Genomic DNA, 72089 nt, shown 5'->3' with positions numbered 1-72089 from the left:
AACCTCAAACAAAGTATTCCCTACAGGGAGCTATTGCGCATTAAGCGCAACTGTTCCCGAGAGGAAGACTTCCAAAATGCAGCAAAAGATAGCATTGAAAGATTCAAAGTAAGAGGCTACAGCCCATCGCACCTGAGTTAGACACTGAGAAAAGTAACCAGGATATCAAGGGATGAGCAGTTGAGGCAGAATAAAGACAAGAAGACTGAGGATGGAAAATTTCGTCTAATAACAACCTTCTCTAGCGATGCCAATTTTTTTAAGGCAACTTTACGCAAACATTGGCATATTCTGAAAACTGACCCGATCATCGGGATGGATATCCTGAGTGGTCCCCTTGTGACTTTTAAGAGAACGAAATCCCTTAAGGATCTCTTAGTACACAGCCACTTAGATACTCCAAAAACGAGAGTCAACACCGTGGCAGAAATGAAAGGCTTTTTCCCTTGTGGGAAATGCAAAGCCTGTGCATACAGCAAGAGGGTTTTAGGCTATGAAATACCAGGTCTTAAAAACCGTAAATCCATCAACTCATTCATCACCTGTCAAACATCATACGTGGTATACTGTTTGATGTGCCCCTGTAAGTTGAAGTATATAGGGAACACTATCAAAAGCGTAAAACTAAGAATCCTTGAGCACATGCGTGCTATAGCCAACAAGGACATGACGTCACCAGTAGCAAAGCATTTCGTGATTAAACATCACAGCAATAGGGATGCTTTGCAATACTTTGGGGTTGACCAGGTACCAGAACATGAAAGGGGTGGCAACAGACTAACTAAACTCAGACGCCTAGAATCCCGTTATATTATTGACCTGCAAACCAAAATTCCAACAGGCCTTAATAGTGGGGAAGAACTGGCTATCCACCTAGGGAAATAAGCTTATAGACACATTACCAGGGCCACCATATCAATCTCAAAGGAAATCTTGGCATTACTTCGAGGTTTTTTTCTGCGGTTTCTAGTGATAGGAACTGCCATAGCCGATCCACGGCAAGATTTACAAATGGGAATGTGTTTGATATTGGGCTATACAATTATATACTACCACTTAATGTCAACACTCCGAGGCTAATTACATGTGTCAAATATTTACGATGATATTGTTTAAGGTTTTGAAAGTGAATTGTCAATGATTACGAATGTTAACTGAATCTTGAAAAAATCTATTTAAACACATGTAACCAGTACTAAATACGTTTTGCCGATTCACGGCTTGATTAGGAGTTGTTTACCATGGTTCTAAAAATAATGAACCGGGTTGGCCGATCTACGGCTTAATGCACTATTACTGACATGTTTGATATTATGATTTGATATATTTCGATCATTGATTATGAATTGTATGTATATGGTTTTTGCCTAATGTGCACATTCCAAGATGGCGCTCGTGTAATATCGATGAGTAGTCCTACCTCGCTTTCCTTACGAGATTGCATGCTGCACTTTAAAACTAGCTCCTGTGCAACACTCGTGTTGACACATTGATAAAGGGCTTGACCCGAAACGCGTCTGTGAGGAGCGCTTGAATAAATTTGGAAGAAACTGACAAAACACCCCGCGAGTGCTGCCTTTTCTTTCACGGCTGGGGAGGAGATTTGGAGCGGTATATATATATATATATGTATATAGGTTTTGTATTTTGTATGAAAACAAAAGGTCTCAAATGAATTTGCATTATTATATCTTATATGGTATTCACGTATTTATATATTTATGTATATCTGGATTTATGACCATTAGCAATGTTTTGCACATTTTTTACAATCTATTGTATTATATAAATTATATAATGTATTGAGACATAACTCACTATGAGTTTTATTTTCAGACAAAGTAGAAAAAGGGGAAAATATTCCTTCGTCCTTTTTCTCTGAGTCTTTCTTTTGTTTCATTGATTACAAACCTATGACGTGGAGAAGTGTGGCTCACTGGTTAGAGGCGGCAGACCCGTAAGCAGAGAACAGCCCGGGACCAGGGTTCGATTCCCGACGCGGCAGGGTCGTGGACCAGGGTCAGCGGACTCGATAATTCTCGCCTCAGTGCCTACTCTAGTCAGAGACCACACGCGGCAACTCTGGGCATCAGCTTGCCTCATCTTCACAACGGCCCCCCCAGATCGCCGGGGATGCTTGGTCGCACCTTAGAGATACCCATCTGGGACCATCTCTCAGGGTGAGCCAGGACGGGTTCCCCAGCAGTCGAAGCGTGGAGATACTCCTCTGGGAGTCGATTCCTAGCGCTATATAAACCCACAATTAAATTAAATTAAATTAAATTATGACGTGTGCAGGGTGTGTAATATTAGTCCGCCCTTTGTATTTACTATTTATACCTCACCTGTGACATTGCCCTCACATCATGTGATCAAGACTGTGGATACAGTCGAAACGCGTCATGGCGGCATGCTAAGCTTTAATCTGCACGAATAAAGACACCTTTGATTTGGCATCAGATTTGGGCTCCACTCTTCGTCATTTATCCAGTTTCAACTAAGAATTGGTGGCGCCGTCGGTGTCTGGTGAGATTTTGTTCATATATATATATATATATATATATATATATATATATATAATTATTGTATAGGTATCCAGTTAAAAGCTCTCCTTAAGGACATGGTTATGTTCATTGCATCACTTTCAGTTTCCTTTGTGTAGAAGAAAGCTCAGACAATTATATCAGAAGACTGTTTCTTGGAATGCTGCATGTCAAAGTTTCTCAGAACACTTTCAAAAAATGTATAACCTCTTTTGAACAGGATAAGAATGCTGGACATAGACAAAGCCCATCTAGCTTGCTTGCTGCAGCATTGACTGTACTTTGCCTATCAAGTGAGAATTCTGTTGTTAGGGCTCCTGATCACCTTGGGGTATGAAGTCCCCAGGCAGGAGATAATGGCATGTGGCTGGCGTGTGCTGGACTTGATGCAGAAGCAGCTACCCACATTTACTCATTTTAGGGAATACAAGCAAACAGAAAGTACAAGCTAAGCACTGCTTTCAATCCAGACTGTGTGCGTACTATTTCCATTACTTCCTCAATAGAGCTATAATGCTGCAGCTTTACCAAAGTCACTCCAAGAGTCATCTCTAGGATTTAACATCCTGAATGTTTTATGAGAAGTCATAATTAGCTTTATGTCTCAGACTCCTTTTCCATCACTTTAAACGTCCATGTTTGTGCTGGATCAGCACTATTCACAGACAGGAGCCATTTGCCTGGAGGAAGGGTGTATGGCAGCTATAGCGTCTGTGGACCATGAGAGGTAAGTAGGTGAGTGGAGTAGCAATTAGAACTCCTGAGAAAACATCCCAAGACTGCCGGGATGGTGTAGATGTAGGCCAAGCAGGAAGCTATGAAAACTCCAGGTAGGCCACTTCCAATGAAGACCCTTCCTAGGGGTTTTCCTTCACTACAAACTCTACCTGCTTTTAAAGATAGTTGTCTTCGCAGCCCCATCTGTATTGGCTCCTCCAGATGATAAGTGCAATGACACCATTACCATGCTGTCTAAGGCCCAATTATGACTTTTGGCGGTGCGGGGTGGGTGGCATGCCAGCGCTGCTCCCCTGCACCACCAAGAGTCGCTACTGCCCACCACATTACAAGTTTTTTGTAGTCTGGCGGGCCGGCAGTGGGGCTGTTCCTTCTGGGACCCCTCTTTCAAAGGCGGCAGTGCTTTTGAAAAAGGCACTGCAATGGGAAAGCCTCACATGTTTCCTGCACAGCATGGACTGTAAAGTCCATGCTGTGCAGGAACTGGTGTGTATACACAGGGTGCAGAGGCACAAGTGGGCCATGTAGGGCCCATTTTGTTCCCTCTCCGCCAGGGTTTTCATAGTGGTGGAACTGCATGAAAACCCTGGCAGAGAGGAAACTCGTAATATGCTTGGTGGAACCACGGCGGTCCCGCAAAGCATATTGCGGCCTCTGACCGCCGTTCCCTGGTGGTGTCTATGATACCAGGGCAGTCTAACTGCACAAGTCATAATGGGGCAGTCGGGCAGCTGGTGTGATGGTGGCTAGACCACCACCGCCTAGCCACCATCAATCTGATGGTCCTCAGACCACCAGACTTGTAATTAGGCCCTCAGTATCTTAGGGCGTGATTACGATTTTGTGGTGTGTCAGCAAGCCACCACTCTAACCCCCAACTGCCACACCACCAAAGCCGTCTGCTGACCACCTGCCAGATTAGGAGTTTTCTCCTGGTCTGGAGGGTGGTGCTTTTGGATGTCCCAGGTGGTGAGCCTTAGCAAAGGCACCGCAATGGGAATACCAAAGCATGTTCCTGCACAGACCAAAATACACACTGTTGTGCATTTCATTCCGTGCAGGAACATAGAGGTGCATACAGTCACGGGGGCACACCATGTGCCTTCCTGTATGCACCCTGTGCACAGAGGCACCAGGGGGCCATATAGGGCCCCCTTAATTTCTTCACCGCCACCCTTTTCATGGCAGGTTCACCGACATGAAAAGGAGGGCAATGAGGGAACTCATAACATGCTTGGCACTGCAGCAGCTGCACCACCAGCAACTTATGGCTTCTGACTGCTGCACCACTGCCACAGGTAAGTATCCCGGTGATAGCAGCAGTCATGTTGCGGTCCCCCCATTGTAGTCGTAAAACAGCGGGTGCACCACCACGGGTTGGACATTCCCATGGACCACCAAACTCTTAAATAGGCCAGTAGTACATTTGGCTCCCCATTTCATGGGCTCTCCCATCTGTTGCCTGTACATAGTTCATCTTGTATACAAGTAGAGGGGCTACTGTTAGTGGGAAATAGAGCATTTTCAAGAAATCTGTAATTAAAGGCTGCAAATTACCATAAAGGCTTGTTCTGCCCTGGGCTCCTTGTAGAGCAACAGCTAACAAAGGGCGCATAAAATTATAGGCATGGTAACAGCTTAGAGTATGCTGAAATGCTGGAAAGGTCAGGGATTAGTATTGAGGTTTTACTGTTGCTCCAGAACATGTGTAACTTCTTGGGTGGCAAGCTACAGCATTTAGAAGTTCAGCATAACACTCAAAGGAAAAATGTGCATCAAGTATTGCAGACTTTGATTATATTAAATCAGACAGGAACTATCAGACAAATGTCTCAATCCTAGCTGTTTCACCTGACACACTGGGGTGGTCTTCCTTTCACCCCTCCTGTTTTGCTGAATATGTAATTGTTGATTTCAGGGCTCTGTGCATGTCACCACTGCTAACCAGTGCTAAAGTTCTTGTGCTCAGTCCCTTAAACATGGTACAATTGGCATACACCTAATTGGCACATTTAATTTACTTGTAACTCCCTAGTGAATGGTACTCCATGTACCCAGGACCAGTAAATTAAATTCTTCCAGCGGGCCTGCAGCACACACTGTGCCATCCACCAGAGTAGCCTTTTAAAGAATATCTCGGGCCTGCCTCTACAGGTTGTAGTGCAGTTTTAAACAGTCTTTTTTTTTTTAAGTAAGTACATTTTTATTGTTTGGTCGATTAAAACCTTAACAATATAAACATGTATAAAAATAGAAGTTAAAACATTAAAAAGGAAATAGTCACTTTACATCAATGAAAAAGTAAAAACAAAGAAAATCGTAGGATTTCATAATTTAGCAAATATTTTACCACATTATTGGTCCTTAACTGAGGTCAGTCCTAATAACGAACTTTTGTGTGCCTGTGCAAAAACGTTGATAAATTTGATAAATTTACAGTTTAGTTGTGTGTCCGATGGATTTAAACATGCTATCATTGCAGCTCTACAGGACCTGATGCCTCTATCTTTAAAAGTTTGTCTGAGAAGAGTGGGTTGAGCATTATGGAGTTGGTTGCAAATACAAATTACATGAATGAAGTCTTCTTTATGGTAACCGCAGATTTGGCATGATTTTGGCCCTTTGAATACCCATATAGGCTGATACGCTATTGTTGGTAATTTTCCGAAGCGTACAGCCATTCATTTTTTTTTCAGGTGAATAGAAAATGCCGTGTTCATATAATGGGCTGGTGCATGTGCCTTGTAATTGTTGATCACCATCCAGGCATGCGACCTTGTCCTGAAAATGTTTTGTCTATTAGTAGTGAGTGAGTTTTTGATACTTTATTTATTGTTCGTTTAAAGGACTGGTATGGCAGGTTTTTATTCCATAAATCATTTGTACAGGTTATAGACAAGGAATTGTTAAGATATTGATTATAGGGTGATTTTCTGTTATCTTCTAGCTCGGTCCAGAGGGCTTTATTAATTGGTGACGTGGTTGCATTCTGTTTGAGCCGGTACCAAAGCTTGACAGTGGCATACATTTTCCCTATTTTTTCATTTATTAGGCCGAATTCAAGGCAAACCTGCGCCGGAGAGGCTGACCGGTCTACCTGAAAAACTTTTTTGTACATGGAAACTATTAGTTGGTTTAGAAGCTCTGCATCCTTGCCGTGAAAAGTGGCACTCGCATATGTTATCGTGGGTAGAATTTTCACCATCATCACCGCTAGTAGGGGTTTATGTGTTGGACCTTTCAACTTTTTTGCCAGTTGACTGAAGGTGAATATGTGCACTGGTTCTCTGGGACATATATATTTTTTTGCTCTGTATGATTTTGAAGATTATCTATATAAAATCCTAGATATTTGAAGGTCTTTACTTCCTCTAATTGACTGCCTTTAAGCCAGATGGTCTATTTGCATTTCTGTCGACTTCCAATCACCATTGTTTTGGTTTTTAATATATTGATTTCTAGTTTGTTCTCTGAGATGTAGTCTGACATTTCATTTAGGACTCTTTGAAGGCCAATCTTCGTTAGACTCATTAACACCACATCCTCGGCATACGAGAGGTATGTGAGTGCTAGTCCTCCAAGTTTCAGTGGGTGTGAGTTAGTGCTGTCTAGCCTCTGAGCCAAGTCTGACAAGAACAAATTAAGAAGATGCAGCGCCAATACGCAACCCTGTTTGAGGCGTTTTGCCTTATTTAGCTTTCTTGATAATCTGGTGCCGTCTCCTATCTTGATTCTAATCCAAGTGTTCGAATAGGATAATAGTAATCCCTGTAGTATCACTTCGGGAATGTTCCAGGTACGCAGTTTTTTACAAAGGAGACGGCGATCTACACTGTCAAATGCAGCCTTCAAGTCTATAAAACAGAGGTAAAGTTGTTGTTTCCTATGTTTACTTTCATTTGCCATCAAGGATAGGGCTAAGATGTTGGATATTGCCCCTATACCTTGCCTAAAACCTGTCTGATTAATTGGAATTAGGATAAGATTGTCTGTCCATTCCTTAAGATCCTCCAAAATGAGTGCAGCGTGATATTCAGCTTCGACGTCCAGGAGGGCGATTAGCCTGTAATTTGATAGGTTCACTCTATTTCCACCTTTATAGATAGGTGTCAGTTTCGAGCCTTGCCAATTCGATGGGATACAGTTTCAGAGCTCTATTTCATTGTATAATTTGAGTAAATGCTTGCTCCAAAAAGATGCATCTCCTCTGCCTTTGATTATTATACATTTTATTCCGTCAACTGGCATGGAGGACTCGCATAATTTTGCTCTGGGTTTTGCTTCATTTGGGATAGGACCTGGGCCTTTTCTTCTCTTCTGTTTTAAACAGTCATTTCTACGGTTTCCCAGGCATAAATCTTCTTTTTAAATACATGTAAGTCAGCCCTAAGGTAGGCCCTAAAGGCTCATAGGGCAGGATGCATTGTATTTAAAAAGTAGGAGATGTGGAATTATGTTTTACATGTCCTGGTGGTGAAACACTCCTGAAGTAGTTTTTCACTTATAGTAAGGCCTATCTTTCCTATAGGATAACATTAGGTTGTCTTATTACAATTAATAAATGATAGCTTAACTTTGGGAGCAGATAGGACAATCATGTTTACACTCAAATCAAATATAATTTAAAATCCTCTTTAAAGGCAAATTCATATTTTAAGTCACAATTCTGAAAACGCCCCTTTAGGAAGGTTTTCTTGTCCTAACTAACAAATAACTTGACACCAGAATATTTTCACCCTAGGCCACTTGGTGCCTGGGCAGGGGAATTGGAAAACATTCCGGAACCAGATGTGAAGAGTCCCCTTACTTCAATGGCTGGCACCCATGTCTAAATATTGAACTTTTTGAAACACTCATCAGATCACTTCTGGACCTCTGGAAGAAGAACTGCCCTACTGATGGAAGCACTGCCCTGACGCCCTCCACCCGAAGAAGTATGCCTGGGCTGGCTCTTTGAACACTGGACCACCAGAGTAACTGACTGACCTCCTGTTCTGAGCTACAGGGACACAACAAGCTATATTCTGTAGTGATTTACAGTATTGGCATTGTAGCTGGACCTAGAGAGAAACATTTAACTTGTGCTTTCCTAGGGTAAGCAAAGGGCAAGATTGCACATACAGTATAATTATTTGATCATATGTGCACACCTTCATTACTTTCCATTTTCATCATAGTTCTCTGAATTGGCCTTTAAGGAGCTTCAGATTGGCTAAGCTTAATCGTTTCACAAAGCTGTGACCATTGATCCCTAAGCGTCGACATATTGAAAAGTCCCAATACCGTGCAAGTGGGATGCAAGTGGAGCAGAAAGATGTTGTTTCATCTTTGGATTGGGCTGAGGCACCCACTTTCAAAAACTATTCACCCCCACTTAAACGTCCATGAACAAGGGAAAAACTTTTGAGAACATGCTGGAACCTGAATAAGAATGCCCAGCTGGAAGAGAGAACATTCCTGACTCCTGCTGAAGACAGGAACTCAGAAATGTATGACATCTGATGGGAAACAGGATTTAAGGACTAATGACTCCAGCTTACACCCAGGGACTCTGATCTGTCCCGAGAGCTAGTAGCAATGGCCTCCTTATTCTCTCTAGGGGACAGTAGTGGAATGAACATGCTGGGCATCTTGAATTCCCCTGGAACTTCTGTGAACTGATCCTGAGGGGTGTGACCTCTAAAAGGGGACCCCTTGACTCCTGGTAGACAAGCAGGTGCCCTGAAAGTGTTCTGGAAGTGTAAGCAAGGAGGGTAATCTGCCTTGATGACCATTGGGTGCTGTTGAGGAAGACCCCAGGCCAACATGAAATACCAAGCAATCAGACATAAGAGCAGGTCCAGGATACCGCAAAAAAACTTGCCAGCAGGTTCCGGGGAGCTAAAGGTCAGGAGGGCAGGCCCTGAACTCTCCCTCATCAGATGGAGAGCAGTTGAAAAACAGTTCTTTCAAAGACACAAGCTTTGAGAGGCTGGTGGGGGCTACAAAGGACATTACTGGTAGTCAGAAAGCACCACCAGGAGCAACACATTTAAAAATATGTGTAAATTGGTCCAACAGAGCTAGAGAAATCTTTGTTATGTCCTTTGCTAGGGGAAGCTGTCTGGTGGGTACCCAAAGCTGCTGGTCCCACACAACCCTTACTGATAGATAAACGTCCCTACAGAAAATCAGAGCCCTGGAAGAATTGCCGCAGGGTTGAGTGCACATTGGTCTACCCCTCCATTTTCATTGATACACCCCCAGTGAAGGTCAGATCTCCAGGGGTAGTTCAAAGTGTTGCTGTGCTCTGAATCCACAAGCTCACAGGCAGTGCACTCACTGGAAGAGATGTATTTAGTATTTCATGTTGCGTCACTGTGTGCTGAGTCTCTAAACCATCACACCCCCACTGAGTAAGCCTTGGACTGCTCTCCTTTGTTACCTTGGAAATCATGTGGGAAAAATGTATACTTGGTTAATAGTTAATGTCTATGCAGCACATGAGCCCCAGGACACCCGTGGCAGAAGACCCCAGTTGTTACAGTTGCAGCCCAGCAGCCACTGTCTACCGTGGGTCCCTCGGAAACTTGACAAAAAAAGAAAAAAGTTCTGATCTCTTCATGTAAAGGTCATGCCACTACCATGGCAATTTAGATCATGGAACAAGGTCCGCAGGTCCACCGGATAGACTACAGCCATGGTCTGGGGATCAGCTGACTGGGGGTGAGTGTTTGATTTGCTCAAACGCTCCATCCATCAACCCCTTTGGTATCGCTTTGTTCGCCCTAAGTTGGCAGGGTATGCCCAGACGTGGGTCCATTGCTCACTCTACCACTGGAATCAAGATAGCCTAGCTGATGAGGATTATGAATCCGAAACCGGTCCCAGGATGCTTGTTTCTGGTCCAGGGAAGACATGGCTTGGCAGTTCGGGCTGGACTGTTCCCATGAGGCACAGGGTCAGACTGATTTGCATATGCCCATGTCTGAACTGGGGTGGTGGAGTGAGCTAAAGAATGGTCATGGATTAAACCCAGATCAGTTGACTGGGGGTGAGTGCTTGATTTGCTCAAACGCTCCGTCCATCATCCCCTTTGGTATCCTATATTTACAAGACATTGGCCAATACTACACCAAGTTCTATACATAACTTGAAACTCTGGTGAGACGTGACTATTGGGCAAATGGATGACACCAAGTGGGAACTGGCTTTACGTACCCATGTGAGGTGGACATCAGGGTTAGGTTCAAGCTGATTCAGATGAAATTACTGCAGGGAGGTAACTATACTAAGACAAGATTGACAAAAAAGCACAGACCGATGTCAGCGAGGCTGTAGGCACGACTTTGACTTTTTTCTTACTGTTGGGCTATGTCCCAAGCAGAGGGCACTTTTGCGTGAAATACCCAGGCATTGAGAACCAAGCTTTTGATACTGGAAACATAGGGCAATGACCCACTGATACCATCAGATATCTTATCACCTGGACCTTCTGGTAGTCTGCCACAATTTTGCAGGTTGGTGGGGGAAGTTCCTCAATAACAACAGTAGAAAGGTGGGTCTCCGGCATGGACTGGTGATTGCTTGTGGAAAATATGTAAGTGAAGCTAATGGAGATCAAATAGTGGTCTGCTTCAAACATAAGGGAAATGGATGGGATGGTTGTATTTGCCATGTCCAATAAAATGAGAGGAATGGTTGGGCGAAAACTGATTATTCTGTAAAGGTCTGGTATGTAGTATACCTCTCACGTATTGTCTAAGGAAACAGTAATTATTTTGCTCTTGGGTCCCAGGTCCCTAGTTCCCAAAGATGTATGAGTTTGGTGTTGTAGTATGTAGATGGTATTTTGTGGAGCAATCAGCAACACTGGGGCATGTTCACAAACAAATGGCACAGTGCGGCATTGCAATCAATTTAGCAGCGACGCACTGCACCATTTAAAAAACACAGGGATGCGCCATGTTCACAAGAATACGGCACACCCCTGTGTTTTCCCTTGCGTTGGCACTAAAAAAACTACCTAGTGCCAACACAGACACCCTTGCACTATAGTGCAGGGGTGCCTGCGTTGCAGGGATGATTCCTTGAAATGCAGGCTCCCTCGCACCATTGCTTATGTTTCAGGAAGGGGTACCTTCCTACACATAAACAATCATTAAAGGTGATTTCCTCCTTCTATGTGTGCTGCAGAATGCACATAAAAAGAGAAACAATTAGTAAATTGAAGTATTTCTCCTCGCTGTGCCAATCTAATGCCTGCTTTTCAGTGGTGTTACTTTTCTTCACTGCCTCAGATACACACATCCGTGCGGTAGCGTAAAAAAGCAATGGGTGTTGCAGTGGAACACCCCCAGCAACACCCATCACACACCCCTTTCACACTGATACTAGCATGAAAGAGTACAATATTCACAAAAGTGCATTAAGCCACGCAAAATGGCTTAATGCCGCTTTGAAAATGCGGAGCAGGGCCCTAAAAAAGTGGCGTTCCGTTGGCGCAATGCCCATGTAAGTATGCTCTATTGTTTGATGAAAATACAGGTCACCATTCCTTCTTCCTTGTGTTAATCTATTCATCATCAGAAACCCCTTCCCCTTTACAGATTCCCTCTATCTATCGTGCCTGTTTTACCTGTTTCCAAGTTGCTCTTACTCAGTGCTCTGATGTTTTTTACCTTTATACCATGTGGAGGAGGGCATTAGGAGCATACAGAGGTGCTGCGGGGCAAAGTAGCACACATTGGCTGCAGCAGGGGCAGCAAGTTAAAGGAAAGGAGGCACACTGGGGGCTGCAGTGAAAGCAGTGGTACCCAGTGGGGCTACAGGGGCACGTAGAGGGAAGGCTGAGGGCACATACAAGGATGAGGCAGAATAGCACTATGAAGGACAGAGGGAGGATGGGGGCTCACAGACTTAAAGGCAGTTGAGGGTGCATTTAGAGGCTATAGTGGGTGGAGGGGCACCTAGAGGATAACCAGGGGTGCCAGCAGCGTGACACACTGGTAATGCATGGTGGGCAGGGGCACACAGAGAGACTGCAGAGGTTCGGGCCACACACAGTGAATGGTGGTTTGATGCTGGATGGCACATAATGGAAATGCAGGGAGGCAAAGGTAAAACTAGGGCCTGCAGGTGAAGAGCTACAGGGGCAGATGAGGTTTGGTGGGGGTACACAGATCATGCAGGGAGGCACACACAAAGGGACAACAGGTGGGTTGGGGCACACCCCAACTATACACCAACACAAACACCAATCATCAAGCCCCAACACATACCATCATACTCTAATATACTCATAGTCATTATGTGTCAGGACACACCAAGCATCTTACATCCATACCACCAACATACTTTATTAACACACCCAACATCATTTGTTCATGTTGTCAACATCATCCGAACAGCCACCACAATGCTTCCACATAAAGAATATCACGTGCTGTACACAAACACTATCATACATCCACACACTCCACAAAAAAAAGATGAACATTTGCAAACAATCTAAAGCTGAAACTGAGTTAAGTTTGGATAATGTGTTAAAATTAGCTTGCTAAAAAAACAAATAAAATACTTGTATTTGTATAGCATGTTCTTTTTATAAAATCAAAAAGAGGAAAACAAGCTGCTATTCTTTTTAGTTGGAGGGAATTCAAAGTGCAACAAATCAAACCACCAGTAACATGCTGGGTTTCCCTCTCAAACATCGATTTTCAAGCAAAACAGAGTGCCAAATGATGAGTTTTACTCCACTTGAAATTGGAGCCAACTCGAAGGTCCTCATTCTGGTTTGTATAATGAATGTGTGGTGTAGCGCTGTAGTGGCTAGCACCACATGTTGTGCTGGAGCATTCTGGGAGCAGCGGTGGCCATCTTCTGCACGGAAGGACCTTTGTGCGGAAGTGACCCCGGCGCTCTCCCTAAAGGAATACATCTTCAGTGAATAACAGTCATCGGTATGTGGTGTACTTATTGACAGCCAGGTGGAGAGGCATGTAAGGGCCTGCCAGCAGTGCAGCAGCGCAGACAAGGCACAAACCATGCTACGACCACCTCTGGGGAAGTTCACCATTCCCAACAGCCCATGGGAAGAATTGTCGGTCGACATTCTGTGACCCATTCTCGACACGTGGGGTGTCCCCAAATACGCCATTGTGTTGATGGACCGAAGTAGAACTGTGTGAAAAAGCGGACTCTGGCAGGATTGTAGCCTTCCTCACAGCCACATTCTTGAGAGAGGGAATTCCGAAAGTCATTACGTGTGACAATTGCCCCCAGTTCACCTTCAAGAAATGGACTGAGTTCATGAAAAGGAATGGCATTGTGACCAAACCCAGCCCGGTGTACCATTGTGCTGGAAATGGTCTCGCAGAGAGGTCTAACTGTGTGATCATGGGGTCCGTGCAAGCAGCCATCATCGCGGAAAGGATTGGGAGATCGAAATCAGAGACACTGTATGGGCTTACCGCATTACTTCCACAGCAACGGGATATAGCCCGTTTACGATTATACGGGGCCGAGACCCGTTCCCACGAGACAACACAGTTTGGATGAACCCAAAGCTACAAAGTCAGTGGTCCCCAGCGGTAGTCCGGAGCAATTTGGAGAAGGCCCAGAAAATGTACACGGACCACTACAACAAGAAGCATAGGGTGAGAGACGTCTCGCTAGAAAAGGGGGAGTGGGTCTGAGTAAAGCTGGCATAACTGCGAAAAAAAGGCGACAGCAAGTTCAGCAAACCTCTGCAAGTCAAAGAAACCTACACACGATCAGCCCTATAAAGTAATGGAAAAGTTTAGTCCCACAACAGAATGGCCACGTGCAATAAAATGATTGGATGGGACAAGGGAGATGGCTCATCAAGCACCAGTAACACCAGTTGGGAGTCGGATAACGAGGAGTACGGCCCAGAGAAAGTCACACAGAAAAATGGCACAACAAGAGACAATGAAGACAGAAGCAGCAACACAAAAGAACAGAGGAACCTAGAAACCGCACGACTTTGTAGGCCACAAGAAGACCAAAGTATCAGCGAATCAGACATCATACGACAAGCTTCCACAGCTCCCAATGGTAATCAGCAAGGGAGCCCAAGAGAAACCAGAGCGCATATGAGGGAGACACACATGACACAAGCACCCACGACACGCACCCGCACAGGCAGGGCAGTAGTGTTAAATTAAATTAAATTAAATTAAATTGAAAGTTCTTAATAAAGCGCACTGCGACCTAGCGGCTTCCTGGCGCTGAAGTAGACAGATGAAAGGGAGGGAACTCTACTGAGGAAGTCAGCAGGAGTACGCTTGAGAAAAAAGGAAGGTCTTAAGGGCCTTACGGAACTGGAGGTAGACTGGGATTGATCTGATGGTCAGCGGGAGACTGTTCCAGAAGCAGGGGGCTAGTACGGAGAAGCGAGTACCTCCAGTCTTGGATTTGCAGATGCACGGAGCACTAAGGAGGACTAGGTTGGAAGAGCGGAGGGAGCTGCTGGGGGTATAGGGGCTGATAAGAGAATTAATAAAGACCGGGGCAGTGCGAGCACGGGCCATGAAGGCCAGACAGCCAATTTTTAAAAGTGCTCTGTGGCGGATGGGAAGCCAATGGAGGGATTTCATCACAGGGGTAATGTGGAGGGACTTGGGGAGGTGAAAAATAAGACGGGCGGCCTGATTTTGAATAGCCTGAAGACGGCGAAGTTCGTAGGCAGGAATGCCTACGAAGAGGCTGTTCCCGTAGTCGAGACGGGACAAAATCAGAGCCGAAATAATAAGTTTGAGGGCATCGGAAGAAAAAAAACGAGACACTTTCCGGATGATCCGGAGGGAAAGGAAGCAAGAAGATACAACTGAACTAATCTGGGCGTGCATGGATAGGTCCCGACTGACTTTAATACCCAAGGTCTTAGCAGAGGCCGCTGGCGTGGGCGAGGGGCCAAAGGTGGAGGGCCAAAAAGCAGCAGACCAAGGGGAGATGGTGTGGCCAGTCAGGACCAACTCCGTTTTGTCCAGATTAAGTTTAAGTTGATTGGAGTTTATCCACCCCGAGATGAAGGCTAGGGTGGAATGAAATTTGGGTAGGGAGTCAGAGGGGGAAGAAAGATCGAATATCAGCTGGAGGTCATCCGCATAGTTATATACGGAGACCCCCATTTCAAGGAGAGAAAGGATGAGGGGGTGAATGTAAATATTAAAAAGGAGGAGGGACAGGGAAGAGCCTTGGGGGACGCCACAGGGGACCAGGCGGGAGGGGGCAGAGAAACCAGAAAGCTGGACCGCCTGAGTCCGTTCAGTGAGAAAAGAGGAGAGCCAGGAAAGGGCAGTGCCTCGAATGCCCGCTGCGCGGACACGGTCAAGTAGAATGGAATGGTCGCCTGTGTCAAACGCAGCGGACAAATCGAGGAGTACCAAGGCTTGGGGTAGATTGGAGTCAGCCTTGCTCTTAAGTTCATCTAGAACGGACAAGCCCACTGATTCAGTGGAGTGGCCTGGGCAGAATCCCGCTTGGTGAGAGGCCAGAAGATGGTTTCCCTCAATGAAGGTAGAGAGACATGTAGTGATATAGCTCTCAAGGATCTTTCCGAGGTATGGAAGGAGGGAGATGGGCCTGAAGTTGGATGGGAGAGAGGGGTCTAGGCCGGGTTTTTTTAGAATAGGAAAGACTATAGCAGATTTGAAAGATTTTGGTACTAGACCAGATGAGATGGAAGCGTTAAGAAGGGAGAGAGGGGGGGTGCGGGACAGTGGGTAAGGATCTCTCTCAGGATACGAGCTGGAACACAGTCAGTCGGGGAGCCCGACTTGACTTTCTGAAGGAGTTCGAGAAAGGACTCCTGAGAGATATGAGGGAATTGATGAAGAAAGGCGGAGGGTGCGGGAAGAGCGAGGGGAGGAAGTGACATAGAGGATGGAGGAATGTTGGATTTGATTTTTTCAATTTTCTCTAAGAAAAAATTGTTTAGAGAAGTGCAAAGAGCTTGAGAAGGGATGAGGTTTAGGTTGGCCCTGTCAGAAGCAACTAAGTTGCGAATTGTGGAGAAGATCTCCTTAGGCTTGTTAGCTGAGGAGGTGATTAACTCCGAAAAATAGGTCGTTTTGGCAGAGAGGATGGCCTTCTTGTAGTTGACTAATAGCGACTTATATTTTGTACGTAGAAGGGGGCAATAGTTGCGGCTCCAGTGGCGTTCAGAGCGCCGAAGGTCCAGTTTGAGAGTTTTGGGTTCGTCCTTGAACCACTTTTGGGCATCATGGGGACGACAAGCCTTAACTTTCTTTAGGTGGGCAACCAAGTCATAAGAAGAGGATAACCAATGATTCAGGGCACCTACTTGGGAATCAAGGTAAAGGTTCGCAAGATCAGGAGGGGAGAGAGCGAGAGAGGCCCCAAGGGAGCTAAGATCCACTCGATTCCAGTTACGGGCCGAGATGTTCTTAGGTATGAGGGGTCTCTCTGGAGGTGCAAGCTCGATGGAGAAAGAAATCAGGAAGTGGTCGGACCATATACAGGGGAGAACAGTGGGCCAGGGTATTGTGCAGCTAGCCGACCAGATTTGGTCCAGTGTGTGGCCCTGGACATGAGTGGGGGAATGAACGTGAGGAAGAAAATGAAGACACTGGAGGGTGGCCGAAAAGTCTTTGGAGAACTGGTCTTCCCTGGGATCGCCCAGCCAATAATTGAAGTCACCTAAGAGGATCACGGATGAGTTGTTGACCACGAGCGTAGCCAGGATTTCTTGTAGGGTAGGTACAAAGAAAGGCATATTCTGTGGGGGTCGGTACATAAGAACTATTGTGAGGGGGGCCGGAAGGTTAACTGAGCGGGTGACTAGGAAATCGACACCAGGTATAGGAGGGTGGGGGAGAAGCGAGAATTGAAGGGTGGAGCGAATTATCATCGCCACCCCCCCACCAGATTTACCTGCTGGGCGGTCCGCCCGAAGAGCGTAATAGGAATCAGGTAGGGTGGACAAAAAGTCGGGAAGGGAGTCGGCCGAGAACCAAGTTTCTGTTAAAAACAGAAAATCGGGGGTCTCGGTGTCCAGCAAGTTAAAGAGTTCAAGTTGGTGCTTGCCGGCCGATCTGGTGTTTAGCAGATAGGCAGAAGCCGTGAGGGGCAGCGGGGGGGAAGAAAGGGAAGAAAGGGCAGGAGAGGAAAGGGTAATAGGCCGGGGAGTGAGCGACATGGGGCTGGACAAGAGAGGTGATGGGGCAGAAATACCCAAAGAGATTATACGCCGGTGAAGGGGGGGAAGATGATCTGCGATTTGTCATATGAAAGTAACTGGGCTGAAGTATAGGTTAGAACAGGGGCAGGGTGCATGGCCCCTGGTCCCGGGCGGTCGCGGATGGGCGCAGACGGGCTTACCTTTGGCGCGCCTTCGGCACGCTGACGGTGCTCCCGCTGCGCCCATCCGCTGCGCGTCCGTGGAAGACACATCGTTATATGGGTAGGGGGCGTGGCCTAAGAATGTGGGCGTGGCCTGCGCTCCGGGGATGACGGGGATCCTCCTGCGACCCGCTGCAGCGCCTTACTTGGCTGTGCGGGGAGAGGGATCAGGGAATGTCGATGCCCAAGAGGGAGGGAGATCAAGGAATAAAGTGCCACAGTACGTTTTTAAAAAAAACAAAGATTACCACAAGTTACAAGTTAAAAATAAGCGTTTGTTGCTCCCGGCTTACGCCTCAGGAGTTCGTTGCATCAGCCTACAGCGCGTGTCAGAGAAAACGCGGCTTATGTAGGGGAGGGGGCGTGGCCTAAGAATGTGGGCGTGGCCTGCGCTCCGGGGATGGCGGGGATCCTCCTGCGACCCGCTGCAGCGCCTTACTCGGCTGTGCAGGGAGAGGGATCAGGGGATGTCGATGCCCAAGAGGGAGGGAGATCAAGGAATAAAGTGCCACAGTACGTTTTTTTTAAAAACAAAGATTAACACAAGTTACAAGTTAAAAATAAGCGTTTGTTGCTCCCGGCTTCCGCCTCAGGAGTTCGTTGCATCAGCCTACAGCGCGTGTCAGCGAAAACGCAGCTTATGTAGGGGAGGGGGCGTGGCCTAAGAATGTGGGCGTGGCCTGCGCTCCGGGGATGACGGGGATCCTCCTGCGACCCGCTGCAGCGTCTTACTCGGCTGTGCGGGAATACAGAGAATACGATATGTAATCTTGTGGTATGTTATGTTATGCCTGCCTTCTTCCCCTGTCTTCCCTGTTCTTCCCCCCCTCTCCTTCCAGATCAGTAGTCAGTTAAACTTGTTATAGCATTGGTGTCCGGGATCTTTCCCTCTGCACTTCTGGTTGTTACAGTTCTTGTTATGGTGTTATTAAAGGGGGGAGATATGTGGTGTAGCGCTCTAGTGGCTAGCACCACGAGTTGTGCTGGAGCATGCTGGGAGCGGCGGCTGCAATCTTCTACACGGAAGGACCTTCGTGCGGGTGTGACCCAAGCGCTCTCCCTAAAGGAATAAATCTTCAGTGAATAACAGTCATCGGTGTGCGGTGTACTTATTGGGGTGAAACCGCTACTACAGAATGCACCACCGCACTTTCTCAGGGGCTTAGGTCCAGGGGGTGTGTTTAGGGTGCTAAAACCCCATAAAAAATGTATTCTGTAGTAAATAGTTGAGTGCAAATGTTTCCAGTCGGGTATGGTGAAGTACCTACTAGATTTCACACAGGATTTTTACATGCCTACACTGCTGTCAAAAAACACACACAAACTTGTGTATGTTTTGAAAGCCTTAAAAAAGTTGATTATATTGAAAAATATTGCAATTTTAAGTTCTCCTAACAATCCGCACTCCTCTTTCTTTCCACCCCCCCTTAAGCCCTGCTCATGCTTGTTGGTAAATCTGAAGATCACCCCCCCTCCAGTCATAGTGACCAAGCTACACCCCTGCGCTTTCTCACTTCATTTTTCCTTTTTTTCATCGGGAATTATGTATTTTTGTGGGAGGATTGCGTGTAAGCCTCTGTGCTCACTTTTTGAGGAACGCTGTGTTCGATTTTATCAGAATTTCGTACAAATATTTCAAAAAGGATTTAAAAAGCATGGGTGACAATCATGGCCATAGAAGCACCGCATTGCTATCCTCTTCTAGAGACGACCTACAGTCACAAACCTTAAGGTCAGAATGCCTGTCATGAAGAAAATGGGTAAACCAGCTCTCTTTGCATGCTAACACCAAGGATCATGTTGTCTAGATGACTGAATATCATATACACACCCACCATCCTACATCCAAAGGCTGCTTACAAATCCAGTAAACCAGGGTTAGCCGGCCTACAATCTCCAGGGCAGAAGACTGAACATCAAGCAAGGCAGCCTCCTTCTCTTTGATGGGAGTCTAAAGCCTGGCTACCATTCACCCAAATAGGTACTTGATTCAAGAAATAACTGCAATTTCCTAGATGCCACCTTCTCCAAGACTTTTAGTGCAAACATAATGATAGCAATATCTATGCAGTTATTATTTTATTTTGGGTCTTTTAACAAGGGGATAACCTGTGCTTTTTCAACTCTTTGAGGACCACACCTGTGCCAAAGTGTGGGTGATATCTTCAAAACCCTCCTTAATAAACTTCGAAAGTCAAGGTGGACCTCTGGGATAAGAGGAGGCCGTAAGATGTTCACAGTTTTAATTGATTCTGCTTCGGTGATCGCTTCCAAGTTTTCGAGTCAGCCTGTTTGGACAATGAGTCAATTATTTATTGCACATTTTCTCAACATTTTATAGCAGATTTAGAGTGCTTTATTTCTAAAGTGCTGTTTCAAAATACCAATGTGTTGGACTGGTTACCTGCCACCACTACTAGCTATTTTCATCAGATACAAATCAATAAGGGCGCCCAGTAAGGAGTGACACACAAAGCTGATACAGAATGACTTTAATCAAAACAATAGCAAGAACGTCACACATATTCACAATGTTGGCACACAATAGTTGCAATGCAGTAAATCACAAACATTACATTCCTGCTAACCAAGAACAAGTGAGAGAAATGGTCAGAAGTTCCTGGCCCACATGCCAGCACTGGGAAGGTCACATTACACACTAAAGATATGATTCAGAAGGACAGTGACTGTGGATGGCGGCAGATCAACACAACTCGGCCTGTGAGTTTACCAGAATGTCCTACACCCATCCTTTTCATACACTAAAAGTTGGCTTGCACTAACCAGTTATCACCTAGTATCCTTCCAGTTGCCTTAGTCTATACTTAGGCTTGTTGAGATCACCTTTGTCGACATGACTGAAGCTGTACCCTCCCCCAATCCACAAATCTTGGCATGATACAACGCAAAGCTTTGGCAGGACAAGAAGCTTTGCATATTCATCTAAATATATCCATGTACCAAAGTTGCTGTAAAACAAATGAGGCTATTCAATATCTAACTGGAATACTTGGGCTTTTGCATGCATTTTCACTCATCAACACTCCCTCAGCTAATTAACCCTTTGAAATCATAATGTCTACACACACTAACTCATATATACTATACACTCCACTCCTTTTTGATGAGTATGAATGCTTGCTAAGACCAGGTTGTGTGCACTTTTCATCATATATCAGACTTCCATATGCATAAATTTTAACAGCATGTGACTGTGTGTCACTATGGAGCCCGGTAAACACTACATTAAGTATTTTTACCTTGACATAAAGCTGTTTAGTGAGTACATACAGCTTTATATATTATTATAGTTAAAACAGTGAAAGCAATCAATTACCAAAGTAGAGATTGCAATAACAGGTTAGGGATTTGTGTAAATCCTGCCATGCAGACAATGAATAGGTAATACCAGTGGTGTTCTGTTAACCGTTCAATATGTGAAGCTGTGCGGACTGATTGCTTAGCATCTATAGTCATGCAGATGTCCTTTGCCTTTGGCATATTTTGCAGTTTCATCAAAATTAGCAAAATATATCACTGCATACTAAAAAGCGCTAATATTGGTAGCTTAACTGCAAATGGGCGTGCCATTCAAACAACACCTGAATCTGCACACCCACTTCGGATGCCATGAATGTGGTGTGTATGTAGAATAAATGGGTACTTTTATCAACTATACTAGTTACATTAGGGATACAGATTACTTGATCTTCTTTGAATTGTCTTAACCCATTGATAAATAATGGAGTATTGGTAACAGGGCAAGTGGCATATGCCCCTACTTGATGTAGGTCAGTATCATTAATGGCCTAGGATAACCGCTCACAGTCTCCTGGTATAACATGCAGGCATGGGTTTAATGCTCTCCCTGTGTGAGTACATACCCATCCCTTTTATCATTCTGCACACATCATAGGGTCTACAGTGGGGTTGTTTTGTTCAATCCATAATTTTTCAGTGTGCAGCACCCACCATCTATTTCTTATCGAAATCAAAAGCAATCTAAAGCGGCACTATACCTCAGGAGGATAGTTTTTCCGTGCACATCTTAAAGTGGGCATAACAGAGTTCTCCTTCAGAATGATATTGTACTGGATTAACCATACATTGTCAGGTAGCTGTAACTGCTGCCTCCAGCAACCCCCTTGTAGCTGTCCCCACTCAGCTTTGAATTCTGCAAATTAGTGATTCTCCACCTTGCTCAAATGTAAAATTGTGCCATTGCCAGTCTTGGTACAATCCACATAAGACCTTCCACAATTGAAGGAAGGGGGGCCCACTGATATTTAACCTTAATCACTTCACCTGTACTGTGTTCTGTGGCTAATCATTTGCTCCTAATGGCCTCAATATCGTAACAGCTTAGAGCTCCTCGCCCTATTTTTGCATCACGCAAAACAAACAAAATGGCCGAAGGAAGGTGATGCGTTGGTTCCTTACATGCAGGGGAGGGGAGGTGAAGCGTTGGTTCCTTACCGGAGAGAAGGTGATGCAATGTTTTCTTACTGTGTGTGGGGTTGATGCGTCTGTTTCTTACTGTGTCCCCCAACGATGCAGCAGTCTTGGAGCCTCAATACGATGCATCGATCTGGTATGATGTGTGGCTTCGTGCAGCCGCACAGCAGGCTTGCTTGGGGTTCGGTGCGGGGATCTCGGACTGTGGAGATCGTTGCACCAATGTACCGTGTGGCGATTTCTCGAGCCGTGGCAGGTGCCGGAAACAGGTCTGGATGCGACAGTCTCCTTCGATGTTTCGTCGATTTTCCAGCTCCAAGCGATAAACAGTCTCTAGAGGACCTATACAGCAGCAGGCACCTCTTTGCAGGTTGGAATTCCCAGCAAGGAAATTCAGGTGGTGAAGTCTTTGTGGCCCTGAGACTTCAGATCTGAAGGCAAGCTCAGTTTCAAGCCCTTGGAGATCTTTTCTTTAAACAGGTGACAAAGCAAAGAGCAAATTCCTTTTTCTACTTTCCTTGGCAGCAGTAGCCACTGCAGGCCAACCCCAGATAGCAACTAGCAAAGGGGCGGTATTCCTGATCAGCTTATTCGGCTCTTCTCCTTGGAAAAGGTTCCTCTTGATTTCCCAGAAGTGATCTAAAGGTCTGGGGTCTGGGCCCCTGTTTTTACACCTAAAAACCCTTTGCTCTCTGAAGACAGAGAGTATCTGTACCCAGCCAAAACCAGTTCTGTTGGGCACTTTGCAAGTGCACAACAACCATCCTTTGTCAGTGTGAGCCCTGGCTCTAGATACACCATAGGGGGGCAGAGCCGTCATTGTGGAAGGCAGACACAGCCCTACTCCTCCCACCACTCCAAATGCGGACCAGGCCTATTCAGCCCAACCCTAGCTCATCAGACTTCTGGAGCCGCTGCCCTTCTCCAGCACCTGTCATCCAAAAACCAGACATGCAATACACAAACCTAGCAGAGGCACACTGGATGGTTAGGCAAGAAAATACCTACTTTCTAACACAGAATGTAAAAATGACCCTCACTAAAAGATGCATCTTAACATTCTGAGTTCAGGAATACTAAACTTTATTTTCCTATCTTGTTCCCAGGGTCAGTTATGTTTATAAGATGTTATAAACAAAATCCCCAGTCTGGCCTATTGGAACAGATAGCCTTGCAATAGTGAAAAAACGAAATTGGCAGTATTTCACTATCAGGACATGGTGAACAACACTTACAACGCAACTTTTACATCGCAGAGCCTTTACAACGCAACCATTACAACGCAAACTATTACAACGCATTGCTCTGGGGGGCGCTCTGGGGTAGGGAATAGGTTAATTTACTATCCAATAACCTTCCCTAGTGTCCACGGGGACTGGAGTTGGAATAGTAAATTAAACTATTCACTATCCAGCGCCCAAAAGCACTATGCGTTGTAATGGACTGCGTTGTAATACTTACGTTGTAAAGGCATGCGATGTAAATGCATGCGTTGTAATGTCATACATCCCAGGACATATCACACACATCAGAGCATGTCCTACCTTTCACATACAATGCACCCTGTCCACAGGGGTCCCCTTAGGGGTGACTAATATGTAGAAAAGGGAAGGTTTAGGGACTGGCAAGTGTGTGCACTAGCCAAGTCCACATGGCAGTCCCAGACTGCACACAGGCTCTGCAATGGCAGTCCTGAGTCACATTTTACAAGCTGCTTTTGTGGTGGGTGGGGCAATCAGTGCTGCAAGCACACTAGCAGCATTTGATTTACAGGCTCTGGGCACACACAGTGCACTGTACTAGGGTCTGACAAGTAAATCAATTAAGCCAATCATGGAATCACTAATCCATAACAATACTTTACAATCAATCAATCAATCATTTGTAAAGCGCAATACATACCAGCGAGGGTCTCAAGGCGCTGGGGTGTGGGGGGCTGCTACTGATCGAACAGCCAGGTCTTGAGTATCCTCCTGAAGGTCAGCAGGTCTTGGGTCTGTCGTAGGCTCAGTTGGAGGGCGTTCTATATCTTGGCGGCGAGATGGGAGAAGGATCTCCCACCGGTGGTTGTTCTTCGGATGCGCGGGACAGTGGCAAGTGAGAGGTCGGCGGAGCGTAGCTGGCGGTTGGGGATGTAGAAGGAGAGCCGTCTGTTGTGGTAGGCTGGGCCAGTCTTGTGGAGTGCCTTGTGTGTGTGGGTGAGGAGCTTGAAGGATATCCTCTTGTTGACTGGGAGCCAGTGCAGGCCTCTCAGGTGGGGAGTGATGTGGCCGTGGCGTGGTATGTCGAGGATCAGTCGTGCCGAGGCGTTTTGGATGTGTTGTAGTTGTTTGATGAGCTTGGTCGGGGCTCCCGCGTAGAGGGGTTTCCATAGTCGAGTCTGCTGCTGACGAGGGCCTGGGTGACTGTCTTTCTTGTATCTGTCGGGATCCATCTGTAGATCTTACAGAGCATACAGAGGGTGTTGAAGCAGGAGGAGGAGACAGTGTTGACTTGCTTGGTCATTGAGAGGGTTGAGTCAAGGATGATTTCCAGGTTGCTTGCGTGGTCGGTGGGCGTCGGGGCTGCCCCCAGTGCTGTCGGCCACCGGGAGTTGTCCCAGGCTGAAGGGTTGGAGCTGAGGATGAGGACCTACGACTTGTCCGAGTTCAGCTTCAGATGGCTGGTCTTCATCCAGTCGGCAACGGCCTTCATTCATTCGTGGAGGTTGGCTTTGGCTGTGATGGGGTCCTTGGTGAGGGAGGGTCGTCAGCATAGGAGATTATGTTGAGGACGTGCTGTCGGGCTACATGTGCGAGCGGGGCCATGTAAATGTTGAACAGCGTCGGGCTGAGGGAGGGTCACTGAGGTACGCCGCAGATGATTTAGGACGCTTTGGAACGTAATGGGGGGAGCCGGACGCTCTGGATTCTGCCGGGGAGGAAGGAGGTGGTCCAAACCAGAGCCTTGTCTCGGATCCCTGTGGCGGGAGGTGTGTGCATAGTGTGTGATGGCAGACGGTGTCGAAGGCGGCAGAGAGGTCTAGGAGGATGAGTGCTGTGGTCTCGCTGTTGTCCAGCAGGGTCCTGATGTCGTTGTTGGGGGCGATGAGGGCAGTCTCAGTGCTGTGGTTGCTGCGGAACCCTGACTGCGAAGGGTCCAGGATTCTATTTTCTTCGAGGTATCGGGTTAGCTGTCTGTTGACGGTTTTCTCAATGACCTTGGCTGGGAAGGGGAGCAGAGAGATGGGCCGGAAGTTCTTGAGGATTCTTGGGTCTGCCTTAGGTTTTTTGAGTAGGGCGTTGATCTCGGTGTGTTTCCAGATCTCTGGGAAGGTCACAGTCGAGAGAGAGAGATTGATGACATTGCGCAGGTGGGGTGCGATGGTGCTGCTTGCTCTGTTGAAGACGTGGTGCGGGAATGGGTCCGAAGGAGAGCCGGAGTGGATTGAGCGCATGGTTTTGATGGTGGCTCACGCTGGCCAAGGCTAGCAGGGGGTCGTGGTCCATGGTGTACGGAGGGTCTGTTGTGTTGCTGTCAGTTGGGGCTGTCTGGGTGTTGAAGCTGTCATGGATGTCTGCTATCTTGCGGTGGAAGAAAGTGGACCCGGAGTCACACAGGGCTTGCGACGGCAGGATGTCGTTGGTGTTGGAGCTGGGGTTGGAGAGTTCCTTTACAATGTTAAAGAGGTCCATGCTATTGGGTGCGTTGTTGTCGAGGCGGTCTTTAAAGGATGTCCTCTTGGCCGCCCTGATAAGGTGGTGGTGGTTGCGGATGGCGTCCTTGTGTGCTGCGTGGCTGTCCGGAGTTTGTTCACTGTGCCATTTCTTCTCTAGTTTCCGGCAGACTTGCTTGGAGGCTAGGAGTTCTGGGGTGAACCAGCTGGCCCTCTTGCTGGTGTCTCTGTGGGGGGGTTTCTTCTGCGGGGTGAGGGTGTTGGCGCAGTCCTCGATCCAGCGTCTGAGGCTGTGGGCAGCGTCGTCGGTGTTGGAGGGTTCGGTGGGTGGGCTGAGAGCGAGGTTTGTGTGTAGTTGGTTTTCGGTGATTTTGCTCCAGCAGCGGCGGGGGATTTGTTGGGTGTGGTGGTGTGTGATGGGTTTCTGGAAGGCAAAGTGTATGCAGCGGTGGTCATTCCAGAGGAGTTTGGTGGTGTGGCTGATGGCGAAGTACGGGCTTGAGGAGAAGACTGGGTCGAGTGTGTGGCCAGCGGAGTGGATGGGCGTTGTGATGAGTTGCTTCTGTCCCAGGTTGGCGAGGTTATTGATCAGGTTTGTGGAGTTGTTGTCGTTGTTGTTCTCAAGGTGAAAGTTCAGGTCTCCGAGAAGGATGTAGTCAGTGGTGGTCAGGGCGTGCGTGCTGATCAAGTCAGCGATGGAGTAGCTGAACTGGGGGCGGGATCCGGGAGGTTGGTAGACGAGGGTGCCTCTGAGGGTGGAATTAGGGTCTGTGTGGATCTGGAAATGCATGTGTTTGGCGGTGCTGAGTGCGTCATCGGTGCTAGTCGAGACCCTGATGCTATCTTTGTGGACGATGGCGATTCCTCCTCTGACTCCGTTGGTGCGGTCTCTGCGGGTGATCTTGTAGCCGTCTGGGATGGCTATGATGATGTCGGGTGCGGAGGAGTCATTAAACCAGGTCTCTGTCAGGAAGGCGACGTCCGGGGATGTTGTGTCGAGCAGGTCCCAGAGCTCGAGGGCATGCTTGCAAGTGGAGCGGGTGTTCAGTAGTATGCATCGGAGGTGGTTGGGGTCTTTCCTGGCGGGTGGTTTGTCGGCTCTGAGGCTGGTGTAGCTGCAGTTCCAGCAGGTGAACGGGCCGTGTGTGCGTTTAGGGGTGGCCTTGAAGCAGGTGTGGCTCCGGCCAGGGTTGAGAGCGTGCAGAGTGCTGGTGTCGTAGTGGCGGCGGTAGTCGTGCCGGGTGTGGGGGCCAGGGTTTCTGGCGCTGGGCGCTGTCCAGGCACAGATGGGCTCGCCTTAGGCACGCCTTCTGCGGCCAGCGGCCAGCGGCGCGGCTGCGCAGCGGCTGGCATATTTGGGGAGGTGGGAGGGAGGAGCAGCTGGGAGGTGGGGGCAGCAAATAGGCAGTGGGCAGTCAGAGGGGCGGGCCGCAGGGGACGCAGCGGCGAGGGTAGTGAGGCACAGTGAAGGTAACAGGAGGAAAAAGGGGCACAAAAATTGAGGGTAAAACGAGTGGCACAGAAGGCAAAAGGGCACAAAAGAATTAGCGGAACAGAATGCAAAAGGGGCACAGAAACGAGGGGAAAACGAGTGGCACAGAGGGCAGAAGGGCACAAAAAATTCGTGGAACGGAGGGCAGAAGGGCACAAAAAACAAGGGGAAAACGAGTGGAACAGACAGCAAAATGGCAAAAAAACGCAGGAAAAACGAGTGGAACAGAGGGCAGAAAGGCACAAAAAACTAGGGAAAAAAGAGTGGATCTGGAAATGCATGTGTTCGGCGGTGCTGAGTGCGTCGTCAGTGCTAGTCGAGACCCTGATGCTGTTCTTGTGGGCGATGGCGATTCCTCCTCTGACTCCGTTGGTGCGGTCTCTGCGGGTGATCTTGTAGCCGTCTGGTATGACTATGATGATGGCGGGTGCGGAGGAGTCATTAAACCAGGTCTCTGTCAGGAAGGCGACGTCCGGGGATGTTGTGTCGAGCAGTCCCCAGAGCTCGAGGGCATGCTTGCATGTGGAGCGGGTGTTCAGTAGTATGCATCGGAGGTGGTTGGGGTCTTTCCTGGCGGGTGGTTTGTCAGCTCTGAGGCTGGTGTAGCTGCAGTTCCAGCAGGCGAACGGGCCATGTGTGCGTTTAGGGGTGGCCTTGAAGCAGGTGTGGCTCCGTCCGGGGTTGAGAGCGTGCAGAGTGCTGGTGTCGTAGTGGCGGCGGTAGTCGTGGCGGGTGTGGTGGCCAGGGTTTCTGGCGCTGGGCACGGTCCAGGCACAGATGGGCTCGCCGTAGGTGCGCCTTCTGCACTTGCACTTTGGCACTGAACAGCAGCGGCAAAGTGCGCAAAGCATTTAGAACAGCAGAAAAGGGAGTCCAACACGCAGCAAAACACAGGAGGTAGAGGCAAAAATATAAGGGAGACCCACGCAAATGGTGCCAGGTCTAACAGTTCCTTAATGGGTATAGTCTTATTATTTTGTGTACACTGTAGTGCTCTCCAGTTACTTAATAGGAAACTAGTCAGTTTCCGATCTATTTCCTCCTTCTTCACCCTGGCTTCCAGCAGATCAACCCACATCGTTCGCCGGGTTAGTTTTATGGTCGGCTCCCCCTTTCTCTTTACTGTCATGTTCCACCACTCTGCCTGGTTTCTATCTGTACAACCCATCTACCTGTGTCATCAATCGCACCACTACTCCTACAGCCTGCACCTGCATTGGTACTAGAAGGGTTAGCAAAGCTACTTTCATATGTAGGGGGGAATTCATAATCAGTTGTGCACATATCCCAGCAGTCATTGGCTCCATATCTGGCCCTTTAAATTGTTTAGAATAATTTGCAGTCTTCATTCCCATTTCTATTAAATGTTCATTTTCTTGTTCAATGGTCTACCAAGGCCCCCAATTCTCTTCAACAACCATGGCACTTGGGTACAACTGCCTCAATCCCCCAATCAACCATTCCATCATGAAAAAGGCTTGTTGCCCCTGCACACCTCGCAACTGTTGCCTCAACATGGCATGTGTTGTAACTGATCCCATTTTTAACAGTTCTTCAGGTGATACAAATGTTCTCTCAGCCCCCTGAATCCCATAATCGAACTAGCCATTTAAACAAGGGCTCTCCAGCCTTTTGAAGGAACTTACGTGTGATTTTCAACAACTCGCTCTTAGTGCAATCCCTTACTTTTCTGCACTTGTCTTTCACCTGCTCCTTTTGCCTTGTTTTTAAGAAGAGGGCGAGCCTCTACTGTCTCTTCCTTCTTACCCTCATCCTCTCCTACCTCTGCCACATGTACTTCCACCTCCTCATCCCAGTCACACTTATAACTGTCAGAGAATGACCCACCCATTCCATGTACTGGGATCCCAATAATTGTTTTCCCCAATGCCCTCAGTTGCACAGCTGAGGGTGCCCTAAGTTTGCACTTCCCTTCCTTTTCAGCTATCCGTACTGTTAATGCAGTGCATCTCGCCTCCATCTCTTCCCCTCTGGTCACTGCACTTTCCACAGCCTCTCTCATAGACAGGAAAAGCCACCCCACTCGCCCAACTGTTGTCTGTTCTAGCTTCATCCCTTTCAGTTTTATTCCTGCCAATGCATTTTCCAATAGGAGAGGGGTCACTCTTTCACCTAACTATTCCCATATAACTACCCCCACTTTTTTCAGGATTCCTTGTACACCAGACAATGGGTCTGTCGACATGCACAAGGGAAAGTATCTGGGCTCTGCTTCATTCTGCACTATCAACTTTATCTCTTTGCATTCCGCAGGGACATTATTGATTTGGGTCCCACTTCAGACATCACTTGTGTTGCACTGGTTGCCAGTAACCACCTCAAGCTATTTTTATCAGATACAAATCAATAAGGACACATAATAAGGAGTGACACACTGAACTGATACAGTATGACTTTAATGAGAACAGTAACAAGAAGGTCACATATTTTGCCAATATTGGATCACAGTATTTAAATGTAAATGTAAATGTAAATGTACAGGAATTTATATAGCGCAAATCACCGAGCGGTTTCTAAGCGCTTGCTTAGGGAACCCGTCCTGGTATTCCCCTGTGAGATAACCCCAGCAGGGTATCCGCAAGGTGAAAGCCAGGCATCCCGCCGCGAGGGGCCGTTGTGGAGATTAAGCAAGCTATTGCCCAGAGTCGCAGAGTGTGAACCCGTGAATCGAGTAGGCACCGGAGCGAGAATTGTCGAGTCCATGGACATTTTAGGACTCAAGACCCCGCCAAGCCGGGAATTGAACCCTGGTCCCGGGCTGACCTCTGCTTCCAGGTCTGCCTCCTCTAACCAGTGAGCCACACTTCTCCACAGTACAGTAAATCACAAACATAACATTCCTGCTAATCAACATAAAGTGAGAGAACATGCCATACATCCCTGATCATCTGCTTTTCCAGCAGCACCGGAAAGCCTGCTCCAAACACACCCACTTGGTGGGGCACAGGTAAGTGGCTTTGGGAGACAGCGGATCTGTTCAACTCTGTCTGTGAACTTATCAGAATGTTCCGCACTCCTGTTGGCTTCCACTAGCCTGCACTCCTTTCATGTGCCAGCTGCTTCTCTGTAGAGCTGGTGAACCCTCTGACCAAGGATCCTCCCAGTTTCTTTAGTCTAATCTTAGCTTGTTCTGATTGGTTCTAGTCAACGTGACTTACGCTGTCTGCCTTCCCCTATCAGCAGACCTTGTCATGATACAATTTGAAACCTTGGCAGGGCATGTAGCTTTGACTATTCAGCTAAATATATCCATGGACCAAAGTTAGTGTAAATCGAATGAGGGGTACAACATCTCACTGCAGTACTTGGGCTTTTGCATGAATCTTCTCTCACCAACACTACCTGAGCTAATTAACCCTTTCATCACAATGTCTTCTGAACTCCTATATACTACACAACCACTCTAGGGAATACTTCATACAAATCTTATTACTCCTTGGAACTGCTAGCATTTTTAAGTTCTTGAATGGCACTTTTTTCAGTTGTTAGCAATGTTTGCAATATGATGAAATATATTTATTTATTTATTTATTTTTGTATTTATTTATTGAATTTGTATTGCGCTCAGCTACCCGTAATGGGTTTCCCGGCGCCAGGGACAGACTAGAGAAGAAAGATAGGTAATTGCTAAAGCAAGGAATGAGCAGAAGCAGTGACCAACTAAAACAAAAAAGTTTTTAACTTTTTGCGAAAAGCAAAGAGATTGGTCTCCGTTTTGAGCACCAACGGAAGAGCATTCCACATCTTCGGCCCCAAATGGGCGAAAGAGCGGCCTCCCATTTTTGCCAAGCGAATTCTGGGAATTACAAAATTGGCTTGATTTGATGACCTGAGAGGACGACTAGGCTGGTAAGGCCGAACAAGATTGTGCAAGTAAGTGGGAGCAGAACCCTGACGAATTTTGAACATAAGGCACAAGGTTTTAAAGGCCACACGGTCAGAAATTTTTAACCAGTGAAGGTCACACAGGGCTTGTGTTGCAGACATTCTTCGTGGAACATTGCACAAAAGGCGGGCAGCTGAGTTCTGCACAACCTGGAGTATATTCATTGTAGCTCTATCGGCTCCTAGATAGAGCACATTGCATATATTTTTCTCCTGTAAAATATTTTTTTTAAATAACTATTCATCTCTGTGAAGCCCTTTGATTACTGTGTGATTTATTTATTTCAGCCAGTTCTTTAAAAAACCATCAGATAGTTCTTATCATTTCTTTAAGCTCTGCTATAAAACAGTAGTTCCCTTTCCGTTGAGATGTAAAACTCGCAGCACAATTGTTCACAAACCTGATCAAGCACCAGTTGCATCATTCCACCACCTCCTAGAGGCTGTGGTTCAAATCAATAGGGTGATTCCTTTGGAAATATCTGAATTGTTTCCTTTTTAAAGGTTCTTGAAATTACATATATTAGGGCCGTAAAATAGGAGCAGTGAATGAATGAATAAATGAATGGGTATCTATATAACACAGTGGTTACACGAATGGACATCATGGCATACGTAAATAGGTAACATAAGTCAGATCATGCATGGAAGTGGCAAATCAAGCAAAAAGCCAGGTATTGTATTGTTTACATAAATTCAGGTGGATGAGTGAAGCTGAGCCAAAGATTGCCTGAGAAAAAGGAAAATGATCTGCCACCACTGAGGTTATGAAATATGCATGGCCCTCTGAAGTTTGCAGTGGAGGAACAAATGGTGGTTAAGGTCCAGTATGGTTGAAACATGTCTCTAAGATATACAACAACTATTTTTAAAAGTGCACGATGTGCAACGCATAAGGATTTGATAACAATGGCCTTTTGAATAGGCAAACTTTGAAGGTTATAAGGGTGCCTGTTGATGGAAGAACGGGAGGTAAATTGAATAACAAACAGACAGCTTGGATTTGTACTGTTTAAAGCATCTGAACAGGGATGGGGGGCTGCAGCACTCACTGTGAGCATTTACAAGAAGAAACTGGCCTGGCAAGCACTGTGTGCTGAGACAGGCTGCTTTTCAAAGTGGTAATGAGCCAGTAGGGACTGACGAAATAACTTCTGAGCAAGTGGACATCTCCACGAAACGGGGGACAAGGATAACAATACCCAGAGGGGGGTTTTATCGCAACTCTGCCATCATAGGCCGACAGAGGGGCAGTGGGCGAACCACACATGCCCAAGAGAGGACTGTGAAAGTATCACCATTTCAACGAGCGACACGGGTCTTTATAAGGAACCACTTGGCACCCGTCACCTACAACCACTGCAACACTAGACACAACACAGGGCAAGTGAGCCCAGTATCAAAGGAATTACCAAACTTGTACACGGCAAGGGGAACTCTGCATTGAATACAGAGGGGACATGCACTTTCCACGCTCCAATTTCTAGGAGCTGAGTACTGTCAACTCGTGCAAGCACGATGGAAGATGACAGAGAGAGAAGGGCGATGCACATTATTTGCACGGGCACCAGGTGTGGGCCGTGGCCAACCGGTGGTGACCAAGAAGGAGTCAACCATTGTGGACACATTAAAGAAATATGAAAACCTTCACAAGCAACAGATGTCAAAATGGTGGGAAGCCATATCCCTCCAGGATTACATTGACAAAAAAATGGTGCCTAGGGGTTTGATGATTGACATCACGCCCTCATACGACTCCCCAGATCCACAGATGTTGGAGGAATGGGTAGCCAATTCAGCCACCAGCTCAAGGACAATGCTAGAAATCTTAGTTAAATATGGTTGGTCTGACAGAGAGAACATCAACAACATTTGCAATGCAATAGGTCTCGCATTTGCAAAGGTTTGAGACATTGGCATTGTAAATGGCAAACCTTTCATCCATGTGTTGGTTTTGAAAACAGATAAATAAATGGCATTGTCATTTACAATGCCAATAGCTTAAACTTTGGCATTGTAAATGACAATGCCTTTTATCCATGTTTTAAAAAAAGAAACATAAATAAAACGCATTGGCATTTACAATATCAATAGCTCAAACTCGTAAATACCAAAAATACTCGATCTCTGAACAGCAATTGATGCTTCTGCTTTTCAAACTTAAAAACATATGTTGTAGTAGAAACACCTTAAACACCTTAAACAAATATAATGCAAAAATTTCCCTTTTGAAAATATATCATCCATACATAAATAGTATTTTATAGGATAAGCAATTAATGCACACATATATGCACGGTCTGTGAAGCACTAGATATAAAGGGGCTTCCAGTGCAGAGAAAAACACACAGCCCTGTTTCCCTAGTCCACAACCTCTAACAACCACCAACAACAGACATAGTAGAAGTATTTTGTGATGTCTGCTGCGGCTTTGAACAGCTCAGTGAAATATCTCACTGGATTAGGTAGATCACTAAACAAGTACTCCTTTAAATGTCCTGTAATTTATATGCGTGGATACAGCTGAAGTACACTGTTCCGTTCTACACCACCACTGCCCCTCAAGCTGTGGCAAGTAGAATGTGTGCATTTTTATATAGCACCAACTTTAAATGGGCACGCATGAAAGATTTTGAGTGACACTATCCTACGAGCAAAATCAAGCAATATAGACAACAGAAACATATATAAATAATAGAAATTACACCTATTTGAGCAACAAAAAACTCTAAGATAATAAAACTGCTGAAAGCAAGCACAAATAATGCAAGGGCACTAACCTTGACTGCTGCCCGGAAGTTGTGCGTCGTTGCAGCCAGGCCCCACTAGATCTTACTGATGAACTTCTCGAGCAATTCCACCGTGGCATTGACCAGCAGCGCATCGATCTTAGAGCATTGGGTGCCAATGGCGGCTGCAATAGGGAGGGCACCGGTGAAGCTCAGCACTGCGGCCAGGCAAAAAAATACTCTTCTGTCACAGTCGGGCTGGCATGTCCTGAAAGTGCTGTGTTGCGTGGCTCCACTTGCTTGGACACTGCTAGTTAACGTTATGATCAGGTTATGCTGCCCGTTGCAGTCCGCCTGGCCCAATCATGTCAGCCTGCCGTGTGGTGCCCGAACGCAACAAAAAATGTTAGATGTTGCTGTGAATTCATGATAGGTCAGGCGCAGGACAGCAGAAATGAAAAACACATTTAGAACCTGGGGAAGAAAGGAGCATGCTGCATGTGGGCAGTGACCATGCACAGAGGCGGTGCATGGAGGACTGGGCAAGTAGAGAAGCTGCGCCCACCCAGGGAGTCCGGCACAGGACGTGCATGGTTAAAGCACCAGCACTTCCAGAGACCAGGAGGAAGTAACAACTGCACTTTTTGAAAAAAAAACAATGCTATGAAGGCCAACATAGTCGCGTGTGACATCATTAACACTCGCGGAGTGGTGCCCTTCCAAAAAGTGTTGCGTTTAAATACAACTACCTTCTTTCTGCTTCCAAAAAATAAAGTTTTTCTAGTTGATTTTCAACGGCGAACATGAGCATGTCGAACCTGAGCATGTCTCGTTTAAACTCAGCTATCAACCAATAAAGTTTATTCGCACCATGCCTCATACCTGACTGTGGCACTGCTGCTTCTGGCTTCTGCTGCCAAGTAGTGGGGGCGGCACTGCTGCTTCTGGCTTCTGCTGCTGAGTATTGGGGGCTGGGTCAGGGGGTGTTATCTGAGTCCGGGAACGGAGCAGTGCTGGAAGGCACATAGCGCTTCTGATACAAAAAAAGGCGCCCTGTCTAGAGAAAGTAAAAGCGCGTGGGAGCGCGAGAAGAGACGCGTACGTTCACAGCCCATGTGTCCAAAAGCGCGCGGTCACAGCCATTGTCTCCAATGTGTTTTACAAGCTTGTGCACCTCTCCTGTCCCACTTCGCTAAGCCTACCCAGCAACAATAAGTCTCGCTTACGCGAGCAGCGCTTGGCGCTGCATCAGTACGCAAGACCTAAAAAGGGGATAGAGCGGATTAAGGAAGAGCTGACCGCGAGTACCGAAAAAAACACCATCTCCAAATACTTAGAGGAAATGAAGAAAAGTTTAAGAATGTTGGAAGACGATATAAAACCAAGGAAACAAAGGAAACTGCACAGCAACTGTGGTGATTACGAGCCCGGAAGGACACTCAGCTACAGTCATAAATATGACCACCTGTACGCAACCAAAGGAACCACAACAACGACCACATTCACAGAGGAAAACCAAGATGAGGAGTTAGTAAGGTTGAGTGATACGAATATTGATGTTTCGGTAACATCAAAGACCTTGGAAAGTTTAACCTCAGAAGGCATCATTTCCACAAGTCCCATGACGATTTTGGACGAGTACCGGCTCCTGAGTAGGGGGCCGGCAGACAACTCGAGGAAAACCCAAACTGAATTTAAAAAGGGCACTCCGGCAAGACGAGGACGAGGAATGGCAAGGGGTTCCAGGTCAAGACGAGGAAGAGGTGCAAGCAGAGGAGAAAAAGGAGAGAGCGATACAGAGCAAATGGGATACAGACAAACACGCTCCAAGAAACAACTTTGGTAATGGTAATTGTAAACCAAACCATCATTAACGTATCAACCAGAACTTTGAGCTGATCCCATGAATTATGTGGATGTAAGGATTGACATGTTTAAGTTCTGCCGTAAGGTAAAACTTTAAAAATGGCATAAGCTGAAACCAGGTAGGACCAGGGGTCTACAATCACAGAATGCACGTTATCTGGCAGTGAGCTAAACATCGGCGATATTGACACTTTGGTTGCGCTTCACGAGTTGGAAGGGGAAGGAGACGACTAGAGTACCGATGTCTGCCAAATGCTGGACGAAATGAAAATTGCATATGACAAAGCAGCTGCGACAGAGTGCAAACTCAAGTCTAGGGGCACGATTCACAGAACTAACTTAAGACAAAAATCCTAAACTTACTATCATTTTGGTATTCACAGAAGGCACTTATTCATTTTGGTATTCACAGAAGTTAGAAGTCCTAACTTTAGGACTCCTAAATGCCTTCTGTGAAAACCGAAAGTCTTAAAGTTAGGATTTTTCTCAGTTTAGGAGTAGTAAAGTTTGGAGTCCTAACTTTAGGACTCCTAAATACCTTCTGTGAATACAAAAAGTCTTAAAATTAGGATTTTTCTCAGTTTAGTAGTCCTAAAGTTAGGAGTCATAACTTTAAGACTCCTAAATGCCTTCTGTGAATACCGAAAGTATTAAAGTAAGGATTTTTCTCAGTTTAGGAGTTCTAAAGTTAGGAGTCCTAACTTTACTACTCCTAAACTGAGAAAAATCCTAAAGTTAAGAAGGGAAAGCAACCTACCAGATTTACTTGTGCACAGTGACCTTACCAGCACTGAACAAACCAGGGGAGTCAATCTACAGGGCTTTTTCACATGTGGCCACTGCAAGACATATGCTAGCAGCCGTATGAAGAAAGAGTATTGCAACACAATCACCAACAACTTTATCTCCACCAAACAATTCCTCACATGCAGTACCACTTTTGTAGTATATGTTTTAGAGTGTCCGTGCGGACTGCAATAAGTAGGGAGTACGGCCCACAAGGGCCAAGAAAAGAATCCTTGAACACATGAGGGCCATAAAAAACAAGGATAAACTATACCCCATTACTAGACACTACGAAAGGCACCGTTTTTCAGACAGTTCCAAACTAGTGTACTGTGCCATAGAACAGGAGAGCGGTAATAGAAGAGGAGGTTACCGCACACTGAAACTCGGGCAACATGAGTCCAGACATATGACACAATTTGTGTCCAAATTGTGTCATATGTCTTGACACAATTTGTGTCCATATTGTGTCCAAAAGGACACAATTTAGTCGAGGAAATGTCAGTACACCTGCAAGAAGTGTAAACAAGTTTGGAGATGCTTGCCATTCCACTGGTCTAGTCGGTGACACAATGGTGAACCGTATACACTCTGCCAATCAATCTGTTGTTCTGTCTTCCAAGATAATGCTTTTACTAATGAACCTTGATGCCTTAATTATTGTCACCTGAGCTTGAATTTTCCATGATTTGATTTTAGTGTATTATGACAATGCTTCTCTTTTCTCTGTTCTCTCTCTGTATCTCTTACAGGAGGAAAGGAAGGGATCCATGGCTTGTTCATGTGACAATGGGGCCCTCACCGTTTTCTTTGCAACATCTCCATGTTGCATCTCAGCTCTCAGGTAAGATATCTTCACTTGTTATATTTATGTGATTTAAGTTGTTATTATTACTTCACTTTAGAAGGTTGACATATAGGGGTTGTAACGGGTTCATAAGGTCTGGCATCGTATCCTGGTATATTTGATGGTTAATATTACAAGTCAATCAATCAATCAGTCAATCATTTATAAAGCGCACTACATACCCGCAAGGGTCTCAAGGTGCTGGGGGGGCGCTACTGATCGAACAGCCAGGTCTTGAGTGTCCTCCTGAAGGTCAGCAGGTCTTGGGTCTGTTGTAGGCTCAGTGGGAGGGAGTTCCATGTCTTGGCGGCAAGGTGGGAGAAGGATGTCCCTCGGGTGGTCTTTCTTCGGATGTGCGGGATGGTGGCGAGTGAGAGGTCAGCGGAGCAGAGCTGGTGGTTGGGGGTGTAGAAGGAAAGTCGTCTGTTGAGGTAGGCTGGGCTGGTCTTGTTGAGTGCCTTGTGTGCGTGGATGAGGATTTTGAAGGATATCCTCTTGTTGACTTGGAGCCAGTGAAGGTTTCTCAGATGGAGGGGTGATGTGGCCGTGGCGTGGTACGTCGAGGATCAGTCGTGCTGAGGCGTTTTGGATGTGTTGTAGTCGTTTGATTAGCTTGGTCGGGGCTCCCGCATAAAGGGTGTTTCTGTAGTCGAGTCTGCTGCTGACGAGGGCCTGGATGACTGTCTTTCTTGTATCTGTCAGGATCCATCTGAAGATCTTGCGGAGCATGCGAAGGGTGTTGAAGAAGGAGAAGGAGACAGAGTTGACTTGCTTGGTCATTGAGAGCGTTCAGTCGAGGATGATTGTGAGGTTGCGTGCATGGTCAGTGGGTGTCGGGCTGCCCCCAGTGCCGTCGGCCACCAGGAGCTGTCCCAGGCTGAAGGGTAGGAGCCGAGCATGAGGACCTCCGTCTTGTCCGAGTTCAGCTTCAGGCGGCTGATCTTCATCCAGTCGGCAACGGACTTCATTCCATCGTGGAGGTTGGCTAGGGCGGTGATGGGGTCCTTGGTGAGGGAGAGGATCAGTTGAGTGTTGTCGGCGTAGGAGATTATGTTAAGGTCGGGCTGTCGGGCGACGTGTGCGAGTGGGGCCATGTAAATGTTAAACAGTGTCGGGCTGAGGGAGGATCCCTGGGGTACTCCACAGATGATCTCGGAGGCTTTGGATCGGAAAGGGGGGAGGCGAACACTCTGGGTTATGCCGGAGGGGAAGGAGGTGGTCCATTCCAGAGCCTTGTCTCAGATCCCTGAGGCGTGGAGGCGCGCGCAGTGTGCGGTGGCAGACTGTGTCGAAGGCGGCAGAGAGGAGCAGGAGGATGAGTGCTGCGGTCTCACCGTTGTCCAGCAGGGTCCTGATGTTGTCAGTGGCGGCAATGAGGGCAGTCTCGGTGCTGTGATTGCTTCAGAACCTTGACTGGGAAGGGTTCAGGATTCTGTTCTCTTCGAGGTATTGGGTTAGCTGTCTGTTGACGATCTTCACGATGACCTTGGCCGAGAACAGGAGCAGGGAGATGGGCCGGAAGTTCTTGAGATCTCTTGGGTCTGCCTCTGCATGTTTCCAGCTTTCTGGGAAGGTCGCGGTCACGAGGGAGGGATTGATGATGTTCCACAGGTGGGGTGCGATGGAGCTGCTTGCTTTGTTGAAGACGTGGTGCGGGAATGGGTCTGACGGAGAGCTGGAGTGGATTGTGCTCATGGTCCTGATGGTGTCATCGATGCGCACGCTGGCCCAGGCAAGAAGGGGGTCGTGGTCGATGGGTTGCGGAGAGTATGTTGTGTTGCTGTTTGTTGAGGCTGTCTGGTTGTTGAAGCTGTCGTGGTTGTCTGCTATCTTGCTGTGGAAGAAAGTGGCAAGGGAGTCACACAGGGCTTGCGATGGCGGGATGTTGTTGGGGTTCCCATTAACATCTACACACCACTAGTCAACACAGACAGCTCAGGGAGCATGCATGAATGGGATGACACTATGTCAACTTCTGAGGAATACTACCACTAGAGTATAGACACACAACCTGTAAAACCACAGGGTATACCTCCATGGGATATATCTGATGCCCAACACAGCATGCTGCTGATAAATCCACTTGGTGAATACAGACAATGCAGTGAATGCACACAAACGTGATGACACTATGTCAACATCTGGGGACCATTACCACTAGAGTAAGGACACATAACACGTAGAACCATGGGGTTGAACTGCATGGGACATCAGGGACCAGAATACCCAACAGGGTCATAACATTTATCAGAACTGAGCTTGGCTCCACCCACGTGCACTTAGCATGCTCCCATATAGCAATAATATTACATCACCGTCATCCAAATTTTCTCCCAAGATTTTCTTAAAAATTAGACTCAGCATAGCCTCTACGTACACAATTTCCCGGTGCAGCGGGTATTATTACTATACTTTGGACACACGATGTCAGATGTATGAATTGAATTTTCAGAATCAGCATGGTGGTCAGTACTTCACTTGGGTACCAAGAATTGTGTGGTACTTTACTTTTGAATTCAGTACTTTACTTTGAAATTCAGAATTGCATAGCATTTTATTTTTGATTTTACTCTCCAAAGATGGCGGCTGTTTTGCTGTAACATTACATGCACACATTTGCTTAGTCCGTTTTCACTGTCTAAACAGGAAATGTATGTAAGACCCGTGTCAGCCTCACTCTGGTGTGTGATCAAGAACTCTTCAGGTCAAAATGCGTCACTGAGGTTTATGAATTGATAAACCCCCTTTACATTTTGGAGTGCTGCTGCTGTATTAGTGACCTGAAAGTGCACTATACTCGAGACTTTGTTGGATATTTACCGCCAGTCTACTCTGCCGGCTTACGTGCCATCCCTCAATGGGCCGTGATTTCTGGTTGTTTCAGGGCGTACCTGCCCTCCTACTTTCGTGAAACACTGGATGGATTTCAATAGTATTCCACATGGCTACTCATATATTGCCAATCCTCACTCCGGCGCACCCACAAATCCTATCCCGACGTGTCACACTCCTTTAGAGCCCTGCAGAAGTCACAGGACAGTTCCCTCATGTGACAAAACATATGTTGGCTGGTTGTTTTTCGTTGTTGCATCATTAAATACGTTTGAGTAACACTCTAGTGTCGACCACAGATATTAGTACAATACGAGACTCATCAACCATTGTTTTATCCTCATTACATGTGCCAGAAGTTCTTGAGAACTCTCGGGTCCCACTCGGCCCCCTCCCATTTATATATATATTCTTTTTAAAAGGGGCCAGGCCCTGGGGGATTGAGTCCCCAGGGCACAAAAAAAGGCAAGAGAAGGGGAGCCACACAGCCCCCGTTCTTAAACAAAAAAAGTCGGCATCTCGGCTTGGCCACGCCCCCTCCCTGCAACACTCAGCAAATGCACCCCCTTAAAGTTGGGGAGTTCATTTCCCTTGAATACTGAGGTGCACTGGGGGCCAACTAGCCCACCAGGTACCTCCAGTATGTGCCAGGGAGCTGCATTGCAGAGAGGTGTTCAGAAGCCTCGCCCCTTTTTACACCCCTCTGCAATGCAGCTCTGTGGCGCCTACTGGAGGTACCTGGTGGGCTAGTTGGACCCCAGGGACCCTCAGGATTCAAGACGACTTAATCCCCCTACTCAAAATGCACCATGGGCGTTTTTGCTAAGTGTTTCAACCAAGGAACCCTCAGGATTCAAGGGGACTTAATCCCCCAACTTAAAACGCGCCACAGGGCGTGTTTGCACAAATGTCGCATCAGCCCCCACCCCCTCCCTTAAACACTGTGCAAACGCACCCCCTGGCGCGTTGTAAGTTGAGGAATTAATTCCCCTTGAATTCTGAGGGTCTCTGGGGTCCAACTAGCCCACCAGGTACCTCCAGTATGCACCAGGGAGCTGCGTTACAGAGAGGGGTTCAGAGACCACGTCCCTTTTTACACCTCTCTGCAATGCAGCTCTGTGGTGCTTACTGAAGGTACCTGGTGGGCTAGTTGGACCCCAGGGACCCTCAGGATTCAAGACGACTTAATCCCCCTACTCAAAATGCACCATGGGCGTTTTTGCTAAGTGTTTCAAGGAGGGGGCGGGACCTGAGGTGGCATGTGTGCAAACACACCCTGTGGTGTGTTTTAAGTTGGGGAATTAATTCCTGTTCAATCATGAGGGTCCCTGGGGGCCAAATAGCCCAACACTTGCCTCCAGTAAGCACCACTGCGCTGTGTTCCAGAGAGGTGGCCCAGGCCATTCCCCTTTTTAAACCGCCCTACAATGCAGCTCTGTGGTGCTTACTGGGGTAAGTGGTGGGCTAGTTGGCCCCAGGGACCCTCAGGACTCAAGGGGTCCTAATCCCCCAATTTACAACCTATCAGAGGGGTGCATTTGCACAGTGGTGCAGGGAGAGGGCATGGCCTGATGTCACAAGTGTAAAAAAACACCCTGTGGCGTGTTTTAAGTTAGGGAATTAAGTCCCCTTGAATCCTGAGGGTCCACCTCTCTGCAATGCAGCTCTGTGATGCTTACTGGAGGCACATTGTGGGCTAGTTGGATGACAACTATAGACGTATCATCACTCTATACGTCTATACGCCATGAGGATGGCATAGGAGCTGTGAGGAAATTTCTGGAGGGAAGATCCATCAGTTACCTGGAACATTCTGCCATGTTAATAGGCATGTTGACATACTGTCTGAAACATAATGTCTTCCTGTTCCTGGGCAGCCGGTATTTACAAAAACAGGGTACGGCAATGGGGACATCTTTTGCCCCAACGTATGCCAACCATTTCATGGCGCTCTGGGAGACGGAAATCGTGGAGGAAGAAAAAAGACAGGATTCAAGAATAATAACATGGTGTTGATTCATCGATGATTTATTGGTAATTTGGGACGGAAGTCCAGAAGACCTACAAATTTTCATCAATTCCTTGGAAATAAATAAATACAATCTCCACTTCATGTCAAATATAAGCAACACCAACATAATTTTCTTGGATGTCGAAGTTTTCATCAAGAACAACAAATTGTGCACCAAAATACACCGAAAGCCGAAATCTTGCAACAGTATCCTTCAAGCAAATAGTGGACATCCAACAAAGCTCAAATGGAGTATACCCTATCGTCAAATGCACAGGGCGAAAGGGAACTGTTCGGAAATGGATGAGTTGGAGTCGGAAATAGAAATGATGAGTAGTCGTTTTCTAGAAAGAGGGTACCCTTTGGATGTACTGATAACAGCAAAATCAAGAATGAATTTGAAACAACGGAATGACCTATTGAAACCTGTGGAAAAAGAAAAGACAGATGACGCAACACGCCTAATCATGGACTATAACAACCAAAGCCAGGATCTGAAAAGAGTAATAAGCAGGAACTGGAAAGTTCTATTATTGGATGATACTTTAAAAGAAAATATAACATCTCATCCATGTATTATCTACAGGAAAACAGCTTCCTTATGAGACATTTTAACTCAGAGCCATCTTGAAATAAAACAACCTAAAGTAATATCTTGGTTAAACACTCCTGGATTCTGGAAGTGCAAGAAATGTAAAGCTTGTGACCATGGAGTAAATATATCTGAGTACATACTGCTGAATAGGAGATCTGAAAAAATCATAGATCACATAACTTGTGAATCCAAATATGTGATCTATAGACTGACATGCCCAAGTGGGAAACATTATATAGGGAGCACGATTAACAAATTGAAATTGAGAATTTTACAGCATCTTCGTGCGATCAAGAACATTGACCCGAATTACCGAATGGCCAAGCTCTTCAATGAATGTCATCAGGGCGATGGCAGCAAGTTACGATACTCTGGTATTAAAATCATAAAACCAGCAGAGAGAGGCGGCGATCGGACATTGAAGTTGCGGAAAATGGAATCAAGAATGATCTTGGCAATGGGGACAGAGTACCCACATGGACATAATCTGGACGCAGAACTGTGTGTACATTTGTAAATATTAGTACAAGTTAAAACCATGTAACATCAGTAAATAACTAGGAGACCTTTCCTTGCGAGGTATAAATAGGGTGTAAATATGAACTGACCTTTTCCTTGTATAGTCAATACTTGCACATATAAACTCAGAAAATAGGAATACATAATTTTGAATCATCAATAGAAGAAACGTTTTCTTTTTAGTTTTTCATGTATATCCATGTTGCAGGACCCTCGAATTCAGAGCCCATGTGTGTATAAGAAAAGATAAGATATATTTGGGCACTGAGCCCGGAAAATAAGGACAACCTAGGAAATTGAATATTTGATCAGTACCTGGATGTCACACATAAGGGGTGAGAATTATGAGGGAACAATACATGAATTCTTTAAAGGAAATGTTTCCTACATGAGATGTATGTACATATGTTATCCAGAATAGTGACCAAAAACATAAAGAGGGGGAGTTTGTGAATAGTCCATAAGTACTTATGAACCTGATAGCTTCAGTAATTTTTGAACATGTACTTTACATTCAATTTTTCTTTGGAGAGTTATTTAGAGAGTTCTTTGAAGAATTTTTTAAAAGTTGTTTGAAGAGTTCTTTGAAAAGTTCTCTAAAGAAGTCTGAAAAAATTCTGAAAAAACTTTGAAAAAAGTTGAAAAAAGCTGAAATAAGCTACAGGACAACTGGAGGACTTATGATAAACGAATAACTACCCTTCAATGAAATATGCACTTTTTAAATATTAAGTACATAAGAAGAAGACGAAAACAAACATGGCTAACAGATTGATTTTCATTAGATGATCGCATGTCTTTGTACTTTTATGTATATAATTTTTGTAATAATCTTTGCATTACTTTTTCGCTTTATGTACTTTACATGTAAAAACGCAAATGAAATGGCGAAAGCATTTTGCACTTCTGATAGTACTTTACTTTTCATGCAAAACAACAACAATAATGAAATAATGGCGGCGAATTTAGCCCATATTTTGAGAAAGAGGTTACCTGTCTAGTGTTTTTTAAAAATACATAGAGAAGGGTACTTGCACGTAAACACTTTAAAACCGATCTAGACGCCTAAGGACTCTATGGTCCAGTTGAAGGCTAGGTGTAGCCGAAACGCGTAGGCCGTCCTGTAATTTGCACTTTTTGCACATGGTGTTGTAAAAATAAATTAATTTAAACTTACCTGCTGCAGTGCCGTGACTTTCTTGCTGGGAGGAGAGGAGGCAGAAGGATTCGAAGGTATATATATATATATATATATATATATATATATATATATATATATATATATATATATATATATATATATATTTTACCAGCCTGACTGCATATCAGAAAACAAGCACCCACACCGTGAATCTTCGTGGCACAGGTAGCTTTTTATTCCACTTGCAAGGTCAGACGCGTTTCGGCGGTACAACCGCCTTGGTCACTGCATTACAATCTTTGCTGAAACACTTAGAAATATATACAGGTAAATTCTCCCTTGGTTGCTGTGGCAACCACAAAGACAGCCATAGACATAAAGAACTGATGTAAAACTATACTTAATGACAGTGCAGTTTTTTTCCGTCAAATAATAGAAATAGACAATACATTAAACAAAAAACTTTGTAAACAAGGTTTAACTACGATAGAGTTTATAAAATGTCACTCAATCAGTAGTGTATTATATTAAAATGATAATAAAACTGAAACGGGTATTTTTCTCAATAGTGTAGTGTTTTGGATTTACAGTAGCCCAAACACTGCGCACTTATAGCCATCGCAAGCCACTTATGGTCTGGTACTCAGTGGACCCCTCTCCTAGTGATAGCAGCTGAGAACAATCTCATTGGCTAAACCGTAATCTAACTGAATCACTATGTGGGTTAAACTAGTGCCCAGTCATAGTGCAAAGAGAGTGGCTAAGTAGCTGGGGTCTGAAAATAATGTTCTAGATGAGTGTACTAGATGGTGAGCAATTGAGCCCAAGTGGTCATAGACCGTGCAATTTTACAGTGTATACGTAAATGTACAGTACATTGATGGTCCTAGTGCTAAGTGTATTGGGTGAATATATCAAAGTAGGGAAAAATACAATTATACAAGGAGGAAATAAGGTTAACCAAAATATAGACAAATGGGTGTTAAAAAATGCTCAGAGGACTGGTTCAGTACTCAGGAGGAGGCAGGTACATAACTGTCATAGATGGACATTAAAGAGCTTCATCTGCAATCATCCCATGTAGGATCTTGGAGTTGAGCAAAATAATGTATCTCAACTCTAGTCTTCTCAATTGCAATTGTCTGTCACCTCCCCTTGGAATTTTTTGGTACGTTGTCGATGACAAAGTACGTGAGGTCTTGGGCATTACCTGCGTGACAAGAATTAATGTGTCGTGCTACAGGATAGGCCTGGTCATCATGAGTTATAGCCCTCAAGTGTTGCAGGATGCGTATGTGTACAGGTGTATGGTGCTCCCTATGCACAGTTTGTTGCAGGTACATTGCAGTATGTATACCGCAAAGTCGGTTTTGCAATTATAATTTCCACGGATAGCAAAAGGTGTTTGTCTGATTGGCAATATCACAGATTTGGTGTTTACGCCATGCCTACAGGCTTTATATTTACTACACCTCACAAATCCTTTCTTTGTTTGTAACCAGTTTGTAGGTTTTGCTACGGCTGGCGCATTTTGCACCAATTGTTGGCGCATGGATTTGGCTCTGCGGAAACTGATCGACGGTACTTTAGGACAGGTAGGGCCCAATACCGGATCATGTTTGACTGAATTCCAATGTTTGTAGATTATTTTCCTGAATCTAGTGTGGTATGCATGGAACCCAGTGATCAGTCTAGGTGTGTCCGTTGCCTCTGTTTTTTTCACTTTTCTATTTTTGAAGAGGAGATCTTTTCTTGGTGTTTGCTCACTCCTACTTCTGGCTTTGGTCAAGGTCTCGGACTTGTATCCTCTCTTTTCTAGTCTGTCAAATAGTTATTTGGTAGATGTGTCTAATCCCCTCTCTGTGCTGCAGTTACGTCTCATCCTGAGGCATTCTGCAAATGGTATTCCTTCTTTGACACTGTGCGGATGAAAACTGTCCGCATGCAAAAAGTTCTGTTTTAACTGATCTTTTTGAGTTAACTTTAACCTTTATTTTTTTCAGTGACTATATATTACATATATAATCACTGAAAAAAACAAAGTTTATAGTTAGGTGAAAATGTCAGTTAAATCATAAAGTTCTAAACTACAAAAAACACTGAAATTCACTAGTTATAGTTATCTTAAGAAACTATAATTTGTTCCCTTAACAAACTAACTATAACCCATGCCCTCACCATGATCATACTGTTATCAATTATGCAATTTCAGATGTCATTGGGGATGTTATCAATGCAGTCATTGAACATGTCATCAGTGATGAAGTATGTGGCTTTCAAATGTTATGTTTTACTGACATTTTCACCGAACTATAACGTCCCTTTAATTTGAGTTTTTTTATCAGTGGATGGCTAAGGTTTTTAGTTAATGTACAGGATGATATTATTACAGTTCCTAACTATAACATCACTTTAACCTTTGTTTTTTCAGTGAATTTCTATTTTTTTTCAATATAAAATCAGATGTAGGATCCCAACTTCCTGCTGCGCATTGCCTGCTGTCATGGAGCATTACAAAGGGAGTCATTTTAAGTAAGGCAGACCTGGGGGAACCACACGGTGTCTGATGGTGGAGTCTCAACTGCCTCCACCATCTGAAGCCTCTGGATTTTTGGCCTGCCCTTTACAGGATCATTGGGTTATGGTGACATTTGCCTTTCCTGATTTAAAGCAGGGCAATCACCACTGGATTTCCCTGCAGGTTAGGCAAAGCAAATAATTTCCCCATGGTGCAGGGAGGAAACTCCTGGCAGGGAGGAAACTCCTGGCAGGTTTTAGGTTGACGAGCAAACTCCCTCTTTAGCCCCCCATCGACGGTCAACCCCCCTGCAGTGCTTGGCTGCCTTTCGTATAACACTATGAAGTGTGTCATTTTTCAGTAATCCAGACTATTGGCTTGGGTAAACGGTCATAACACCAAAATGTAACAAGCATTTACAATGCAACGGTCTCGCCTTTGCAAAAGTTAGAGCTATTGGCATTTTAAATGACAACATTTTTATTTATGTGTTGGCTTTGAAAACAGATAAATAAATGGCTTTGTCATTTACAATGCCAATAGCCTAATCTCTCGCAAATGCGACACCTATTGCATTTGCACCCACACACACACACCAAGCATTTGCAATGCAATAGATCTTGCATTAATTAAGTTTGAGCTATTGGCATTGCGAAATATTGCTACACCAATTGCAACAAAAGTCTATAAATTGTAAGACAAAAAAATGTATATTTATTTTTGTAGCAATGGTGACATGCTGCGCTTTAGATGAATATGTTTTTTTAAAGTAAAGTGTGCCATACTGCGATTGCTACAATAGTTAATTGTGGATGCGTTAACAATTGATGTGTGCACTGACGGTTGGTGTGGTGGTGTGTGTGCCTGCAGAAATTGTGCACTGATGGCTGGTGGTGTGTGTGCCTGGTGGAAGTGTGCACTGACAGCTGGTGGTGTGTGTGCCTGGTGGAAGCGTGAACTGGCGGCTGGTGGTGTGTGTGCCTGGGGAAAGCGTGCACTGACGGCTGGTGGTGTGTGCCTGCTGAAAGCGTGCACTGACGGCTGGTGTTGTGTGTGTGCGTGTTGAAAGCGTGCACTGATGGCTGGAGCTGTGTGTGCCTGGTGGCAAAGCGTGCACTGACGTCTGGTTGTGTGTGTGTCTGGAAGCGTACACTGAAGGCTGGTGGTGTGTGCGCCTGGTGGAAAATAGTGCACTGACATGTTTAAAAGTAAAGTGCACCATACTGCGATTGCTACAATAGTTAATTGTGGATGCCTTAACAATTGACGCGTGCACTGATGACTGGTGGTGTGCGTGCCTGGTGGAAGCGTGCACTGACGGCTGGTGGTGCGTGTGCCTGGTGAAAGCGTGCACTGGCAGCTGGTGGTGTGTGCCTGGTGAAAGCGTGCACTGACGGCTGGTGGTATGTGTGTGTGCCTGGTGAAAGCATGCACTGACATCTGGTGGTGTGTGCCTGGTGGAAGCGTGCACTGCCGGCTGGTGGTGTTTGTGCCCGGTGAAAGCGTGCACTGGCGGCTGGTGGTGTTTGTGCCTGGTGAAAGCGTGCACTGATGACTTATGGTGTCTGTGCCTGGTGAAAGCGTGCACTGATGACTAATTAAGTTTGAGCTATTGGCATTGCGAAATATTGCTACACCAATTGCAACAAAAGTCTATAAATTGTAAGGCAAAAAAATGTATATTTATTTTTGTAGCAATGGTGACATGCTGCGCTTTAGATGAATATGTTTTTTAAAAGTAAAGTGTGCCATACTGCGATTGCTACAATAGTTAATTGTGGATGCGTTAACAATTGATGTGTGCACTGACGGCTGGTGGTGTGTGTGCCTGCAGAAATTGTGCACTGATGGCTGGTGGTGTGTGTGCTGGTGGAAGTGTGCACTGACAGCTGGTGGTGTGTGTGCCTGGTGGAAGCGTGAACTGGCGGCTGGTGGTGTGTGTGCCTGGGGAAAGCGTGCACTGACGGCTGGTGGTGTGTGCCTGCTGAAAGTGTGCACTGACGGCTGGTGTTGTGTGTGTGCGTGTTGAAAGCGTGCACTGATGGCTGGAGTTGTGTGTGCCTGGTGGCAAAGCGTGCACTGACGTCTGGTGGTGTGTGTGTCTGGAAGCGTACACTGAAGGCTGGTGGTGTGTGCGCCTGGTGGAAAATAGTGCACTGACATGTTTAAAAGTAAAGTGCACCATACTGCGATTGCTACAATAGTTAATTGTGGATGCCTTAACAATTGACGCGTGCACTGATGACTGGTGGTGTGCGTGCCTGGTGGAAGCGTGCACTGACGGCTGGTGGTGTGTGTGCCTGGTGAAAGCGTGCACTGGCAGCTGGTGGTGTGTGCCTGGTGAAAGCGTGCACTGAAGGCTGGTGGTATGTGTGTGTGCCTGGTGAAAGCATGCACTGACATCTGGTGGTGTGTGCCTGATGGAAGCGTGCACTGCCGGCTGGTGGTGTTTGTGCCCGGTGAAAGCATGCACTGGCGGCTGGTGGTGTTTGTGCCTGGTGAAAGCGTGCACTGATGACTTATGGTGTCTGTGCCTGGTGAAAGCGTGCACTGATGACTAATGGTGTCTGTGCCTGGTGAGTGTGCACTGACGGCTAGTGGTGTGTATGCCTGGTGAAAGCGTGCACTGACGGCTGGTAGTGTGTGTGGCTGGTGAAAGCGTGCACTGACGGCTGGTGGAGTGTGCCTGGTGAAAGCGTGCACTGATGGCTGGTGGAGTGTGTGTGTGCCTGGTGAAAGCATGCACTTACGGCTGGTGGTGTGTGTGTGTGTGGTGGAAGCATGCACTGACGGCTGGTGGTGTTTGTGCCCGGTGAAAGCGTGCACTGACGGCTGGTGATGTTTGTGCCCGGTGAAAGCATGCACTGACGGCTGATGGTGTCTGTGCCTGGTGAGTGTACACTGACGGCCAATGGTGTGAATGCCTGGTGAAAGCGTGCACTGACGGCTGGTGGTGTGTGTGCCTGGTGAAAGCCTGCACTGACGGCTGATGGTGTGTGCCTGGTGAAAGCATGCACTGACGGCTGGTGGTGTGTGTGTGGACCTGGTGAAAGCGTGCACTGACGTCTGGTGGTGCTTGTGTGGTGGAAGCATGCACTGACGGCTTGTGGTGTTTGTGCCTGGTGAAAGCGTGCACTGACGGCTGGTTGGGTATGTGCCCGGTGAAAGCGTGCACTGATGACTAATGGTGTCTGTGCCAGGTGAGTGTGCACTGACGGCTGGTGGTGTGTATGCCTGGTGAAAGCGTGCACTGACGGCTGATGCTGTTTGTGTGTCTGCTGAAAGCGTGCACTGATGGCTGGTGGTGTGTGCCTGGTGAAAGCGTGCACTGACGGCTGGTGGGGTGTGCGCACCTGGTGAAAGCGTGCACTGACGTCTGGAGGTGTGTGTGTGGTGGAAGCGTGCACTGACGGCTGGTGGTGTTTGTGCCCGGTGAAACCGTGCACTGACGGCTGGTGGTGTTTGTGCCCGGTGAAAGCGTGCACTGATGACTGATGGTGCCTGTGCCTGGTGAGTGTGCACTGATGGCCGGTGGTGTGTATGCCTGGTGAAAGCGTGCACTAACGGCTGGTGCTGTTTGTGTGCCTACTGAAAGCGCGCACTGACGGCTGGTGGTGTGTGTGCCTGGTGGCAAAGCGTGCCCTGACAGCTGATGGTGTGTGTGAAAAGTGTGCACTAGCATTTGTTGGTAGGCGGATATGTAGACACAAACAATGGCCAATTGAGTCTCGAGGTAGGCGCATTTTATGAAGCAAACCGAGCTGAGGATCCAATTAACGTTAGTTGTGATCAGGAAAAGGGGAATATCATAGGTTTGGTGGACTTCACTGGCTAAAGGTTCGATACAGACTGGTCTACTAGAATGATAATTTGATTCACCGTTTTGCTGTAGAAAGTGAAGAACAGGAAATGGAAAACTATGTAGGTGGAGTGTTTGAGCAAGGTGAACATCATTACTGGAAGAGAGCTGAATGTACAGTAGGAGTGTGGTTGGGGAGAAAGGGAATGTGTACAAAGATCTCCACAGCCTTTCAAAATGTACTACGTTTTTCATAATTACAAATGAGGCTACCATGCTCCCTGCCCCCAACAATTTGATGTCTCAAGTCACAAGCCTGGGCCAAATGGGAAAGCTTAAAAAATGTAAGTAATTTCCAAGGAAATGTGAAAGGCATAATATACAAAACAGCACGGTTTCTCAGCTTTCACCAGCAGCTCCACAATAGGTCTAGACCTACAGATCACTTTAGATGTCTATTGTCAACAACCTACCCTACAATACCAGATCTATAGAAATTAAGCACGGTGCCAAGTATGCGGTGACAATGGTGATCTCACAAAGGACGCACTATAAATGAGCGCTGGAGAAACAAGTGCACAACATCTGCGCAGTGCTTGAAGACCAGCGGTAGCAACGTGCTGTGTGAATACGAAAGCCTACAAAATGCTACCCCACTCCCCCCAAATAATGTTTCCATCATTTGCAGGCTATCCATTATTTTGTTCAGAGGGGCGCAATTCTGCAAAACTGTCCATGGGTATCTGCTTTCCAAACATTTGATGCCAAACGGGAAGAAGAAGCAAGACTCATCACTTGTATAACCAACCCCGCTGGCTGTTTAAAGTCAACACAAAGCTCGCATGTCAAAGCTCACACCGCCAGGCAAAAGCAAATCTGTAAATGCAATAGGTAGATGAAGGGAGTATCGGCCCGAAAAATAAATTACAGCAAGGAAATAGAAGCAAGGAAGCCGGGGACACACGAAAGCTGTCAGTACAGCGAGACTCCGAATTGTGAGGCAGGTGAAGGGACACTGATATCAAATGTATGTCCGAAAGATATATAGGCAAGAGGCTACGCGCGCAAGGCCCATTGAAAACAAGTTTCACACAATGCATTCACCACACACTGTGATTGCGGAAGGGAGGGGGGGGCACACCCTGAAAACGAATTGCTCCGTTCCATTATCAAAACGGCACGTAACAGTGGGCATGCGCAATTAAAATTTTCAAAGCTACAAACTCAAAATAAAACGCGGCAATGTGGGCATGTTCCTTTTGCAGCGAACATTCACAGCTTACCTCCCACACAATAAAGGAAGTAGTAAACGAAGGGCTGCACGGCATATTTAAAAACAACGCCACTGACGAGATGCAGTGAAATGCAAAAAGTGACCCAGGAACAGAACTACGTGGTTTGACGCGGACGCCGGCGCACTGACGTCACATGCCGATTCGCTGTTGAAGAGACTATTCCCCGGACTCGTCTCCCGCTTCCTAGTCCCTGGTCCGTATTCCACGAGGGCAAGACGACGGACGGACCTCAGGGCAGGAGCCGAGTAGAGCATACCTTAAGAGCTTGGAGGAGTGGGCAGGGAGGATGTAGGCGAGGCGAGGCCCTAGTGCCGTGGTTGTCTCCCAGCAGGCAGGGAAGCTGCCGTCGTTCGGCCGGTAGGGCTTGCACGCACGCCTTCTTTGAAACGAACCCCTGAAAGAGCCCGGTGAGTTGGGGGTGGGGAGCGAGAGAGGGGGGCAGAGAGGGAGGGCATGTGTGTGTGTGTGTGTGTGTGTGTGTGCGTGCGTGTGTGTGTGTGTGTGTGTGTGTGCGCGGGTGCGCGTGTCTGTGTGTGTGTTTGTGAACAGCGTGCTGCGCGTGGCCATCTCTTGTCTGAATGCTGGTTTGCCTGCGGGACAGGAGATTTGCACGCGGGCGTGCCTGTACGTGCTCGTCCAAAGACCAAAATCGCCGCACATGCACTACTCTGTGTCCCCTGAGAGCGAACTCGGCGACAATAGGTCTCGATGCCGAGACCTAAAAAGTGGGACAATTGGCTTTTTCAAAGTATCAGCAAATCAACATATCTAAAGCTAACTTGTTAGCTTTATCAATAAATCAACACAGAAAGTTATCAATAACTATAATCCAATGCACTTCCATATGTATACATGGCAATGATTAATAATAATCACTATCACATAATAAATAATTTTTCTTCAAAACAACCTTAAACCTCTTTTGAGTCTTGTTTTACATTCTTCAACCACTAAATGCAGCCAAAGAACTAATCACAAGGCATCCCCATACTACAGCTGAAGTGCATGCAGCTCCAGCTCATAGTTCTTTAAACCAATATGTTAAATGCTACTGGGGTCATGAAATCAATGGCCCAGGAGACTTACTGAAACTTTTTTTGAATGTTCAAATGGAGCTGCCACGCTTCCTGCAGCCCCCCACAACATTTAAAAAAAGATTAGTAGTGGCCCTGCCACTTCTATGGGCCATGTGAGCATCAATTATTTTATTTTTTAAAGCCCTTGCAGGGGATAATGGGGCTCTCCTAAGCTAGAGCACTGAATGTAAAATGAGAGTCTATTCCATCATTTCAAATGTACCCCTTTATAAATATATTTTTCATCTGGGGAGGGGACATACCCCCCTCTATGAGCCTTTGAAGTACCCGTGGACCCCATCCACCATGGCTGAATCTTTTTAAAGGGAAGAAGGACATGGAACACACCTCTTTGAAATGTTTTAATGCCCTGGGTACCCCCTGGGGCTGATAAAATATTAAATGAGGAGGGGCTGCGAGGCCCACTCCCTGAACCTTTTGAAGGTCCCGGGGATCCCCTCCCTGGGGCTGATATCTTTTTTAATGGGGGGACTTGGGGTGCCTTTTCCCCAAACCTTTTCAATGCCCATTGGACCCCATCCCCTGAGCCAATAAATGTTTTAATGGGGGGAGGGGGGCATGCACCACCCTCCCCAAGCCTTTTGAACCCCTTTGGGACCCCATTTCCGGGGCCCATATCTTTTTTCCTGGGTAGAAGATCTTGCAGCCCCCCTCCCTGAGCCTTTTCACATACCCAGGGAACCCAACCCCTGGGGCTCAAGTACTTTTCATTTGGGGAGTCGAGCCCTCGCCCAAAGTCATATAAGGCCCGGGGACCCCAGCCTCATGCACCAAAAGCATCAGTGTCCTCTGGACCACATTTTCCAGGACACTGAGTTCTTCCCTGACAAGGAAGGGGTAGAGAACATAAATCCACTGCCTACCCACACTCTCCTGAGCAGAAATCAAAGGTTTGCTCCCACCTGGCAAGAGCAAAAACAAAAGCAGATCCTGCCACGCAAGAGCAACTGATGCAGTTTGCATCTGCTGCACCCAGGATGGGCACAGAGGTCCTGGGTCTCCCTGTGGCCTCTTTTTTCTCTGGGTGCCCTTTTGGGATCTGGGTACCTATATCTACGTTTTATTTATGTAGGCCATGGGAATTTGGTCCACAGGGCCATTTAATGGCTAGGGAGGGGTGTTAAATGCCACCCTTTCCCCTTTAAATAATGATGTGGCCCGAGGGGTAGCAGCCCTGGGGCCATATAAAGTCTAGGGGAGAGGGCCTGCATGCCCTTTCCCTTAAAATATTTTTTAAAAGCCCCCCAGGCCACTAAGTGTGGATTAGAATTCAAAAGGGAAGAAGCTTGCAGTTTTTAATTACAGCACAGCGAATCTGTAAAAGAAAGACATATTTTGGTCCCATAATGGGTCCGACTGGAAACCCTGCCATGCCCAGGGGGTCATGGTATCCCTACAATGCCCACTACATGTTTGTTAAAAATCTTTTTAAGGGGAAAGGGACGGAGTACCCCAGTTTCTTAAATGGCTGGTGCAGCATCTTTGTTCATGTTGTGGGAGCCAATATTTTTGCTGCTCCACGTCTCTATATATGTTTCTATATTTACATACATTTTAAATCTTACATTTTCCAAAAACTACTGAACTGATTTACACCAAATTGCATGGCATGCTTTCTGGATAAAGGGGTGTGTGAGATCAAGATCTAGCTTTCTGACAAATCCTATAGAATATAAAAGCAGAACTTTACACGAGTGGGCCAGTAGTCCTCCACTTTAGAGGCACAGAAAAAAGGTCTGGGAAAAACTATGGTTTCATAAAACTCAGTATGCTGCCACCCTATTCACTGTGCTAAACACATGACAAGCACAGTAGTCAACTGTATGTCAATTAGGGCACTCTTGGTGTGCCCCTTCTGGCCACAGGACAGGCCCTTAACCTTCCTCATGACAAAAGACAGTCCTAGACCTCTGCGAATAAACTAGATTAACGTGATACCAGGGCCAAAATCCAAGACATCAGAAAGAGTATTTGTGCATTCGAGAGTTGGGAACACTGGGTACAATGTGGGTTCAAATCTAATGCATGCTGTTGGAAGGGAGTGCAGGTGTTTTAGTACTGTTAAGCAATGCTACACTGAGTTCTAAAGCCAGCAATATCACACACGCCAAAATTAGGCATGGGCGTAAAATCTGTTCCGTTGGCGGAATTTGCGGATTTTCTGCAATTTCGCGGTCCGCGAATCTCGCGAAATTGCAGAAAAATCAGCGACATTGCGTGCGGGACGGATTTTCAAAAACTGAAGTACATGAAGCACTTACAGGGTTACAGCAGGTGCCCAAGTTGAAGCTAATTTCTTTGTAACCATTTACAGAGGGTGACAGTGGTGAAGCAGAGGGTGGCAACGGTGAACCAGAGGGTGGCAGTGATTAACCAGAGGGTGGCAGTGGTGAACCAGAGGGTGGCAGTGATTAACTAGATGGTGGCAGTGATGAACCAGAGGGTGGCGCTGCTAAACTGCCCGGGAGCCCTGTGGGTGTGAGCCCCCGCGCTGCTGAGCTGCCCAGGTGTTGTGAGCCCACGCGCTACTGAACTGCCTCGGAGCCCTCTCAGTGTGAAAATCATTTGTGCTCAATTGCCTGGCAGCCCTCTGGGTGTGAGCACACATTGTGCTAAGTGCCCCCCTGACCCCAGTACATATATACCCGTACCCCACAGCATCATTATGCTCTTGCACCATGAAGTCTGGAGCCTGGATGCTCCTGATCGGTGTAGGTGGTACCACCATCTGGTGCAGTCAAAATATAAAGTCATAACTTGCTACACAGCACCAATAAACACGTGTTCCCCCTGGCACCTGTATGCGCATGTACCAGGCGTGGAGCACCCGCATGCCACTGCACCCTACTACCCAGCGCCAGCATATACCTGTACGGGGCAGTTTAGTATGAGATGGGACATTGTCCAGCAGCAGCAACTGCATGCGCCTGAACCCACTGAGCAGGATCAGATGGCTTTGTACCAACAAGCGCAGCAGAGCTATCTTGGACATCTGAAGGATTCTGACGTCCTGTGCCAAACATATTTTTGCATCCATGAGTTTCCCGAGCGCCATCCCTGTGTAGCTCCTGTGACCAGGAGGCTGCTGTCTCTGACCCTTTATAAACAGATGCATGTGAACTCCCGCCCGTTTGGCCCCGTCCACCACACACGTGCTGACAAACTTACAGGCACACGTGGTCACATATTTGTGCAAATGGCACAAAAATCTGCGAGTTTGCGGGAAAATTCGCGAACTCGCAGACTTTTTTTGCCATTTCGCGAATTCGCAAATTTTGCCCATACTTAGCCAAAATAGCGGAGGGGTGGCACAACACAAAATCAGATTATTTCTTATACCCAATATGTGGCATATTTATGTTGTTCTGGATGTGTTACAGCATTCTGTCATATGTGTCCTGTTGAGAGCTTGTGTTTGTTGTTTACAACTATGGTAGATCTGGGAAGTTAGGAGTAAAGCATGAGACCAACCAATCAAGGAAATTCAGGGAGGAAGGAGGGAGAAAGTCATACAACCGGCAGTAAACTACAAAGATAAGGCCAGCAAGGAGAAAACATATTGCACTCAAGGGGATCTCTTTTCTGTATTATTTCAGCATAGCCCCCCTCCCACCAGTTTATCATTGATTTGCTGTTCTGTAGAGTGAAAGTGTCTCCTATAGTAGCTTCTGAATGGTAAACTGCACGGTGGATTGTGAGTAGGAGGATAGTTGACTTGAATGTCACTTTCTCCTACTGCTGGGGGGTCTAATCATTCACAGCATATGGCAGGGAGTATTACTAATTCACATGTCTGTCTAGAAGGATATGGAAAGGTCTGTTTTCTTGTCTATGATTGTTATTTCTCGTTTGGCATGGTCCTTGCCTGTTTCCTTAGGCTGCACAACTGGTATATTGGCTCTGCCCTTTGAGAATTATTTATTTAACATGGTTCTCATTTAATGTGCTTCTCTGAAAACGCGAAGAGAGATTGAAGCACTCATCATCTGAAAGCATGAGTTCCATTTATTTAGTTTGTCAGATGCAGGACCACCACTAGGTCTCTCTTTCGTACTTAGGTAGCAGAGCTGAGCATCGGAGGGTCAAGGCTCCCCCTTTACTAAAATCATCACAGAGCTGGAGAGGTCTCTGCTGGATACAGGTACTGGATATATAACAAGCATTTGCAATGCAATAGGTCTCGCATTGGTGAAAGTTAGAGCTACTAAATAGCAATGTTTCCTACTCATGGTTTTTTTCTGCAGTGGAGTGGTTGTGGGTATGCATGAGCTGTTTGCTGTTTACAATTAGCAGGTTTGAAAACATCCAAACAGAAAGCAAGCTAATAAAGCGGATGGATCAGGAGGCAGAAAGTGAAACCAAAAAACCTGGATTAATCACAACGACCTTGAAGTAAATAGTGTGACATGAGGCAAATATTTTATTTTACTGATAACACCCAAACCTGGCTGCAGCAGCAGCTAGACAGGAGGCATTTGTAGAGCGGGTGAGGTGGTTAATCCTCTAACTAAAGACTGACTGCAAACTATTGCATCCCTCAAAATGAGAGCGAGTTCTATAAAGAATAATAAAGTCCGCTTTTGTCAAGGGGATGGGGAAGAAACAGACCAGTAGCAGCTGGTGAATTTTCTAAGTGGTGAGGCAAAAACATGCATCATGAATTGCACTATAGAATACTGTGTACATTTATACAGTTTACCCATTCAGTCTATTGGCTAAAAGCTCAGAGAAACCGCAGACTACAACCTTGGTCCCAGAATTCAAAGTCGGCAGATCTGGCCATAAGGCCACATTCTCTACCTGTATGAAATAAACATAAGTCATTATTACTTACTTTATTGCAACCTACATGAAAATAGGTAATCTTTTCACTTAAAGCTTTATAACTCAGGCATTAGTCCACGAGAGAGTCAATGTAAGTCACTAACCAGCCTGTTGCAATCGAAGACAGACTGATGAAAACAAGGAATTTTCACAAGGACGTGAGGGATGATGGCATCACGCGGGGCTTTCATATTCAGCGTCCTCTAATACCGAAACTCCTGTGGCACTAGTCTTCACTCTGTTGCAGTCCCTCTGCTATGAAAACTAAGGGCTGTGAAAAGGTAAGCCCAGACATGCGCCTTTCACAGCCTCACTTTTGCTTACGATTCAATAATGAACAGAACGAGGTCAGGCCTTGATAGGCTCGCGTTTGGATTACGCGAATGTTCTCTATCTTGGCCTGCCGAAATATCTTCTGACGCGACTGCAGATTGTGCAAAATTCTGCGGCTAGAGCCATTTTTGGTCTCCAGCGCAGGGTCGGAGCCACAGAGTTGCTAAAAAAACTGCACTGGCTCCCAGTCGCTAAGAGGATTGTCTTCAAAGCGCTTACCTTTGCCTTCAAGGCCCTTCATCGGATTGGCCCCAAATATCTACAGAAGCGCTTGGCTTTTTATGTGCCTCGAAGGACGCTACGTTCCGCGACTTTATTCAAAGCCTTGATTCCCTCCATTTGGCGGGCTAGAATCGGAGGACGCTCTTTTCGTTTTCTAGCGTCTCAAGGCTGGAACGACATGCCTGTCTTGCTCAGGAAAGCTGAGGACCTGCTCTCTTTCAGGAAAGGACTAAAAACCTGGCTTTTCTCACAGTAATTGCTCTCCTGCTTTTTTTATTTTCGCAGGGTTATGTTTCTTTACATTAAGGGCTCTTTGTCAAAGCGCCGGGACACACCTAGGAGTAGCCGTGCGCTATAAAAGAGCATTTTTAACATAACATAACATAACAATTAATCAGGGATGGTTTACAGTGCTACCAAAACAATACATTGTAAATGTATGCAAATTAGAGGGCCGGGCCGCAAACCTATAAGGTAGAAGCCGCTGCTGAAACAAACACGAAGGGGAGGTGATGTGGCATAATGGCAGAGCTCAAGACCAAGTTCAAGTCTCGGCATCGGCTCTGATTTTGGGCAATCACTTAAGCTCCCTAAGTCTCTACCAAAGTTAACATTACAGTGGGTAATGAAACCAGTGCCTGTGTAAAGCGCGCCAATACCTACGCTTTGTATAAACTGCAAAAGAAAAAAACAAGACTTTGTGGCGCTTGAGAACCTGGAAATGGGTTATAAGGGAGGGGAGACAACAGTGATATGCTGCATAAAAAAGCGAACATAGATAATGCAAGATTAATGAAAGCAGAACAAAATGGTTACTTTAAAGGTTTTGGTTAATTAGAGCCAAATGTACTTTACCTACAGCCCAGAACTTCTCACCTCTAACTTAATGCGCCGAACGAACTACTGCAGCACCAATGGTCTCAAACAGTGGATTCACAATAAATAACATGATGAGGACAGCTATGTTAAAGAAGTGGGAGGGGGAAGTGCAGCACACCGAGATGCAAATGCCGTGTGCGCCTTCGGAAGGAATCGTCTGATGAGTATGTGGAGGGTGAGGCGTGTACAACTGTGCCTGCAGCCTAACAAATAAAGCTGCTGACTTTACCCTAGAGAACCGGGTTGTAGTCTCGGTGTGGACTGGTTTAAAAACATGTGAATGATAAAAAAATAAATGTAAACTTAAAGTCACGGGCACTCCCAGACTGCATCGACATCAGCAGGAGGCGGAAGGTGGGCCAGAGGGGAGAAGGCAGTGTGAACACATGAAACTAGAAAAGCATGCACAGCGCCGGCCTGGGAGCACACACAGGGCACACAGGGCGACAGAGAGAGTGATCTATGGGGACACATTGAGCACGCAGTCGTCATGCACACAGGAGTCGAGAGCGATGCAGGTAATTAACAAAGAGTTCTCCAAAGAACAATTAGGCTGTAAAAAGGCAGCTAAGAAGAGCAATGCCACAGATAAACCAAAGGCATGCGTCAGGACAATTTTCCTGGCAATGGGTGGAGTTTCACACAACATACTAATCACCAGATGTCTCGGAGAGACAGCGCATGCGTGCTGTCTTTGCGAGACCTAAAAATTAATGTGTGTGGGAGTGAAGTGAACTGCAGTGAAACTTTATAGGCCTGAATACTGAGGAAAAGTGTCCTTTTTGTCGGCATTTATTTTGTGTCAGGACTCCATTATTTTTGCATCGCCATTTCGTGCCAAACACCTCTGCATGACCCTCCTGGTTGTTTCTGCTGATGTCTGATGAAAGTCTAACTGTCACGACCGCCCTGCCCTTCCTGCTCCTTGTGGTTGAGCCAATTTCAAAAAAGGGAACAAAGAATTGGCCTCACCACCCTCGGACTGAACTCCTGCACACACCGACCCTGTTTCGCAAGACTTGGTGACACCACCGTCCCAGAACTTGTTTCCTTCACATATCCTGTAGTTAAAGATCTGTCTGTTCTCTCACATACATATCCCGTTTTGCAAGATCTGTCCGTAATCTTTTGTACCATCTGTTGCCGCACCGTCCTGCCTGAACAAAGAATGGCGTAACTGCAGTCTGACTCGGCGGAGCCAGGCCCCATCCGAACTGGTTTCTTAAGGTGGGAGGGAAATGTATATATAAGGCCTGTAAGCTATGGAGTGAAGCAGCAGCCTCCTCTGTCTTGTCTCCGAAGAGCTTGGGACTCTGTTCCATATCCCGGGCTATTCGAATAAAACTTGGTTCCTCCTGCAGACCAAGGCTCCTGTGTCTCCTTTTTCTATATAAGGTGGGTATGGAAGACTTGGGTGGTTCCCCCGCCACTAAGGCCTTGATCATAGGTCATACAGCCAGTTTGGGCAGGATAACTGGAGGAGGGAGCAAATATAAATTGCATTTTCTGTGGATGCTCCATTTTAACCGGCAAGTGTTGGGTCTTTTGAAAAAGTTTCAAACAGACAAGTCATAAAGTAGACTTATAGCTCTAAGTGAGGTACCAGTAGTAAGTTAGGACTCGGTTTGTGCTGGGGAATTAGAATATAAATATTCTCCCCACCTCTGTTGGGACTATATTTGATGCTACTAAGGGTCAGATGAAGAGATTTTATGTGACATCTGGTGCTTCGACTTTGGGTGGCAAATGTCAGTTAAAATCTTTGCATGCCAAGGTAACTGTAGGCCTTCTGAGGTGTGTGACAAGAACTGGACACAACAATGGGTTCGCTACTTTGAGGAACAATTTAGGTGCCTCAGTAGCACGCAGGATAATATTTGCTGGCCACTGTCGGTTGATCCGCTAGAGTTTACGGTTAGAGATGTTGAATTAGTCTTGAAATCTATTCCAAGGGGAAAGGCACCTGGTCCTGACTGCATTCCAGCGGATTTTTTCCAACAAGATCATGATCTTTGGGTACCATACTTAGTCCAGCTGGTTAATGCCTTGGCCACAGGTGCTAGGGTTCCCGAGTCCTGGGCAGGTGCAGAAATCCTGCCTATATACAAGAAAGGTGATCGGTCGGTCCCATCCAACTGCCGGCCGATCAGCCTTATAGACGCGGTGCAAAAAATCACAGCCCGTCTTGTTCTTGCCAGGATCCAGGATTGGATTGATGAGTACAATATTCTAACCCCCCTCCAAGCTGGTTTTAGGTCTCATGTGAGTACCCTAGACCAGGCCTTCCGTTTTATGCTTCTTTACTGGAAGACGGTTCTCTTGGGCAAGGGTAACCTCTACGCAGCCTTCGTGGACTTGAGGTCTGCTTTTGACCTTGTTCCGAGGGCTGGGTTGTGGAAGGGTCTACTAGAACTGGGTATGCCAGCCCCCCTTGTACGCCTTCTGGTGAATTTACATTCACATACCTATGCCCAAGTCCGCTGGGGTAAACCAGGGGAGGTGACGGATAGGTTCCCTGTGGCCAAAGGCGTTAGACAAGGGTGTGTTTTAGCCCCCACCCTTTTTTCCCTATACATTAACAAGGTTACTAATTATTTTGATAATTATCCCACAGACGCCCCGACTTTAGCTGGAATGAAAATCCCCTTGCTCATGTTCGCTGACGACACTCTCCTGATTTCAAAAACCAGACAGGGTCTTCAACAGGCCCTGTCGAGGTTTGAGTTTTTCTGCAGCGAACATGAGCTTGAGGTGAATGTGACCAAGACTAAATGTATGGTCCTAAGAGGACATAATCAGATCACTGCAAGGGTTACTTTGGGGGGTATCCCCCTGGAACAAACCAAGTTTTTCACTTATTTGGGAGTTACATTTAGCGAGACCCTAAGTTGGTCCCACCAGGTTGAGCTTATGGCTTTAAAGCACCTACAGATAGGTGGTGCTTTGATCAAAGAGCACAAAGGCTCTTTTACCCGGCCAATTTCACCACTAGTTAAGATTTATGGTTCAAAGGTTCTACCCTCAGTCCTATACGGGGCGGAATTATGGGGCTTTAGCAAATTGGACCCCTTGAGAACAGCCCAAAATAAATTCCTCAGGGTGGCAACGGGTCTGCCTCAGTCAACTCCGCGGATCCCGCTTTTTTATGACCTCGGGTGCCAACCAGTGGAGGACCAAGCGAGATTTCGTCCATTGGCATTCTGGCGACGTCTGTGGACAACGCCGGAACTCCATTTTTATGCTAGGGCCTGCTTGGAGGTCAAAGATCTGCCTGGTTCTTTAAACATAGGCTGGTTTAAGGATTTAAGATCAACCCTAATTGCCCTGGGGTATGGTGATCTGTGGTCAGATCCCGAATCTGCAATCTTTCCCTCTAAAACAGATTTAAAATTGCACTATTGGGACTGGGTGGTTCATAATAGACATTTGCGTTTGTGCTCCAGCAATCTTACCAGTCTATTTATCGTCTTTAAAGACGTTCCTAAGCTTGAAAAATATTGGGACATGATAACAAAGCCCCTGGACCGTAAACTATTCCACCAGTTCAGATGTGGTTCGTTGCCGTTAAGGGACTTCACTAAAAAGTGGGGGTCTGGTGGGACCGGGCACTGTCCGAACTGCCTTGCTCAGGGTGAAAGTTTAAACCATTTTTTGTTTGTCTGTCCCTTGTATATTGCTCCTAGAGCCAAGTGGTTAAGTCCGGTCTGTAGAAGCCTAGGCACTCGCTCGGCTGTTGAAGCAAGCAGAATTCTAAAAACGAATCTGTCCCCATTAATTGTTGTGGGTGTAGCAACATTTTTGGGGTGGGCTTGGATTCTTAGAATCAGGTTCATTAAAAACAATCAACTAGGGGTTCAATAATGTTTTTTTAGCTTACCTGTTTATGAGTAGTTCACTACATTTTATGTTCTCTGGTAATCTTTATGTCAATGCTAATTTTGTATTCATTCACAAGAAGCCTGTATAAGTGATTTAATATGGTTTTAGATGTTTTATCTAGTTTATATAAAAATTTTATTGATGTATATTGTAACTTATGTCTTTTATGATGCATCAATCGTATAAAGACTTCTTGAATTGAATTGAACTGGACACAGGCACTGGCCAAAACGGAGAAATTACAGTGTATGTGTGGCCTGTCAGCACAGACCGAAGACTTGTGAGAGCTTCTCAATCGACAGGACAAAGCTGAAAGTCTGTACATATTTAGAAGGCAATCAGACCATGATGGCGAAATGGGACAGAACATACAAGCCGAAGAAAGACTGGTGAAAATACGTGAGACCACTGACACACCTGTCTTTGAGCTGAACTGTTGACCCACAGGTTTTTGTGAAGAAACTTTTTTGGAACTTGGAAGTGAGTTAGCAATCCAACTTGTGCTCACAATGAAATGTGCCGGAGACCTTACAATAGGAACTCTCTGAAGTTTGGAAGGTGTGAGCCAAGCCTCACTAGAGTGGGCTACTAACTTTCATCAAGACCTTCTGGTCTGAATAAAGGCAGGAGGCAGCCTGGAGATGGTAGTAGAGCTGCACTCATGGAGTGGGAAGACGTCTCCAGTGGCAACTTGTACCTAATGAGCCGCAGCTTGCACTGAAAGCTGTTGGGGAATGTCAGTGTACAGTGGAACTGTAGCTTCGAAACTCTATAGCTCTGAAGTCACTGATCATCTTTTGGGTCGTATTTAACCATAAATTGCTTTGCTGATTTGAATTTGAACTGCACTGAGGGATATCTTTATTCAAGTTTCATTTTCATACTGTGAGCATCCTTATCCAGAACTAGAGAGACAGCACGGTCTCATGCCAAGTAGCTCCCAGATGGAAGGCACATCTATCTCAGTAAGACAGTGCTTAGGTTGCATGATTAGGAGCTAGGTTATCATGGTGGGGAGAGACTTTTGTCCACTAAGGTAACCCAGCTTCTAAACTGCTTACCAATTCGGGAGGAAAAACGTTATCTTGGATGACATAAAATAATCTCAATCAAGTCCAATGTTTCTTTTTTTTACCCACATTGCCACCTGAAACAGGTACTAGCAATATGTAAACCAGACCAGGGCCTGCTTCAACTAGAACAGTCCATCCCAAAGTGCAAGTCTAGGTTTCATCTAAGCAGGAACACAAGCAACTCCAGATCAGTGTTAGTTATGTGTGCCTCGTCAGTAGAGTGCAGCTTGCCTCCCATGGCATAATGAGCAAAGGACCATGTTTGGGCATAACGTCACACTTAGGGTGTTGCAGTAAGTAAAAGAAATAGCGATGGGCAGATTGCTTGAATTACTCTCAGCTCTTAAATTTGTTTTGGACCATAACATAGTCCATCGTCTTCTTGGCCCACCATGTCACCACGGCCAGGAACCTGCCATGTGCAAATCACACTTGGTCCTTCTCCTATACGTGCAGTCTAGCCCAAACTGCTAAGTAGGAATGCCCCAAAAAAGCGAGAAAACATGCAAACTTAGACCGGGAGCAATTTAGGGCAGGCTTTGCTATCATTATTAAATATTATAAGAAATTAGGAAATTTCTTACCTTCAACAAACACATAAAAAGCAATAGTAGGCCTTTCATTTCCAAGTTTTGCATCATGCCTGCTTTGTAAAAAGAAACAGATGCTGTTCGGGGCAGGTTTCTAGGGTGCTATCCATTGCAGAAATGTGTTCCATACACAATTTCATATTCCTCAAATCCAGAAGACATTCAGGATTTCGCATGTCTATAAATTGACACACTGGATTGGATTGATGCATTCCTAAACGCGGGTCGCATCAACCTGCTCATGCTTGGCTCACAACACCAAGAGCCAGAGGCCTGCTGGCACCTGCTGGAGACCATGGGCTGGTGGCTGCACCACTATGAAATTCAGGATTCGTTTCTTGCTGCTTTGCTAATTTGTTATAAGTGCCAATGGAGGCCCCCCTTCCTGCCTTTGCTGCACTCATTCTCAATCTCTAAATGGGTGCAGCCTGCAGTTAAATGACACAAACTGGCCTTGACTCTGCTTCCTTAGGCTTGTTGTTTTTTCTGGTGTTTGCTAGACTAATAGGTGGTAGAAAAAAAGAGATTACCACTCTGCCTAGAAGACTGGGGTGTTTGTTCATCAATAGGATTTACATCGAGAGGCACGGGTATGATGTGCTGCAGCTTATAAATATTTGTCCTGGATAGGCACTCTGCAAGACCACAAAATATTAGTAAATATCTCAAGTTTCTCAAGTCTGTCTGTAATTTCATCTATTTTTTGTTTAAAAGGGATGCTGTGAGATGTCCAAATAGATCATCCATCTGGGGATAAACTGTTGTATTCTTATTCCTTCTTAGAGTTAGTGATGTATTAGAATGTAGAATGTTAGCGTTAATGTATTTTATATTCTGTGCTTTTTCCAGCTAGTACTGTTACTGCTGCTGGACAAGACACACCTGTTTCCTGTGATGAATAAAGAAGCTATCTCATCAATCATCTTTCCGTGGTTATTTCTACACTAATTTATTGGTGACGAGCTGGCGGATGAACCTTTCATTCACCTAAGTCCTTTCTCATGACTTCATCTCGAATATCATTGTTATGGAATTTTCAATCTGCGTTGGAAAAAGGATTTTCCTGGGATTACAGTTCGAGGAGCTCAAATTCTAAAGAGGATTATTGTTCTTGATGGTAGAAAAAAATAAATGTGTACCTTAAACACAGCATGGGATGTCGGTCTGCTGTGTTTGCAGAGTCGCATTGCCATTGGGAAAGCATCTCCTGCACTGGATTTTTTTCAACGGAGAAGCGTGATGTTTGAATCCACCTCTCGTCTTGCATGCCAAGTTTGATAATGCAATGACATGGGACTGACCGTGCGCTGAACACCGAGTGTTCCGTCTTGAGCGTATGCAACGTGTGACATCAGCAAACTCAATGTGAGGTGTAATTACGCCAGGGTCATGCAACGTAACCCTAGAGAGAGGCCATTTTGTTTAATTTATGTGGTTTTCAGTTCCCATAAAAACGCGGGAGAAATAGCTTCCGATTACGAGCCTATATTTCTCAAAGAATACACAGGAAACAGGTGGGGAAGTTACTATATTACCTTGTTTTAAATACAAAATACATGTTGAGTGACATTTAAAGGAAAAGTCCTTCATTACAATATTTCATTTAAGAAATAACAGACTCTTGTGAAAGAGAGATGGCTCGACAACATTTTACAATGAATCCTACTATGCAGTGGTCTGAATGGAAAGAATATTTTGACAATTACATTGCAGCAATTGATGAGAATAAGAAAATGTCAGCAGAACAAAAGGAAAGAATTATGTTACTATCCTTAGGTCCCCTAGGATTAAAGACTTATAATAGAATGCCTAAAAGTGTTGTTAGTGGTGAAGATAATGTATTTTAGCAGCTTTACAAGACTTAGTCAAATACTTCACACCAAACATTTGTATTGAAATTACAAGGTATAAATTCTTTCAGCGTAAACAACTTAAAGGTGAAGCAGTTGATGATTACTTTGCAGAACTTAAGAAGTTAGCTCTCGATTGCAAGTTTGGTGCAAACCATGATGATTTCATTAGAGATCAATTAGTGATGCATAGCAACCATAATACTATTCAGGAACGGTCATGGATCAATGGAGATTCACCCCTAGATGAAGTTGTCAACATTGTACGCAAAGCTGAAATGTCTGGAAGGTGTGCTAATGAACTACAATAACCAGACAAAGATGGGTCTTGTGTATGCAAAGTTAGGTCACGGAAACCTGAACATAATAAGAAATATGACTAGAAGTGGAAAACTAGTAACTCTGAATGGAAATGCTACAGTTGTGGCAGTAAAGATCATTTAGCGTACAGTAAGTTATGTCCAGCCATTAAACAAAAGTGCATGAATTGTGTCATTATGGGGCATTATGCAAAGGTTTGCTGCAAAAAGAATTTTAAAGTGAAATGTGTTCATAATTTCAAACGTTCAAGTAGTAGTGAGAATGAGGATGAAAATGATAAACAGGGAAGTGTACTAAATCTTCAAGAAAGGAAGTTTGTACTAAATATTGATGAGAAGAACACAAAAGGAAAACCTGAATGCAATATGTCCACTGGTGGTGTTAGGATAAAAATCTATGCAGAATCAGGTTCACCTTTTACAATAGTGAATGAGGAAGTATGGAAGAAGATATTTACAGAGAAAGTAGGCAAATACCTATCTCCATTAGATATCAACCCAGAGAGCTTCACAGGTGAAAGAAGTGATGTGATTGGATACAGATGGTTGTCCTTCGTATTTAAAGGCAGATTTGCAAGAGGAAAGTTATACGTGGCAAAGAACAGCCCATCAGTACTGGAATGGCAAGATCAAGGGGACTTGCATATTATTTTAGATCCAAATAGTGTGAAAAATGTTTTAGTAGTAGATGAAGGCATATCCCTTGGAAAAGAAATGGAAAAGAAGTGTCCGGATGTGTTTAAAGAACAATTAGGTACACTTAAGGGATTTGAACATGAGATCATTCTTAAACAGGATGCTACTCCTAAAGTACACAAAAAGAGAATGGTACCAATTATGATACAAAAAGAAGTAGCCAAAGAACTTGAAAGGTTAAAAGAATTGGATGTCATCGAATCAGTGGAATCTTCCGACTGGATTTCTCCGGTTGTGGTTGCTTGACGGAGCAATGGAAAAATCCTTTTGTGTGTAGGCTTACGCCATGTTAATAATAATAATAATATACTTATTGATTGTTTGCCTTTACCAAAAATTACCGAAATGGTGTCTTGCCTTAAGGGTGCTTCATGGTTTTCAACCATCAATCTTTCAAGTGCCTATCACTGGTTTTGTTATCTGAAAAGTCCAGAAAAATTACAGCCTTTATCTCACTATTTGGTTGTTTGCAGTACAAGGGGATGCCTTTTGGCAAGGCATCGGATGTGGCTGTATTTCAGAGACTTATTTATAACTTATTTGAGAAAAAATATGGTGTATTATTTTTTCAGGACCATATTTTAGTTTTTGGTGAGAATAAAGGTCAACACGATGAGAGGCTACATAAAGTTTTAAGTACCTTAGGAAATAAGGGTTTAACAATTAAGTTGAGCAAATGTAAATTCAGCGAAAGAATTGTGTCTTACTTAGGTCATGTAATCAGCAAAGATGGTGTTAAACCTAAACCTGCTTTGATCAATGCTATTCCAAATGTACCATCTCCCAGGCGAACAGATGAGGTAAGATCTTTCCTGGGAATGGCAGAATATTGTGCAAATTTTGCAAGGAAAGTATTCAATATCAAGCACCTCCTCAAGAAGCATGTTAAATTCTGTTGGGATTCTTTATGTGAAGAAGAATTCCAGTATATTAAAGAATTTTTGGAAAAAGTTCCACATTTAACAAGTTTTTACCCCAATTCAGACACTTACTTTACTGTAGATGCTAGTAATAAGGGCTAAGAAGTTGTTCTTTCTCAGAAGCATATTCAGGGCAAGGAGAACATCATTTTGTTTGCTTCAAGGTCCATCTATCCCATGGAAGAAAAGTATCCTATAATTGAGCGAGAAGCACTAGCCTGTGCCTGGGCACTTGATCATTTTAGAGCTTTTATTTGGGGTAAACCTGTTGTCGTTCGTAGTGATCATAAACCACTTATCAAAATACTTTCAACTGATGGTATTTCTTCTTCTTCTGCAAGAATAGCAAAGTTGTCTATGAGAATGAAAGACTATATTTACAAAATGGTTTACGTTCCAGTTAAAGAGAAGGTAATAGCTTATTTTTTTGTCTGGATTACCTAATGCCTTGAAAGTGTGTGAGGATGATCCTTGGAATTATTATAAAGTCACTTTTGTGCATGATTCAGGTCCATCTGCTATTGAACACAAAACCTGGATGGAAAAACATTTGGAAGAAAGTTTTACTAGAAATGTCAGAAGGATGGCCTAAGAAAGAAGTGCTGTCAAAGGAGTGTAAAGCTTTCTGGGAGGTCAAATATGAGCTATCTTTAGAAAACAACATCGTTTTTAAAGGTTGTAAAGTGATTCCTCCGGTTCGCATGAGGAATTGGATTTTGAGTCTATGTCATGAAGGACATTTTGGTGTTGTAAGGACGAAAAATGTTAAGGCATCTTTTTGGTGGCCTTCTATTGATAAAGCAGTTGAAATGCTTGTTCAGGATTGTACCGTTTGTTCCTCTTCAGATAAAACCATCCACACATTAAGACCCCCAATATCGATGTTAATGTTACTAATCAACCTTGGGAGAATGTTGCAATTGATCTTATGGGTCCCATTGGTGAGTCACAAGAATACATTATTGTTTTAATGGATTTATTTACTAAATGTCCAATTATAGATATTGTAAGTAAAGCAGACACTAATACAGTTTTGGAATTTTTGGATCAAGTGTTATTATCTGAAGGCATTCCTGTTACTCTTTTGAGTGATAATGGTGTACAATTTACTTCATTAGCGGCCAAAAGGTATTTTACTAGACTTGGTTTAAAACACAGAACCACAGCACTTTAAAATCCTAGCAGGATTGGTACAGGTGAAAGGTTCAACCGTGTGTTGAAAGGGGCAATACAAGGTAACATTTCAGATGGAACTGATTGGAGAGTGGCTGTCAAAAAAACCGTGTGGGCATACAGGATAACTAAAAATTATGTAGCAGTAGCAGGATTATCACCTTTCATAATGATGAGAGGTAGATCTCCAAGATGCAAGTTTAATCCTGTTTGGTTGAAGGAAATTTCTGTTTTAGAGTGGTCACCTGAGTTGGTTAAGAAAAGATTAATAGAAAATCAAACAAAGAGTAAGGAATATTATGACCATCATAATAATGTTAGGAATGTTTGTGTTAAAGTCGGTGATTGGGTAAGAATCAAAAAACCAACAAAAGTCACTAAAGGTGTCAGTAGATTTTATGAGCCAGAAAAAGTAACTGAAATTTTAAAGAATGCTGTTAGTTAAGAGAATGGTAAAGAATGGAATTTAAAAAGAGTTGTGTTATGCAAAAAGAGTCAATTAGGAGTGAAAAGTAAAACAGATTCAGTTACATATCCACTTTGGTCTACTGATATATGTGAACTCAATTACCGAAATATGACTGTACCTGTAGTAAATAGTAAATAAAATGTAAATGTCGGAATTTGTAAAGCGCACAGCTACCTCCACCGGAGGTGTCCCGGCGCTGTCTGTATACCGCTTAGGAACCCTTCCTGGCTTTCTTGGGAAATGTCCACTCCTGGGCACCCCCCAGGTGCAGCCAGGCATCCCAGCGCTTTTGGGGCCGTTGTGGAGACTAAGCAAGCTATTGCCCAGAGTTGCAGCGTGGGACCCATGATCAGAACAGGTACTGAGGCGAGAATATCCAGTCAGGGGAATTAATGAGCCGGAGACCCGCCGAGGCAGGAATCGAACCCTGGTCCCTGGCCACAGCTCTGCATCAAGGTCTGCCTGCTCTAACCATTGTATATATATATATATATTTACAACAAGGGGTGGTGAGGGACAGAGTCTCTGAATTAAGCAGAATACTCTCACCCAGTCAAAAGATCAGGGCTAGATCCAACACCGTTTTTTAGCTCATTGCACCATCCCAGTTTCAGAACCTGGCTGTATGCAAATTAGTCTGTTCCTGTCCCAGTGCATGATGGGAACAGGGCAAACCAAACTACAAAAGCCAATTCTTACACTGGGAGGGTGAGGGTACTCTGCTTAATTCAGAGACTCTGTCCATCACCACCCCTTGTTGTAAATAATTTTGTCCACCCTAAGCGTGGAAGGGCATACTCAGATGTGAGTCCCTTGCTCATTGCACCATCAGGATTCAAGCAAGCCGGGCCGAAGACGGCTGTAATGCCAGAAACCGGTCCCCGGAAGCTTGTTTCCTTCCCAGTGTAAGAATTAGCTTTTGTAGTCTGGTCTGCCCTGTTCCCATGATGCACTGGGCCAGGGACAGACTAATTTGCATACAGCCAGGTTCTGAAACTGGGATGGTGCAATGAGCTAAAAAACGGTGTTGGATCTAGCCCTGATCTCTTGACTGGGTGAGAGTACTCTGCTTAATTCAGAGACTCTGTCCATCACCACCCCTTGTTGTAAATAATATGCTCTAACCATTGAGCCACACTTCTCCACTGATGTTAATAAGGAATGTACTAATGTAATGGATGGAAGGTGTGGAAGAAAGAGAAATTTACCTTCTTGGTTGAAGGACTTTGTTGTTGGATGATTTATTATTTCTTTTTTTGTAATAGGGAGGGGTGGTATATTGCTATTTACATATTTTTGTTTTTGATTTAAATTTTCATACTTTGTTATTGTAGCCTTTTGTTCTATTATAAAGAGGGGGATGTGTTGTATTCTGATTCCTTCTTAGAGTTAGTGCCATATTAGAATGTAGAATGTTAGCGGTAATGTATTATATATTCTGTGCTTGTTCCAGGTAGTACTGTTACTGCAGCTGGACAAGACACACCTGTTTCCTGTGCTGAAAAAAGAAGATATCTCATCATTTGTTACAACCGGGGTCTCTAGTTGGCAGGGGTATGCACCCTAGTCCAAGTAGGGACCTCCGCTTCCGACCTGGTAGCTTGGCGCAGAGCAGAAAAGGCGTAACTTCAGAGGCAATGTGTAAAGTATTTGTGCAACACACAACGGCG

General features: G+C 45.5%; 1 long non-coding RNA gene across 1 annotated transcript; it reads left to right on the top strand.

The window, feature by feature from the left end:
* The first annotated feature begins 18338 nt into the window (after positions 1 to 18338).
* On the top strand, positions 18339 to 69629 carry LOC144767606 (uncharacterized). The gene is made up of 3 exons (XR_013598281.1): positions 18339 to 18423; positions 37290 to 37381; positions 65841 to 69629. It is a non-coding gene; the product is annotated as an uncharacterized LOC144767606 (long non-coding RNA).
* Positions 69630 to 72089: the final 2460 nt, after the last annotated feature.

Source organism: Lissotriton helveticus, chromosome 7 (genome assembly GCF_964261635.1).
Source record: "Lissotriton helveticus chromosome 7, aLisHel1.1, whole genome shotgun sequence".
NCBI lineage: Eukaryota > Metazoa > Chordata > Amphibia > Caudata > Salamandridae > Lissotriton > Lissotriton helveticus.
This window is presented reverse-complemented; position numbering and strand designations above follow the sequence as displayed.